Here is a 56,623-nt window from a genome sequence, read left to right on the forward strand (position 1 = left end):
TTTAAACTAAATGCTACACCCTTATTTTAAAAAGGTTAATAAGACGAGAGTAATAAATATTCTAGATATACTATAACGATTTATGTGTTATTGTACAACCTGAGCATTTTCTTTAACAATTACAAAAACATCTCATGTAAAGAAGCATTTAGCAACTAATTATTTCTATAATTTTCTGTAATATCTTACAGTCTAATTCTGTATTTAATAATGACTGTAATTTGTAAAAGTAGGGTCTTCCTGAACAACACTTTTTTTTTAGGTCCACACTAAAAACTAGCAAGCGACCTAACTGGCCTGCATTTTTTGACGGTACAGGCAAGTGCAAACGAGAAAAATAAATGTGTTTAGGTTGGCAGTCATTTAGACGATCACTGTGTAATGGTTTAGGGTTGGTATGTGTATATTGTGGTTTTAAAGGATGTGTTTTCACCTTTACAGCACACAGCAGCATACAGCCTCCAGCGATAATAAAAAGACACCTGCCTACAACGAATGCTTTATTATTTCCTGGGATTACAGGTAATTCATATACTGTTAGGTGGGAGACAAATTATAAGATTCAAGTGTGGCTGCTTTTCTTATAATCTTATAATGAAAATATTCCATGCTTTTTTACACTTTCAAAGTCAAAGTCAAGTCAAAGTCTGCTTTACTGTCAATTCTTCCACATGTACAGCACATACAGGAGGTACATGTGGAAGAATTCACAATAAAGCAGACTTTTCCATCCGTAAAATCCAAAAGGCTTTTTTTGCTACAAGAATGACTGGATAAAAAGTTTAGATTTAGATCTAGATTAATAAGGCTGAGGAATAAAAATGCATGCGGTGGACGCTGGAAATGTCTTACTAACGTTACCTTTAAAAAAAAAATTAACTTTCAGTTTTAAAAGCAAGGCTGCTGATTTATACAACTAAAAAATATAGTTTAATTAGTTCCCAACCATTGAGAAGAATATAGTGACCATTTATCATCTGACAATTAAGAGGTCAAAGGGTTTAAAACAGTAGATCAGACTAATTTTTATCCTTTACACCTGCACACACACACACACTTTTAGTATGTTTGTCGTTTAAAAAAATAAAGAAAATTATGTAACATAAGACATGTCATCTATTAAATCTAGTGGCTCATCTTACCTTTTTGTGTCTGTCTTTAAAAGGCAACGCCGGCCATTGCATCTCCTGCAAGAAGTCCTGCCACTGTTTCTGGTCCTGATCCGATGAGATGAAGACGATTTCTAATTTGTCCTTGTGATCCGAGGATTTTTTAAACTTGCTATAAAACTCGCACAGACTCGCGTTGAACTGCTTGCAGGGACCGTTTAAACTGCAGCCGAAGTAGAGCCCGAGCAGAGACAGCTTGCTGCCCAGCGCGTGAACATCCACCTCGGCTTTCTCCCCGTTGACGAGCCGCTCTCCGAGCAGATCCACCAGAAACTCCGACATCGCTGCTGAGCTCTCGAAACGGACTGGTTTTGTTTTTGTCGGCTTATTCGGGCGATTTTAAGGTAAACCCAAAGTGCTCGATGGATACCCAGGCCCTGGTGCCCAGTGTGGCAGTCCCGGAGTCGCCGCGCGGGTTCTTCGTGTGTCTCCACCGTGAGCGGTGTTAAGGAATGCGCTCCCGTTACAGAGCGGCCCTCGGCGACAGCAGCGCAGACTCCCGCTGCGAGACTTTCACGACATCTAGTGGCCAGATGGTGCAATTGCACCTCGGGATCCTCGGCGTGTCAAGCAAATCAAAATCACACCATGTTTATTTCTTAAGGAAGTCATAAGAGCATGGATTATTAATATTTTTCTGTCTTGTTTTCTCGTGATCCAGACATAACGAACGTTGTTTTATTTTTATAAGGATTGTTTGATTTGTGTGATCTACTGTTGCTGTAGTAACGAACGCAACGGCAACGACGCGCATCTGATCGACAGATAAACCGTGCGTGCTTACTGTATGTTGTGGATATTTCAGCAAATTTTGTACCTCTACAATACATAAATATAGGATAATCAATCACTGTTGATTTTTTCCGAAGACAGTATCCTAAACGTCTTGTTTGTGTAATTAACATGTTTGAATGGTCAAAGCAACACCGCAACAAAGGCGGAGCGCCTTCAGAAAGATGCAGAGAAATATTCTAAATTACATATATTTGTAATTTTTAGTCATGTAATGCTCACAAACCTGAGCATTTTCTTTAACAATTACAAAAAACATCTCATGTAAAGAAGCATTTAGCAACTAATTATTTCTATAATTTTCTGTAATATCTTACAGTCTAATTCTGTATTTAATAATGACTGTAATTTGTAAAAGTAGGGTCTTCCTGAACAACACTTTTTTTTTAGGTCCACACTAAAAACTAGCAAGCGACCTAACTGGCCTGCATTTTTGACTGTACAGGCAAGTGCAAACGAGAAAAATAAATGTGTTTAGGTTGGCAGTCATTTAGACGATCACTGTGTAATGGTTTAGGGTTGGTATGTGTATATTGTGGTTTTAAAGGATGTGTTTTCACCTTTACAGCACACAGCAGCATACAGCCTCCAGCGATAATAAAAAGACACCTGCCTACAGCGTATGCTTTATTATTTCCTGGGATTACAGGTAATTCATATACTGTTAGGTGGGAGAGACAAATTATAAGATTCAAGTGTGGCTGCTTTTCTTATAATCTTATAATGAAAATATTCCATGCTTTTTTACACTTTCAAAGTCAAAGTCAAGTCAAAGTCTGCTTTACTGTCAATTCTTCCACATGTACAGCACATACAGGAGATACATGTGGAAGAATTGACAATAAAGCAGACTTTTCCCATCCGTAAAATCCAAAAGGCTTTTTTTGCTACAAGAAAAACTGGATAAAAAGTTTAGATTTAGATCTAGATTAATAAGGCTGAGGAATAAAAATGCATTCGGTGGATGCTGGAAATGTCTTACTACCTTTAAAAAAAAATTAAACTTTCAGTTTTAAAAAGCAAGGCTGCTGTTTTTTATACAACTAAAAAACATAGTTTAATTAGTTCCCAACCATTGAGAAGAATATAGTGACCATTTATCATCTGACAATTAAGAGGTCAAAGGGTTTTAAAACAGTAGATCAGACTAATTTTTATCCTTTACACCTGCACACACACACACACTTTTAGTATGTTTGTCGTTTAAAAAAATAAAGAAAATTATATAACATAAACACATGTCATCTATTAAATCTAGTGGCTCATCTTACCTTTTTGTGTCTGTCTTTAAAAGGCAACGCCGGCCATTGCATCTCCTGCAAGAAGTCCTGCCACTGTTTCTGGTCCTGATCCGATGAGATGAAGACGATTTCCAATTTGTCCTTGTGATCCGAGGATTTTTTAAACTTGCTATAAAACTCGCACAGACTCGCGTTGAACTGCTTGCAGGGACCGTTTAAACTGCAGCCGAAGTAGAGCCCGAGCAGAGACAGCTTGCTGCCCATCGCGTGAACATCCACCTCGGCTTTCTCCCCGTTGACGAGCCGCTCTCCGAGCAGATCCACCAGAAACTCCGACATCGCTGCTGAGCTCTCGAAACGGACTGGTTTTGGTTTTCTCGGCTTATTCGGGAGATTTTAAGGTACACCCAAAGTGCTCGATGGATACCCAGGCCCTGGTGCCCAGTGTGGCAGTCCCGGAGTCGCCGCGCGGGTTCTTCGTGTGTCTCCACCGTGAGCGGTGTTAAGGAATGCGCTCCCGTTACAGAGCGGCCCTCGGCGACAGCAGCGCAGACTCCCGCTGCGAGACTTTCACGACATCTAGTGGCCAGATGGTGCAATTGCACCTCTCGGGGATCCTCGGAGTGTCAAGCCAATTTAAAATCACATCGTTTCTGTCCTCGGCGTGTCAAGCAAATCAAAATCACACCATGTTTATTCTGTCTTGTTTTCTCGTGATCCAGACATAACGAACGTTGTTTTATTTTTATAAGGATTGTTTGATTTGTGTGATCTACTGTTGCTGTAGTAACGAACGCAACGGCAACGACGCGCATCTGATCGACAGATAAACAGTGCGCGCTTACTGTATGTTGTGGATATTTCAGCAAATTTTGTACCTCTACAATACATAAATATAGGATAATCAATCACTGTTGATTTTTTCCGAAGACAGTATCCTAAACGTCTTGTTTTTGTTTTTGTAATTTTTGTGTTTTAATGGTCAAAGCAGCAATTGAAGGAGGGGCGGATTGAGTTAGGTGAGGTGAAGTGTTATATTCTAAATTACATATATTTGTAATTTTTAGTCATGTAGGATATGCTGTGACTGATATCATATGTGTTACAAGCTTGGTATGCTGTTTGAAAAGTGTGTGTGTGTGTGTGTGTGTAGGTGTGGGTGGATGGGTGGGTTTCCACAAAGAAATGTGGAAAATACAAAAGATTACAGAACTGTAGAGCATCACTGAATTAAATTTGCCTATACACTTTAAATATATATCACATTTCTTATCAATATACATTTAATGATTAACAAGATAAAAAGAAGGAAAATATCCACATTACAAATGCATCGTTTAAGAGCGTCCTAGATAAACACAACATCCCCGATTATTAACAATCATATACTTCAAAGATGCACAAATAAAGATATAGGTGCAAACAGAATACAGTGACGTCAGCCTTGGTTTTAATAAGCAGATAGTTTATCACACTGTCATGCATAGCAAGAACTTAATTCTACACACACACAAAAACATATTGATTCAAGCATTTAACATTTATGAATTAATTAAATGTCAGTAATTAAAAATACTGCACAAATATAGCGATCACGAAGAAATGTATTTATTCTGTCCCAAACGCGTACAGTAAACCCAATCAGTTATATTCAGGTCTATACTGCCACCTGTTGGCGCAGTTATGTGACTTAGAATACTTGTTATGTCGAGATCACGAGTTTATAAGTCATGATCACGAGAAAACAAGAAGAAAAATAATAATCCATGGCCTCTTAGTACTTCCGCAATCTCTGCATAAAAAGACAACAATTTTTTTCTGTTGTATAGATGAATATATAGACACATTCTAAGAGTATCAGTACATGTCATGTTTTTTGGGTATTCACTTCTTTCATTTCACAGAGTTTTACCTCATTAATCCCATGTACGTTTCAATTACCACTAAAAGCAAAAGAAAAACAACAGAAGGGTGAAAAATTGAAACCAGATTCTGTATGATAAACATCCGTTTACTTAGCAAAAAACTGTATTGTTTGATAAGCAGCAGAAGTTAGGCATAAAAAAAACTGCTAAGTGCACAATAATTTCCTATCATATTTACTCAGACAGCACAAAAAGTTACACATGCAAAACTCCTTGAAAAATTGAAATAACACTTGCAGATAGATTTGCAAAGCATTTTATTTTTTATTCTGAATTTAAACAAACAATCAAAATGGCAACAGCCATAATCATATCAATTTTCATTATGCATGTTTACTGTATTTGATTTGAGTTCTTCAATCTTTGGTTCACTCAAAATGAATATTGTGTCATCATTTATTCACCCTCCACTTGTTCAAACCTGTATGAGCCTCATTCTTCTGCTGAATACAAAAGTATTTTTTCATGCTATAGAAGTCAATGGCTACCGTCAACTGTTTACCGACATTCTTCAAAATATATTCTTTTGTGTTCCAACAGCTGAAAGAAATTCATAAAGGTTAGGAACCACTCGACGGTGAGTAAATGATGAAGATTTTCATTTTTGGGGTGAACTATCCCTTAAAGTTGTTTGAAAGTGTAGTTTAGTCCCTTTTTTGAAAATCACTAGATAGTAAACTTGAAATGTCTAACGATGTTACAAATGAAATCTTCATTGTATGCACAGTTTAATTTGGTCGAATGCTTTCCAGACTTGTACAATCACCACAGAATAATTCCAGGCCACAGTTTGCTTTGCTGAACATTGCAGAGCAGAAGCACAGATTACAAATGACAAAATGAATAGCAGAAAAACTGTGTCAGTCATTCAAAAAAAAATAAAAAATTGAAATGCGGTTGTCATCAAGCAGTATGTGACAGGACATTAATCCTCTGTGAACAACATTCGAACCAGGTCTGCCTTAAAACACTCCTCTTCAACCAGCTTCTGGGGTAAAACAGACAAAACATTATATGCATTTACATTTATCTCTAGATTACACTGTGGATTCATGTTTGTAGTACATTTGTGAGATGCATACAAATTGAAAGTGTTTAATCCACTCATCAAAGAACATTTACTGATCTTTACCGTCCCGTAGCGCAGCAGTGTGGGTACTCCAGTCAGCTTCAGAGTCTTCTTAAAGTCATTATTTGGGTCCTTCCAGCTGACAAGAACAACAGTGAAATTAGATGTCAACACTTAACCAAACCAAACAAATCTAAAATAAAAAAAATAAAAAATGTACTCACCCTCAGGCCATCCAAGATGCGGATGAGTTTGTTTCTTCATGGGAACAGATTTGGAGAAATTTAGCATTACGTCAATTGATCACCAATGGATCCTCTGCAGTGAATGGGTGCCGTCAGAATGAGAGTCCAAACATCTGATAAAAACATCACAATGAACCACAAGTAATCCACACCACTCCAGTCCATCAATTAACATCTTAATAAGTGAAAAGCTGCATGTTTGTAAGAAACGAGATCACAATCTATAATAACACTTCCTCCATGCGGTGAAATAGTCCACCTTTTTTCTTCTCACATAAAAATCCACCGACATATCTGTTTATAACTGTTTTTGCGTGTAAGCGGTACTTGATCAGTGCATATTTCTCTCCTGATTCAAAAGAGTTTTTTTTTTTTTTTTTTCACTGGAGAGGACTTGTACTTTAGTCGAAAGTTAAAAACGTCTTGATGATTTTGTTTCCTACAAACACAAAGCTCTTCGGTTCACAAGACATTAATTGATGAACTGGAGTGGTGTGGATTACTTGAAGATCACTGTGACGTTTTTATCAGCTGTTTTGACTCTCATTCTGACGGCACCCATTGACTGCAAAGGATCCATTGGTGAGCAAGTGATGTAATGGTAAATTTTTCCAGTCCTTTTCTGATGAAGAAACAAACTCAAATACATCTTGGATGGCATGACAGTGAATACATTTTAAACTAATTTTATTTTTGAGTGAACTATAAACTTTAATATAGGTCAAAACGAAACCTAAGCACTGTCTTGTATACTATATGCAGCTACATGCATGAAATGTTTCTGTTTATATAACCAATCTAATTGTAAGAATGTCTTGTAAACCTACTAAGGTCTATCTCCTACTTGGCAGTAAATGAAGACAGATCCCTCAGGCAGATAAGACAGCTCTCCTCTGACCACTGGCTCTGCTGCATGAGCGAAAAATACATAAATAAATAAAAATCACTGTGCCTTTTGTGCAACATCAGCTACTGTATAATGTTAATGTACCTTTCACACAGTCCGGACACCAGCTCTTGCCCTGGTCATCTTTATCTCCAGAGAAGTAAGCGAATATCTCTTTTCCTTTTCTTTCCGACACAGCTTTACAAAATTCCTCGTAGCCATGAACAGCAACGTCTTCGTATTTAGTCATGATTTATTTACTATTTAGTGTTTACTGGGAATCAGTTCAGTGACAAAGTCCAACTCTAAGTCAGCTGACGATAACAGCGGTGTGTGAAGGGTGAAGAAATGCGTTCGTACTTCTGCTAAAATAAGAGTGGACTATTTTAAAATAAAAGTCCGTATTTTTTTTAAACAGTAGTTGCACCACAACTGAGCATTTTTAACAAATATTTTATAACTGAAATATTATTTATAGATTATTACATATTTTTGCATATATAATATATTTCATATATAATTGCTATATACAAAAGATGAATAGAGCATGATTTTAGTTACATTGTTCCGCCATTAGATGGCGACAAGAGACTGTTTTTATGAGTGAATCAGCAGCCAACAAATACGGTGAGCAGCGCTGTCATTAGAATCACCCTCAACAGATGAAAGGATAGTAGGACAAAGATATCGCTTTCCTCAGCGGACATTTAAACTAATGTTTAATTGTGAAGATGAGATGGAGCTTAAGATCAATGCTGCATCAGATGCAGGTAATCACACTCACTCAGTCCATCTCTCTCTCATAATACTCTACTCTACATAATAGCCTACAGTGATACAATAAGCTTTTAATGAAGCAACTCAACGGTCCTTCGTTACTAGTTGTAAAGTGAAGCAGACACTTTTATCCAAAGGTACTTACAAATGAGAACAATGGAAGCAATCAAAATCAAAAAGAGAGCAAAGATATTCAAGTGCTATAACAAGTCTCAGTTAGCTTAATGCATTACACATAGCAAGTTATTATTATTATTATTATTATTATTATATAATAAATAAAAAGAAAACAGATAGAACAGGAAAATAATAGAACAAGCTAGTGTTAGAGGCCTTCTTTTGCTTTTGTTAACTGTATAACGAATAAAAAGAAAACAAATAGAATACAAAAAGATTAGAGAAGCTAGATTTTTTAAGAAAACAAGTAGTTAGTAAATAAAAGTGGCATATTTTTTATTTATTTATTTTTTATATAAAGAATATAATTAGAATAGAGAGTGCAAGAGTTGGAGGGTCAAATAAACATGGAAGAGATGTGTTTTTAGCTGATTCTTTAAAATGGCTAAGGACTCAGCTGCTTGGATTGAGTTGGGCAGGTCATTCCACCAGTAGGGAACATTTAATTTAAAAGTCCATGAAAATGATTTTGTGCTTCTTTGGGATGGCACAATAAAGTGACGTTCACTTGCAGAACGCAAGCTTCTAGAGGGCACATAAGTCTGAAGTAATGAATTTATGTGAGCAGCTATTGGTAGCCAGTGCAAATTGATAAGCAGACGTGCATTCTTTTCAGCTCATAAAAAATTAATCTTGCTGCCATGGTCTGGATTAATTGTAAAGGTTTGATAGAACTGGCTGGAAGACCTGCCAAGAAAGCATTGCAATAGTCCAGCCTGGACAGAACAAAGTGAAGTGACATTCAGCCAAGTATGGTGACCCATACTCAGAATTCGTGCTCTGCATTTAACCCATCCGAAGTGCACACACACAGAGCAGTGAACACACACACCGTGAACACACACCTGGAGCAGTGGGCGGCCATTTTATGCTGCGGCGCCCAGGGAGCAGTTGGGGGTTCGATGCCTTGCTCAAGGGCACCTAAGTCATGGTATTGAAGGTGGAGAGAGAACTGTACATGCACTCCCCCCCCCCACAATTCCGTCAGGCCCGAGACTCGAACTCACAACCCTTCGATTGGGAGTCCGACTCTCTAACTATTAGGCCACGACTTCCCCAACAAGAGCTTGAACAAGTTGTGCAGCATGTTCCGAAAGAAAGGGCCTGATCTTCTTGATGTTGAATAAAGCAAATCTGCAGTACTGGGCAGTTTTAGCAATGTGGTTCTAAGAAAATCAGCTGATCATCAATCATAACTCAAAGGTTTCTGGCTGTTTTTGAAGGAGTTATGGTTGATGTGCCTAAGTGGATGGTGAAATAGTGATGAAACGATGGGTTTAATGGAACCACAAGCAGTTCTGTCTCGTTAAAATTGAGTTGAAGGTGATGGTGTGAAATAGGGATGGAATGAGAGGTAGAGCTGAGTGTCATCACCATAGCAGTGGTATGAAAAGCCATGTTTCTGAATGACAGAACCTAATGATGCCTTGTAGACAGAGAAGAGAAATGGTCCAAGAACTGAGCCCTGAGGCACCCATCCTAGTAGTTAGAAGTTGGGACTTGGACACCTCACCTCTCCAAGATACCTTAAAGGACTTATCTGAGAGGTAAGTCTCAAACCACTGGACTGCGGCTCCTAAGATGCCCTTTGCCAGTAAGGTTGACAGAAGGATCTGGTGGTTAACAGTGTCAAAAGCAGCGGACAGATCCAGCAGATAAGAATTGAAGATTTGGAATCCGCTCTTGCCAGTCTTAGGGCTTCAACAACTGAGAGCAAGGCAGTCTTCATTGAAAGTCCACTTCTGAAACCAGGCTGGTTGCTTTCGAGGAGGTTGTTCTGTGTGAGAAATGCAGAGAGTTGGTTGAACACAGCTCGTTCAAGTGTTTTTGCAATGAAAGGAAGAAGGGAAACCTGTCTGTAGTTCTTTAAAACTACCCTTTCAGCAGCTCTGAGCTTAGAACGATGTTCACTGAGAACATCAGACAGCCAAGGGGCAGAAGGGGTGGTACTGCCTGGCCTGGAAGACAAGGGGCAGACAGTGTCTAAACAAGATGGAGCAAAAAGTATCAGTAGCACTATTAACATCAAGAGATGATAAATGTTTATAGGGATCAAGCGAAGCCATAGCAGATAGCCAGGAGGGTGAGAGTGAGCGCAGGTTTCGTCGAAAGATGACATGTGGAGTGGTATGTGATGTGTCAGGAACCATGTTGAGGTTAAGAGTGAGGAGGAAGTAATCCGAGGTTTGCAGTGGGAGTAACCAGTACATGATCAGAGTAGCAGTGTCGTGAGTAAATAAGGTCCAGTTGGTTGCCTGATTTGTGAGTAGCCAGAGTTAACACTCTTTTGAGATCAAAAGAGGCAAGCAGAGTGCGGAAGTCTAATTCATCCAAGAAGTTACCTTGTGGTCCTGGGGGTCGATAAACAACTACAAAATGGATTTTAAAGGGGTCCTATTATGCTTTTTCACTTTTTCAACTTTAGTTAGTCTGTAATGTTACTGTTTGAGCATTAAAAAGATCTGCAAAGTTACAAAGTCCACTTCAAAAGGAGATATTTTATTTAACAGAAATCACTTTTCAAAAACTACAATGAACGACTCGTTTGGACTATAATGCATATTTTCCGGGATTTGTGATATCACAAAGATCGACGAATGGGATGAGACCTGGTTGAGCTGCACTAGAGAAGGCAACGAGTGTTATCACTATGTCGGAGACACACTAGCGTTCCCAAGACAGACGACGAGTTACAATCACTGTCTATATTGACGCACAACCACTGAACCTGCACTGGCTGTGATAAGGGGCATGACATTTTCCCACCAGCCGAGTACTGTCAACACAAGCACAGCAGCTAACCAATCACAGCACATTTTGTACTTCAGAAGGCGAGCCTTCATTTGATACAGGAACTATTCCAGCCATTCATGCCAGAATGGGGAGAGAGGTATTGTTATAATGAAAAATAATGTGTTTTTCTATTACACCCCCAAAAACAAAATCAAGACTTTGTAAAAGAGCATAATAGGACCCCTTTAAAAGGGTGGGTAATAGTGACTGAATGTGATTCAAAGGAGCTGTTAATACCCATAGAAGGCAAATGAATAAATTTCTAATCATTAGAGATAAGGAGACCAGTACTTCCACCTCTTCCAGTCAGACGGGGAGTGTGGGGAAATGAGAAATTATTGGAGAGTGCTGCAGGAGTAGCAGTGTCCTCTGGTTTTATCCACATCTCTGTCAGGGCCATGAGGTTTAGTCTTGAATGACTAGTAATAGATGTAATGAAATCTGCTTTGTTCACTGCAGACTGACAATTCCAGAGACCAATAGAAAAAAAAATAGTAATGTATTAGCAGGCATAGGCTAAGTTTGCAGGTTGTTAGGATGGTGCTGCCTATAGTGTGTGATGGGTGGTTTGTGAGTATTCGTGTGATATTGCTCTATATCAGCATGTCTGTGACTACCTAATAGTGCAATATGCAATAAAAAACAATCATTAGTATTATATATATATATATATATATGCAATATGTATTTATTTATATATTTATTTGTATTTTTTTTTTTTTTTTTTTTTTTGTTATTATTTTATTGTATTGTGTTTTTTTTGTTTGTTTGTTTGTTTTTTAAGTTGAACTTAGGCCTACTTTATCTTGAGCACTGCATTTTTAGAATGCCATGTCATGAAACGCTGCAAAAGATGAGAGTGGAAGTGCAAAGATTACATCCGCATGTGTTTAGATAAACATTGAAAACATGGCACAATGGAATGAAAAAATTTATTCTTTGTGAACAGCCTTTTATTCGACAAAATTGTCAATATCAAGTTTAAAATAGAAGGAAAGTCACCCTGACACACTCATGTTATAATATATATATATATATTTTTTAGCCCAGCCTCTATTGTGAGACAAGCTGAAAACTCCACCTTGTACATTAGAAACTTCATCACATTTTCTCCACATAAGAAACTCATCCATGGGTACAAACCCTGTCTGTTTTTACATCAATAAAAAGCACACAAAACTGTACACTAATTATTTCCTGTATTAGTATGAGGAGCCAAGTTGTGGGATTTTTTTTTGTTTTTTTAACAGAAATCGGTAGGTCTATTAGTAAAATTTGTTGACTTCAATCCATGTTGCACTGTATGCCAATGGTGACCATTCAAAAATAGTTAAAAAAAAAAGAAAAGAAAAAAAAAACAGTCTCCCTAAAGTTTGCATGCCTGTAATTCAAAAAATATTAAAGATATCGATAAATCTTTACAATAAGGTTCAATTAGTTAATGATAGTTAATGTGAACAATACATGTATTACACTATTTATTAATCTTTGTTAATGTTAGTGAAAATACAGTTGTTCATTGTTAGTTCATATTAATTCACAGTGCTTTAACTAATTAACTATTGTAAAGTGTTACCAAGATATCTTATGTGCTTTTAGATTTTGTTTCTTAAGCAAAGCGTCTTTTGAAATCTTTTTCAAAAAAGCTGTCCTTGTTACAGTGTAATTATATATTTAAGTACTGAGTAATATTAACTACATGTACTTATTATATTGTTAGGATTGGGGTTTGGCTTAGGGTTACTTGCATGTAATTATGCATAATTAATTTCTATTATAATAGTAAGTACATGTAACATGTAACAAGAACACATTAAAATAAAGTGTCACCAAAAAAGTTTTTGGATTAGGGTTTTTTGGATGTGGTAGTTTTCAGAATTTGGTTTATTTGACACGGAATGTTGTTATGCTCAATATTGCCAATAATTGTCATCTCAGATTTGCTTGCTGTTCCACTGATGCTGCAGGACAGAAATGAAGAACACTTTACAGAGTGTATGGAATTCATTTGACAATCATGGTGTTCAGAACGGCATGTGACTCAAATGCTAAAGATATCAGTGCACAAGTGATATAATACATGCTTTTAATATATGTAAATATGAGTCTTTTCCAGGCAAGAAAATTTAGTATTATCCCTATGATTGTTAACATAGCCTCTGCTCTGACTTTAATGGTTGCTGTAAGTATGCAAATATTCAAATGCATACATCATACATCATCCATTTCTGTGTCTATAACAAGTTTGTGTTTCCCCAAGGGTTCTTACTTCTGTGACATTATGCTACTGAACATGATGAAGAAGAGGACTGTTTTTTTTATATAAGCTGAAGGATAGTTTATTATACAAATGTTATTTGTATAATATTGTATATAAATACAATTTCATATTCAGATTTATGTTTGTGCTGTGTCTAAAGGACCTGTGGAAACTTAGAGCATATATCAGCTGGGATTTGTAAATGTCTTGCGTTTCATTGCTTCTGTGGAAATATCTCAATGATAGGTTTGCTCCATGAGATATGATTCTGCCATGTATTGCAAATGAGGGAACTGCTGGTTCTTAACCAATTATTTTGGAGTAATGCTTACTCTGGCAGCAGGGATTTCAGATAGAAATCATATTTGACTGAAATGACTCAACACATACATAATTGGCTCGATATTACATTAACTTCAGAAGGTCAAATATATAATAAAGTTGATCATATTAATTACATTAGTTAATATTTGATTTTAGATATTAAACTGATTCAATGGATGAATCATATATGACTCATTTTTTCTCTATTGAAGTTTTTTTTTTTCATTAAATTGAAAAATTAAAAATGAATTCAATGAATTTGCCGCTGTATGATAGTAGGGCTTTCATAAGCATAACATACTGTATCACTTATGCTTAAAATGTCTTGCATAAAAACATTGAATGTATCAGTTAGTTGTAGCAACACAAAATTACCAGAAGATGTCATAGTAACACACAACTCAAAAATTAAAATTTGCTTAAAATTACTCATTTAAAATTTTTCCCAGGGATGTTTAGATCTGCAGTCCATGATAAAACAGTATACATTTACAAAGAGACAAAATTTGATAAAACATGAAGCATTTGTGCAACCCATTCCCAATTCATCCATTCACTCACTCTCAATTTGTAAAATCTTCTCACTAATTACACATTTAATCACCGATTTCATTCCTGTTCTCTGTTAAATGTACAACAATAGTGTGTATATTACATTATATTTCATCATCAGAACCTATCAGGACTGAAAGCTCCACCAGCTGCCCATCCATGCTGTAGAGTTTGGCAAAAGATTTTTGAGTATCCTCAGTTAACCCCTGTATTCTTTGAAGATGGCATCATGGCACAGTTTTGCACAAAGCCAATTAGAGCTGTGTCACATAAATGCCCTGAGGTTAGCTGAGCTCCGACGCAAGTGCCAAATCTGTCAAGATCCTGTGGGTGGTAATCCATGTAAAAATAAAGTGTTTTTTTTTTTTTTTCAGACACTTCTAAACCCCTTTGACAAGATTATTATTGAGCCCCCAAGAACACTAAATAACACACTGATGTAGCTGCACTTACACAGGTTTAACAACACCACTGGAAATTAATGTTTGATTGAGTCATTGTTAAGATATGCAGATGCAATTGATCCTCATCTGACAATTGGGGAAAAGTGAAATCACTGATTAAGATATGGGACAACCATTTCATCTGCCATTGGTGTTTAAAACCATTTATTTTATGGAATATTCTTAATTCAAATACATCATTTTATATAATTTTTTCGTTATTCTGTCAAAATTATGTCATGACATTATTCCTCACCAACCCTAAAACCACCTGTACTCAGTATTCCTCAATACTCCATATAGACTAAATAGCGTTATATAGATCTTTTATGTATCTTTTATGAAAAAAGATTTAATTCATGTTATGCTATGTCCTCGGTAGAGGACATCAGGACTCAATTTCTTTAAAAAAAAAAAAAGACATGAATGCACATGCATAGGCAAAAACAATAGATTTTTTTTAAATCACCAATACAATTTTTTTTTTTTTTTTACCAAACTTTGTATAAAGATGATTCTCAGCTATGTTAAAACAGATTGATTCAATATACCATTTTTCTTTCTGCAAAATGTGTGTAAAATGGCCATAAATAGGTGTTCTCATTATATACAATGTATCTATAAACTAAATCTAATTTGCATAGTAATGTGTTTTTGGGACAACATGTAATGAAAAAAAGAAATGTATTATATTGAAATATAATTTATTTCCCTGTTCATTTATGTCTCCCAAAATGTGTAATAAACATGCTTTTAGTCCTGGTGTCTGACCTGAAAATCAGTCCCAAGTCCTGTAGTCCCACTCGAGATAATATTTTTTATTTATATTATAATTTACATTATTTACCTGTACAGATTAAAAGGTAAGGAAAACACATTTTAAGAAATCTCAAATCATCTCAAATAGAGATGAGTCTAAACATATTTATCTTATTAATCCAATATAATTACTTGCCAAATAAGCCTTTTGTAAACTTTTATTTCAGTACTCAAGAATCAGTGAAATGTTCAACTGTGCAAAAAGACAAAAACAGACACGACACACTTTGCAAATGCAATTCAAACTTTATTTTGGTTAGAGGGGAATGTTTGTGCAACACGTTCCTGAAAAAATGTGTATCTGGAATGACAGTTTTCGGTTACACAAAACAGGTGCGCACTGCTACCATTCAAGTGACATTTTGTTCTTTGGTGGAACAAGATGAGACACACTCAACTCCGAGTCCTAACACACACTCCTGTAGTCCAAAACTGCCATTGTGTTGTTTTGGGAAGGGGGGTGGGAAGGGAGGGGGGTAATGGGGGCAGGAGTGCATGTGCTCCAAAACACAAAGAACTTTCAAAGAGCATTCCTTCGAATGTTTCAAGGACACTAGGGAGTTCAGCAGCGTAGCTCTCGCCACCTAAACTAGTGATTCAGCAGCAACTATTCACATCCGAACAGATCTTGCACCTGCAGCAGCACACAGTGTTCTTTATTTTATTTTTTTTACGATATCAGTAGTTTTTAAAGTAGCTCGGTCCCCTGTTCTAGGGCCGGGTCATTGTCCATCCCAACGGTCACATACACACGGTCCACATCAGCCCAGAGGAGGCACTTCACATAGAGATAGTAACTATTAAAAGAGTAACCTGACTTTGTACTCTTGAGCTGTAACAAAGCATGAAAAGAGGATCGAAAGAAATACAAGTCCAAGCTTTACAATGACATGGTTGACAGGCAAATGGAATAAATTATTACGTCTGCCGACGCTCAACCTATTAACAATATTGCATTGCAAAAAAAGGCATAATATAAATTAAATCTTAACTCTATCCTCACAACATTTATAAGAAATAACTTTTTTGTAGTTGCAATAAAATAGCAGCTTCATGGGCAACGTATCCTAACGTGAAAGCTTAAACTAGGCCGGCTGTTATTGAAAAACATCAGCCTGGGCGCAAACCTTTTAATCAACGCATGTGTTCGCCCATTACAGGAAAGGACTGGAACAGGTTTTTCTGCAATGGTGAACAGAGCAAATAAAGATACTAGTGTGGGAAACATAACATGATGTGGTGTGAATGCAACAACTGTTACAGCCCAGTACTACACATACATTGCTAAATACAAAAAAAAAAAAAAAAAACTCTTCCTTTCGGGAGTTCGCTCCCCCGATTTAGGATTTCACAAAAACAAATTTAGCTAAATATCATTAATTTATATTCTACACCATGCCTATTGTCAAGGACAGTTTAAGGATCAAATATTTAAGGCTTCTGAGGGGCAAACAGGGAGGTTATGATACTGGGTGTCACGGCTCCACCCATCCACTCATCTGCAGTTGCTCCACCAAAGACTGACATTACCCATACTCCACTGCCAGATGGCCTGCCCTGATAAAGGTGGAGAGACCCATTCGACATAAAAGTCAAGGGAGAATGTGAGAAGAGGCACAGGTAGACCTGAGAAAGAGAGAAACCCTCCATGGGAGTTAAACCGTGGAGCATGCGATGGATCAATTATCAAATTCACAGAACAACTCGACTTCTAATGCATCTTTTGTTTAGGTCATTTCCCGTCGAACAGACCCAGACTGTCACCGGCGGTGCATTTCAGCTATTTTGGATAAGACCGACATGACACATCAAGTGCCTAAGGTGGGTGGGAAATGCAGTGGCAGGCTTCAGCTGACACAACAGCGTGTGACGGAGATGGAAGTGATCCTGCCAGGAAAGAACGGTATGGTGTTAATGATGGAGCAAAAGCAGGGAGCCAATCTGCCCCGACACACAGCATTCACACCGGCTAATCACACCTCTCAGTTACAGTAGCACAGCAGTGAAGCCACAGGCTAGCCCGTGGTGCTCATTTATATTGCGCTTACATCAACACACTTCCGTCATCCAATTACGGTCAAGGTCGTCTTTCCTTTAACTACGAACTAATGCACAAGTGAATGATGACACTCTTCCAAAGGTAGCTTTGGGTCGGCTGCTAAACGTCGGTCCTGTAGTGAGTCGAGGCCTGCCGTTACCATCTCTTTCCAATGAAATTCAAGTAGTTACAATTAAGTTGAAAGATAAAATAAAACCCCTAAGCTATGCAATTAGGGCACAACACAAGTCCCGAAGCAATTTCAGTCTACAGCAGTCTCCATTTAAACCGAAATCTAACAGGATACACGAGAAAGAAAAAGGGAATAAAAGGATAGTGCATTAGCTGACACTTCAAGGGAAGGATAAACATTGTACACAATGTGGCTTGACTCAGCCCTAGTGTAACATTTCCATCTAAGACTTTAACCTGATTCATGTTCAACAGTCTGGAAAAGAAACAGTCTTGTCATATGTGCATATCCCAGTATCAGTTTGCACTTTCATATCGATTCAGAATGTTACAAAAAGCACAATATGTAAACATTGAGAGGAACAAAAATAAAATCAACCTCTATACATTGTATAAGCTGTTAGCTTAGATGGAACAGCCAAATATTTCAGGATCATGGCACCCCTTAAATGTCTTCATTGTGTTAGTACTTCAAATCTCAAGTAGGCCTAAACTACACACAGATGGCATTTGCTGAGAATTTCTTCTCAGCTTTTTAAATAATGGACATTTGCGAATCAAAAAGATAAAGTGAAGATATGCGTGTTGTGTGGTACATTTTTCATTTACATAATACAGGCCAGATAGGAATGGAAAAAACAGTGCTGATCTCATAAACTGAAGCTGTTATGGCTGATTTCTAGAAAGAAAAAATAATTAAAATAAACTAAAATAAATACATGCCTACAGTGTTTTCCAAAGCTACTTGTTTAAGAAATCAAAAAAAGAAAGTGGCACATGGGGGTTCAGCTTTGTGGTACCCACGTAAATCATTGTACAGGAAACATTCAGTAGATTACTTGCAAGACTGAGAACATAACGGGAAGAGGGGGGAATTTTTTCCTTGGGCTCAGACTAACACTGACTAGTGTCAACTGGCCGCAGCTCATCTGTACCCTGGGTGGTGGATGTGCACATTTCTACTTTCACCTGAATCTGTGGCCCTGCTCACTGAGGCTCTATGCATCTTTGCCATTGTGCCAGGATTCTGTGCTCGGAAGCAGGGTGCCTGGAAGTCGCCACCCATATACTCCATGGTCTGTATCAGGTTTGTCTGGCTGGAAATGGCTGCCCCGGTCCTATACTGTGCTCCGGGGGTGCAGTCTATGGAGGCCCCTGAGAGGCCCCCGTGGAACGGGCCCACCAGGTCTTGAGACCCTGAGCTGTCACTGTTTGGCGTGGGCAGGATGTTGTTCCAGGGTGGCTGCATGTAGTGGCTGTTACTGTAACTCATGGGCATCCCATTGACTGGAGGAGATGGAGTTGGTTTATCAGTAGAGGACTTCAAGTTGAAGGGCTGAGCCATGCACACCTCCTGCGGGTAGCCCATATTCTTAGTGAGGAACCCTGGTCCAACTAGGCCATCTCTGGGGAGATTCTTGCCCTGGTGAGCCGCTCCCTCCGGAAGGTGCTGAAGGTGTGCTAACTGGTGTTGCCCCCAAGGGCCCTGATGTCGTTGTTGCTGGGATTGCTGCTGCTTCATCTCACTGTGGTAAAGAGGCATCCTGTTCATGGCAGCGATGTTGGGCAGTGGCAGAGTGGGAGCAGGACCACCTTTGTCAGAGTTACCAAAGACGCAAGAAGGCGGAGGACCCACACTGGGATGGGTGCACACCCGAGAGCTCGCGTTGATGAGTTGGTTGCGGCTTATGGGACTAGGGTTGGCAATCTGTCCTTCGCACATGGAGGTAGAGCCCATGCCAGCCCGAGCCTGGCAGAACTGGTTGATCTGATTGACGATGCTGCTCAGGTCACTGGGCCGGTTCTGGTGTAAGCTGGCAGCCATGGACAGAGGGATGGTTGAGGTAGACACAGTCACATTGGGAGGGGCGTCGGCATCGGGCAGCTTGCGTGGCATCTGTAAGCCTGCCAGGGGGGGCTGTAAGACTCCGGGGGCCAGAGGGCCGGCGCAAGAAGCCTGTGGCATGGGCTGGGATTGAGAGAAGCCCTGGGAGTGCTGCAGGTTCACTGATTGCGCCATATCGGGCAGATGCCGGAGTCCTTGCGGACCAGGCAATTGTGGCTGCTGCTGCATGAGAGTCTGTTGGTGGTTTAGGACGTGGTGCGGTACTGGCGGTTGGTGAGCCTGGCTCTGATGTAAAGCCTCCTGGTGGGCCAGGCTCTGCTGTGGTTGTAAACTGCTCTTTTGCTGTAAGGCCTGAGAATGAGCGAGACTCTTCTGGCCTAAAGGAGTCTGAAGGTGTGGAACAGTGTGAGGAACATTTAAAGTGCTGGGATTGGCGTAAAGCCCACTGTGCGGGTTCATGATGAGCTTAGGGAGAAACCGGGCTCGGCCGCCTTCGATGTCCTTGAGGATCCCTTTGACGGGGACTTTGACGATGGCCAAGAGGCCCGTCCGGGTGTTGACCTGAGGTGGGTAGGGGCTGTAGCGCTGGCTGGAGGTGTCAAGACCGTTGACGGTGCGGCGAATATGCTTCCTCTGAGGTACTTTCACGCTATTGGGGAAGATTTTTATTGTCAGTGGGTTATTGGCAACTTTCTTAGCATAGGCATCCAATTCCGCTGGGGTAGGATAGTGTGCTGATCTCATCCTCTGTGTAGTGTCCCCTGTGAGCAAGAGAAGGCCAAACGTGAAGGGTAATGCAAGAAATGTGGCGTTCATATGATAGCAACTGCTTATCAGGCCACTGACAGAGCAGGGTCAAGAGACAAAGCATCAGTTTCCCTAACAAAGGGATAAACTAGGTCAAACGTACATGCAGACTAATCAGAACAAAGCTCATTTCAGTTAACGGCTGCTTACATTTCTGGAGTCCAGTGTTCATCTGCGTGTGCGAGAGAAGCTGGAGAGAGGGGTTTGTTACCGGCAGACAGGCCAGCATGTCACAATGAGACTAATGCAACATTGGACTCTTTCTCCTCATCACACTGCAAAGGAAACAGTCACGTCAGGAACAAAAACGGATTCACATCATTCGTCTCTTAAAATACATAGTGTAAAAAAAGCAACATAGGCTATTTTCTCCTCCGAGGGCGTCTTTAAAGAGATCCAATTTTATGTGTAGATGTAGGTTTAATGGAACACACTGTGCAATGGGACTTAATGAGAGTAATAAATTATTACGAGGAAATTTCTAGTTTAATTAGTGGCGGTTTGCTGCAACAAAGCAGCAGAAGCAATAATCAAAACGTCTTAGATTAAAAGACCTGCAGACTGAAAATCAGCACACAGTGAATCTCCTAACAAGCTAAGTAAGTGATACTGAGTAGAGCATGCAAGTCAACAAATGACATGATGATTTACAGCTGGCCGCAAGAAAACGGTTATCACAGAAGTGTACAAAGGCCCTACCTTTGCTAATTCACCTGAACATCCATCAAACACTGTAGCTATAGATCTCTGTAATTGCCTCATTGTATTTAAATATCATGCATTCAAGCATGACCTTTTTAAATAGCTCTCTGAAACAGCTGGTGTCAGGGCCCAGGGTGCACACCCTGCAGTTTGAGTGTCAGGAGTGCGATGCAAATGCATTCTCCTGTCTGCCTGGCAGGTGCCCAGGGGCACGGCAGGGGATGCGGCAACACGACCACAGGCCACTTGCTCCCAGCTGACTCCTCCGATCTGAGATGTGCTGGTGTCAAAAAGTGCAGTCAAGACATAGCCTGACATGTTCTGAGCTCCCAACCCCCAGCTATTTTCATCAGGAAGCTGCTTTAATTTTACACCGAAGGTGGTGTTATTAGCTAAAGCGGAGTCTCAAAAATGCCTAAAACATCTTGGATTTGTTCAGAATCAGAGATGACCCATGCACGTCCTGTTACATCATCCCCAAAATGCACCACTGGTCTGGGGGAATTGTTTATTTAGGTGGTGCTCTACAAAAAAAAGAAACCATTTGAACCGAGTATCTAAACAAACTTACAGTTCAGAGCTCTTACAAGCAAATACTGTACAGCCAAGCAGCATTTTTGGCTTGCATTTAAGCTGACACACATTTACGGTCTTAATTAAAAACAACAGGAGCTTTGGAAGAGCATTGTGAAATATCAAATACAATTAGCCAAGCATAAAACCAAAGCACTTTGAGTTTAAAGTACAATTTGTGGTTGCCATTTCATCCACCCTATAATAAACCCTCCAGCCACCAAACTTTGCTTAGCCACAAGCTACATGCATTACAATTATCCCAGATCAACACAGACACACTTACACAATTTAGGGTCACTGTAGCACACATCTGCCCTTGTATAGGAGATGTATCCTGTCGGCTGAAGGTTTGTCGTGCTCATTTAACGCCCAGCAAACTACCAACCAATCTAAACGGTGATCAGAGTGAGATCTCAACCTGTCTTGGTACCTCTGCCTCTACACTTGCTAGTTCAAGCACTAGCATATAGCCTGTGTCTTCTTTGTGCGAGCCACTGCCCGGCTTTCATCTCACAGCTTCTTAAAACCGCATAAAAATGATCAGACGGGAGGTGTCGAAAGCGAAACTTACTCTCTGGTTTCGGGATGAGACGTGCGATTATTTAAAAGAGCATTTTGCTAGGTTATTCGCCACCTGTGCTCTTCTTGTGTCGGATAAAGCGCTTGTCTAGTCACTGCTGCTGCCCAGTGCCCACTGCTGCAGCCTACATCCGCGCATGCGCAGTAAGCTTTTCCCACGTGTCTTCCTCGCTGAGGTCGGGGAAACGCGAAGGTAATGTGGGCACAACGCGCCACCTACTGAATGGGAATTACACTGGGTCACATTTTTACCCTGATTATTAAATTATATTGCACTCTTTTGTATAAAAATATGCTGTAAAACAAGCATTTTGTTTTACGATTTTATGTCAATACGCAATAAATAAATAAATAAATAAATAAATAAACCTAAATAGTCTGATATATTTTTGTATAAAAATATGCTGTAAAACAAGCATTTTGTTTGAAAAATCGATATATATATCTATACATTAAACATTAAAATAGGAAGGGTCTTAAAATAGGCTTTTTAAAATTGTTTTTTTTGTATTTATTATTGTTGTATGAATACAAATATATATTTTTAAATAAATCGGACCAATATGTCATTTGTATTTCTCTTTTATGTCACAATTAGCATTTTAAGACCCTTGATATTTGTATGTGCCCTGATTCAATATTTGTCTCTATTGCATTAAAAATTACTGCAATACAAATATATATATATTTTTTAATAAATCAATATTTCATTTGTATTTCTGTTTTTATGTCACAATTAATATTTTAAAGACCCTTAATATTTGTATGTGCCCTGACTCAATATTTCTCTCTATTGCATCAAAAATAACTGTAATACATTTTTTTATTTTTTTATTTTTTTTATTATGTCACAATGAGAAAAACAGCATCATTGTCATCATCATCCATATATTTATTTATTTTGATTCAAAAATAACTGTTTATTTAAAAAAAAAGAAAGAAAAAATCACCCCCAAATTACTGATAGGTATATACAGAGCTGGGTAGTATCACATTGTTTCTGAAAAAATATTAAGCAGCAGATTACTTTGATATACATCATATTGGTCTGATATGATAATATATCATGCATCACAGAAATATATTTATATATATATATATTTTATATATATCACAATATACATTTTTTTTCTATATATATATATAAATCACGTGTTGAAGCTTTCAAAAAACATAAAAACATAGTAATGTGATATTATGTTTTATTAGCTGGGTTTAAAATGTGTATTCGCATTCTGTCGACATAGGAAGGGTCTTAAAATAGGCTTTTTAAAATCATTTTATATATATATATATATATATATATATATATATATATATATATATATATATATATATATATATATATATATGTCGACAGAATGCGAATACACATTTAAAAGCTAATAAAACATAATATCACATGTAGGCTTCAACACGTAGATTATATCCATGCAGCTCATCAATAAAAGCACGTACTGTGCAGACGTGAATACACTCAGCATTTACAGTAATCATGACAACACAGAGTCTGTGTCTCAAAACCTAGTGAGCTGCCTACCTAGCCAGCGTGTTTGGGTCATCACAGGCGCGTTCGAATGCTCAGAGGTGCTGTCTATGTAGGGGACTCGCTAGGTTTGTCAAACACAGCCAGACAGTATCACGCACCACCCTTCTGTGGCGGGCAGGGTCGCCTGTGTTGACAAACATTTATTCTCTCACTAGGGCGGAGATTTGTGCATTTTACGAGACAAAAACCTACTAAATAAACGCTTTATTTAATAGCTAGGAATACATAGGAAAGGATTATTGTTCGGGATTAAATGCGAGTATGGGTTGCTGCCTGACTGTTGGACCAAATGAAGCGCTCGTTGTGTCAGGTATCGTCATGTGGACTACTACAGCTTAATTTATCGGGAATGTATTATTTGTATGTAATTATTGCAGTCATTAGTTAATGAAGTGTGCATATCAATGTTTGTTTTCGCAAGTAGGCTACTATGAATTATGTGGTAAATAATATCCTCCGGTCGTGTATTAGCTAGCTAGCGTTACAGCTGCTACAGTGCGTTAGCTCAGCTCATCCGATTGATTTAAACCATTTTATTCGTTCTTAACTTATCATATTTCCGAAATTTATGATGAATGTGAGCGTAAAGGTATTAAATTATGAAACTCAATTTCCCTTTTGTATCTTATTATGTTTTCTAGGTGCATCCCGTCACGCTTTAACCGTGATTTAATATTTAATATCTGTTTAAATTCATTCATAACTTATTATACTATGTTTAAAAGTGATTTAATATTTAATATATGTTAGCTTTTTTTAGTAATTGTAAAAAAAAAAAAAGCATTTCCCATAGCAATACCACCCTTACTATAGTGATGGTATCAGATAATAATACCATGGTATTTACATGGTACTCCAGGCTATCTCCAAGAATGCTATCGTACCATAATATATATTCAAAATCAAGGTATTACCATTTGCATGCACATATTTTGGTTGCACTTTATTTGACAGCATGTGTACTTACAGTGTACTTACCGAATAAAGTTCTGGTAATACAAGGTAACTAAATGGGGTAGGGTTAGGTTTAGGGGTAGGTTCAGGGTTAGTACCTATTTATTACATAGTTATTGTAATTACTATAATAAGTACATAGTATGTACATTAGGAGCAGGACTGTAAAATAAAGTCCTACCCATATTTTTTGCCTTTAGTGCTATGGTCTAGTAGAAAAGTACCGTCTATTACCATGTGGTACCACGTTAATACCATAGTACAGGGGTTTGCAATCGTTTATACGCCAAGGACCCCCAGATATGATCATCCTGGTGCGAGGGACCCCCATCTTAAAATTTAAAAGGCAGCTTCTTATTTTAATGTATAAATACCAAATTTATATTGTGAAAAAAATAAAGATTATAAATATGCCTAAAATATAATTTTCTATTTATTTTATTCAAATTATTTATTCATTTAGTTCCTTTAATATTATTTTATTACATTTTTTATGCTGTTTTTTGTTTTTCGACAGACCCTCTAGCACTCACTGGAACCCAGTTTAAAAAAAAAAAAAAACCTTCCCGAAGTAGAACCAATAAAAAAAAAAAACTTGAATTAAAATAAACTTAAAGTTCAGTTCTAGGCAAAATGTCTTATTTTCATTTAGTTTAACTTGATATTAAATTCGTGCCAAAATAACTAATACACTGAAAAAAAAAATGTTTTATTCATTCAATTAAAAAAAATAGGGTAATGATTCACAAGGGCATCTTTCATAGCACCTTCTAGTTCATTTAAAGCATGAATTCCCACTGAACTCAGTTCACACAGATCCTGTCCTTGTCTTTTGGGATTGTCACTGTAATCACAGGTGTTTTTTCTCTTCTAGGTGCCTGTTGTGGGTCAGATGCAAAGACGTACGTGGTGGGAGGCTGGGCGTGGGCATGGTGGCTTATATCAGACACACAGAGGTAATGCCAGTCAAATAAATGAGGATCACAGTTCACTATAATAACACACAGTCAGTGTTTAGCTGTAATTGTAATGCCTGCCCTTAGAAAACTAAAAGGCACACCTGGTCAGGTGTTTTTTTTGTAAAAGTTTTTTTTTTTTGAGGTGTTCTTAGATTGGTTTAAGAGATACTTGAATCATAAACATCTGTCGTTTGGATACTGATGTGGAAGACTTATTAAACTTCCATGATCAGCTGAATTAGTTGATTTATGAGCTGATCTGATGCTTTTCTATCGAGCGTTTGCTTCATGCTTTCCCGTGAACATCTCTCTGATTGCATACTGAACTTCCTGTCAGCACTTCTGTTGTCTTTGGCACTCCTGTCCCCATTTTTTAAATTCTACGGCGCTAACAAGCTTTGGAAAATCAGGTTTTTCTCGTCTTAGGCATTGTTTAGTTATACTTGAAGGTTGTGTTTAACTTTTGATATTTTTTCCTGCAGAATTACACTAGAGATTATGACACTACAGCCTAAGTGTGAAGACGTGGAGACAGCGGAGGGAGTCGCTATTACAGTGACAGGAGTTGCTCAAGTAAACACTCACAGATCATTTACTGTTGTTTTATTACATTTATTCTTAGATTTCCATCATTACTGTAGTCATTATTGAAGCTTAGTGTCAGTACATAGTTTTTTTTGAGTCTTGAAAGCTATAGTATACACTATCGATCAAAAGTTTTTAATTTTTGGAAAGAAATGACTACTTTTATTGAGTAAGAATGCATTAAATTGATCAAAAGTGACAGGAAATACAATAATAATATTACAGAAGATTTCTATTTTAAATAAATGCATTTTTTTTCTACTTTTTATTAATCAAAAAATCCTGAAAAAAAATGCATCACATTAGCACAAATATATTAATCAGTACAACTGTTCATCATTGATTTTGTTGTGCAGTTTTTGTAATTTTCATTAGTTTATGTTGTTTAAAAATGAATGTCTGTATATACCCCTGCCTTGTGTTTCCGTCAGGTCAAGGTTATGACTGACCAAGACTTGCTGGCTGTTGCCTGTGAGCAGTTTCTGGGGAAGTCTGTCATGGAAATCAAGGCTGTGGTTCTGCAAACCCTAGAAGGACATTTGCGTTCTATCTTAGGTTCACTAACAATTACAGTAACCTCATTAAAAAACAATGCTGACGGGTTTGATTCTATGAAGCTGATGTTCTGTTGCTGTTCTCACGACAGGCACTTTGACAGTGGAGCAGATCTACCAGGACAGAGATGAGTTTGCTCGGCTGGTGAGGGAGGTGGCAGCTCCTGATGTGGGCCGGATGGGTATTGAGATCCTCAGCTTCACTATAAAAGTAAGATATGTGTGTTTCTTAATGCAAAATCATACTCATGGACGAGGTGAGTCCCGCCTCATTTCTAGACCTCAGTGACACCTTGAACCAGTATACATGTAGAATAAATATTAATTTAAGGGAACCAGATTGAGATCTTATATAATAATACTAAAGTACTATTATAGTATTTATTAATAGTTGAATTATCTTTTATTTTTATATATTTCCAGTTCATTTTAATTTTAATCTTAATTGAATTTATCTTTTTAAATTTAAATTTGTTCAGTTGATTTTAATTAAATCAATTAATCTACATACTAAATTAATTTTAGGAAGTAAATTAAATTTAGTAATTGTAAAAGTAAAATTGTTAGTAAAAGTAACTGTTATGTGCTTGTGTGTTTTGAGTTTTAGTAATTTTACTTGATTTCACTTCATTGACAATTTCTAATTTTCATTTACTAATTTTCAAGTTTTTACAATTTTCATATTTCATATTACTTCAGCTTTATTTCAGCTAATGAAAACTATTTCACATAATTTTATGAAATATTTCAGAGAATTTTAAGGCATAATCAATTATTATAATTAAAATAATAATAAATAAGCATTAAAATGTAATAAAAAATAAAATAAATAATTAAATCAAATATTGACACTTGTATTTTCTTTACAGGATGTCTATGATAAGCTGGACTACCTGAGCTCTCTTGGAAAAACTCAGACAGCGGCTGTACAAAGGGATGCCGACATCGGCGTGGCCGAGGCAGAGAGGGATGCTGGGATTAGAGTAAGAGACTTCTGGCTTCACTGTGTTTATTACTAATGCATTATCCATTAGATGTGTGGCACTCATTAGCTTCTGTTTTCTCCCACCTCCCTGATCAGGAAGCTGAGTGCAAGAAAGAAATGATGGATGTGAAGTTCTTGGCGGACACTAAAATGGCCGACTCCAAACGAGAGCTGGAGCTGCAGAAAGCTGCTTTCAATCAAGAAGTGAACACTAAGGTTGGATTAAATTTCATTTCAATCCAGGGCCATCATCTTAAATCACAGTCATCTTGTTAGCTGGTCAGATGTGAGCTTATACATTGATATTTATCAGTCTCAGATAAGAGTGATAGTAATCATGTGATATTTGTCTCTCTTGTACACAGAAAGCCGAGTCTCAGCTGGCCTATGAACTACAGGCAGCGAAAGAGCAACAGAAGATCAGATTGGAGGAGATCGAAATCGAGGTCGTGCAGAGGAAAAAACAGATCTCCATCGAGGAGAAAGAGATTGAGAGGACAGAGAAGGAGCTGATTGCGACGGTCAAGCGTCCTGCTGAAGCAGAGGCTTACAAGATGCAGCAGCTGGCTGAAGGACAAAAGTGAGTGTTACCTCTGAATACATTTTGTACATCTATATATCTATCTATCTATCTATCTATCTATCTATCTATCTATCTATCTATCTATCTATCTATCTATCTATCTATCTATCTGTCTATCTGTCTGTCTGTCTGTCTGTCTTTCAGTCTTTCAGTCTATTTTATTTTAATACATTATAATGATGTTTCATTATTGTTTTGTGTATGATTTATTGTATGTATTAATTAATTTTAAGTAAAGTTTTTAATAATAAAACAGTTCCAACTAATAAAATAAAATAAAATAAAATAATTCATTTAATAAAAAAATAATAAAATAGGCATAAATCAGACAAATAGACATTATAAATAATATATAAAATAAAATATATATAGTAAACTAAATATAAACTAAATATACTTTTTTAATATATAAAAAATATATAAATATATGTGACCCTGGACCACAAAACCAGTCATAAGGGTAAATTTTTCAAAATTGAGATTTATACATCAACTGAAAGCTGAATAAATACGCTTTCCATTGATGTATGGTTTGTCAGGATCAGACAATATTGGCCGAGATACAACTATTTGATAATCTGGAATCTGAGGGTGCAAAAAAATCAAAATATTGAGAAACCTTTAAAGTTGTCCAAACAAAGTTCTTAGCAATGCATATTACTAATCAATAATTAAGTTTTAATAAATTTACAGTATGAAATTTGCAAAATATCTTCATGGAACATGATCTTTACTTAATATCCTAATGATTTTTGGCATAAAATTAAAATCAATAATTTTGACCCATACAATGTAGTTTTGTCTATTGCTACAAATATACCCAAGTGACTTAAGACTGGTTTTGTGCTCCAGGATAACATATTAGGTCTGCCCCCTAATAGTCAACTAACCTTTAGTCGACAAAAAGAGGCTTGGTCGACCAAAATTTGATTAGTTGCCGGGAAGTGGTGAGGTCACGCAGTCCATGATGGACAAAACATTAACAGCTGGATTCTGTGGTAATATAGTACATCCGAATGCTTGCCTATCATTCATTGACCTCAGATGGCTTATCATCTTAAATATGTAAGTAGTAGCAACTTTACATGGCTGCTTAATCTAATGTTAACCTAGAAAATGTGCTCTATTCAAGTGTCTGTGCGGAGTGTGAAAGATGAACAGTAGCTCGCTCCAGGAGAAGATGGAGGCACCAGTGCACTCACTTGCTCTTAAAATACTCTGTCATTTTGGTCATAGAGATAAGAGTAGTACATCTTTCGAATTTTTAAAGCCTCTACATTTATTTGTGTGCACTCACTATAATGACAAAATATTGTGCTTTTGTAAAATAATGAAAGCAAACAGGATGCGCTTTCTGCCATCTTGGCCTCTCAGAACTTGAGCGTGAAACTCCATGTATACTTGCCTTACAGACATGAAAAATATATCTATAGAGAGTGAAATGTCTACTTTCAAACGAAACAATTCAAATCTAAAAAAAAAAAAAAAAAAAATTCAGATTATGTAATCCGTATGAAACTTGCATGCAGGAGCATGCCGACTTTATCTTTTAAGACGAACACACTAGTTTATCAATAGATTATTAAAATATTAATGTAGTTTAATCTCGCTGTTTTTCCCTGATACATTCATCATCATTATTTCTGCCAGTGTGCCGTGGCAAGCTTTATGCATGCGCTTGAGTACTTATTAGACTATGTAGGTAAAGGCTCATTATCATGATTTAAATGGTTTATTAATAAACGTGCGATTACTACTAGTTGACCAGAAAAATCTATAGTCAAAGGCAGCCATAAAATATATAATGTATAAAAATACAGGTTACGGAAGGAAAGGAAGCGTATATTATTAAATAAATTACTGTATTAAGGTGTGGTCACATTTACTGTTGCTCTGAAAAATTTCATGGGTGAAATCCAGTAATTTCAATAGGAATCCGTGCAATAGACTTTTTCGCATGAGGTTGATTTTGCTCATGTTCAAGTTGGTCACGTGATTTTCGCCGTGTTGATCAACAGAATCCTGCTTGGTTTGAAAGTGACTTCATTGTGAGCTGTGCTTGATAAATCACTACATTATTGACATTAGACAATGGATTATTTTTGTGCACAGACTTTCACTGAAATATTGCGATACTGCACCTTTAAAGAGAATAACAATATAAACACCACTGAGGATAACAGAAAGTATGAAACATTAAGGAGACAATATGCTCATGATCATGAGAATTTGGGTGGGAATATACTTAAAGAAGTATAAAAAAATATAATTGCTCTTTTTTTGATTTTGAGGTGAAATACGACCTCAGTATGTTGTTGTGTAACCGAGATAAAGTGCTTTGCTAATTAATGGATCATTACACAGATGTGGCACAGATGTTGCATCAAACCCAAATAGGATGTGTTATTAAAGGGATACTCCACCCCAAAATGAAAATGTTGTCATTAATCACTTACCCCCATGTCGTTCCAAACCCATAAAAGCATTGTTCGTCTTCGGAACACAATTTAAGATATTTTGGATGAAATCCGGGAGGCTTGTGACTGTCCCATAGACTGCCAAGTAAATAACAGTGTCAAGGTCCAGAAAAGTATGAAAAGAATAGTCAGAATACTCCATCTGCCATCAGTGATTTAACCGTAACATTATGAAGCGAAGAGAATACTTTTTGTACGCGAATGAAACAAAACACCCTTGGTCCCAAGTAATTTTTACTTAATTTTTACAAAATTTTAAAAGAGCTAATTTTTACTTTTACTTTTAAATTTTTTTGACTGGTACTTTTACTTCTACTTAAGTAAAATTTCATTAATGTAATAGTACTACTTGAGTAGAATATTTTCGTACTCTTTCCACCTCTGTTAATTATGTATATGAGAAACTGATCTTTGACACACACCAAGATGACTTGTGTTATATTCTTGACACTGAACAGGTTGAAGAAAGTGCTGATTGCTCAGGCCGAGTCAGAGAAGATCAGGAAGATCGGAGAGGCAGATGCCATCTCTATCTCATCCGTGGGGAAGGCCGAGGCTGAGAGTATGAGGCTGAAGGCAGAGGCCTACCAGCAGTACGGAGAGGCCGCCAAGACTGCGCTCGTCCTAGAAGCACTGCCCAAGGTGAATGAACTTTTCTCCTATGTTGTTTCGATGATTGAGGTCACCAGTGGAATTGTACATGGTCACTATGGGTATTGTAGGATGGGCCTGGATTTCGTATTTTGATTTTCTAATGTCCATCACCTACAGATTGCTGGAAAGGTAGCGGCTCCTCTGGCCAGGACCAATGAGATTGTTATTCTGAGTGGGGATGGAAACCGTGTGACCGGGGAGGTGAACCGCCTCCTCGCCGAGCTGCCCGTGTCTATTAATGCACTCACGGGTGTGGACCTGTCCAAGGTAAGACTTGGCTTGAAGTTAATCAAGAGACAAAACCATGAAGTTAATCAGGCCTTAAAGACAAACTGTGTTCAGTCAAAATATACATTAAAATGCACAATAATAAATCAATTAATTGAATATTGATTCATTAATAATTGATGAATAATCTATTATTTCCTGTATCCTGAGTTGATGAATAACCTACAAAAAGTTTTCATAAATTATTTTAAATGATAGACACCAATTGTAAATGTTAAATTTTGCTTCTCAAGCCCAGATTAGTAGAGATGGTAAATGTCACTTATTTGGACTGCATAAATAATCAAACAAAACACTAAAAACTAAAATCACTTATTTTAAATGCTACAATTGAATTTAGGCATCACAAAATTATAATGTACAGTATGAAAAATTAATAATCATTTTAATATTGTACTATTAGAATAACATACAGTTATTACATTATTAGTGTTTTTTAAGACTTTAAGTGAATGTTAAATGATGCCAATATAATGTAAATGTAAAAATAAAGGAAATCAAAGAAAATAATTGCTTTGTTTTATACCTTTGGATATAAGGGTCTGCTAAATGAATTAATAACTATCCATTATCAGCTGAATTATATTTAAAGGGGTCATGAACTGAGAAATCTAAATTCCCTTGATCTTTTGACATATAAGAGGTCGTTGTACTATAAAAATATCAAGTTAGTTTCAGAACTCAAAACTTTCTCAATATTCTAAAAACAGCTTATATATTGAAGGCAATCTGCCAAAACAACAGTTTGTGGAATGTGCCACTTTATGACGTAATAGTGTGGCTAAACCCCGCCTCCGCAGATGGAGATCAACGCCTGCTTCTACATCACTGCCTTTTAAGCCCCGCCCACCATTTTGAGCATTAAATAACGAGAGAGGCAAACAGAGGTCTACACTGAAATCAAATGATAAAGATGCTGCGAAGATAACAAGACGTTGTGTTAAAATAGCCTATTACTGCTAAATTATGATGTATTTTGATGTAAAAAAATCTTGATAATAACATTATAAGTGGACCTCAAAGAGCAGTACAAAATTAATAAAAAAGCAGTTCATGACCCCTTTAATATCAATCAATACTCATCAAATTTCGGAATAAAAAAATATTAATAAACCAAATAAAAAAATCTCTTAAATTATATATTTTGCAAATCAGGCTAAAAAATGCAGTTCAATTCCTATAGCTGCCATATAGCATATTTTCATATGATATGCCATATTTAATAATTATCTACTTGGTGTGTGTCTACTTTTACAGATGCCTCTGTTGCAGAAGATGACAGGTGCTCAAGCATGAAGTCAATCAGTTGCGTCTCCTTCATGATGTGTTGTATGCACTCACAGAAACTGCCTTTAGAAGATTTGAATTACAAAAACAAAACAAAACAAAAAAACAAGTAGATTTTGATACCTCTGGTGCCTTAATGTTTCATAGGACCAGAATTTCTGCATGCACTGCTGCTCCCACATTCTGCAATTCGCTTTATTTTTAAATCACTTGCGGCTGGAGTCACTGTACATCACATACGTCAGAGACCATAAGTACAACCAGTATTGGTTTTTGTTTTATATTTTTGTAGTGTCAGCATACGAAACTTAGCCTATCACACTTTATTCTTTACTATTTTATACACTTTATTTTCATCTCTACACTACACAGACACTTTAACACTCAACGGTGAGTCAGCTTTAGATTACAATCAAATCTGTTTATCCATCCAAAGTCCAGCACTACTTCTTCATTCACGTTAAGTCATATTTCTAACTAAAAAGCGACTTACCTTACAGATCCTGCCATGATTTCTAACATTCAGGAAGATGCCACTGATGTAGAGTAGCGAGTAGCATTCAGTATACTAAGCTCTTGGGCAAAGCATTGCCTTACGGGTAAATATCAGTGTCATCTTAGGTAGAATCAAGCCAAGTGCTCCTCTTCTTTTTAAAAGTTGCTGACACATAAACAAACATGGCCTTTATAAACCGATCCATCTTCTGAATTATCGTGTAAGTCACCTGAGCTCAACAGTAGTTCAGATCACTTTTTTGCCTGTAGATTTGTAAGATCTTTGGATTGTATGTGTGCTTTGTTTTGTTTATATTATTGGAGAACATTTAAAGGGAGACTCCACCCCAAAATGAAAATTTTGTCATTAATCACTTACCCAAATGTCATTCCAAACCCGTAAAAGCTCAGTTCATCTTTGGAACACAATTTAAGATATTTTGGATGAAAACCGGGAGGCCTGTGACTGTGACCTTGACACTGTTATTTATTTGGCAGTCTATGGGACAGTCACAGGCCTCCCGGTTTTCATCGAAAATATCTTAAATTGTGTTCCGAAGATGAACGGAGCTTTTACGGGTTTGGAACGACATGGGGGTAATAATTAATGACAAAATTTTAATTTTGGGATGGGGTATCCCTTTAAAAGACATTTAGTTTTGGAGAGATTTATCATTGGCTGTTAGCAAACTCATGTCTGGATATCCAACCAATCCGATGCTGTTGATATAGTTTCAACAGAGTTGAGCCATTTTTAAACCAGTTTTGTATAGTTGTATGACAGCCATGCCTAACAAAATCTTTCTACATATTAACACGAGTTACATGAGATGAATTTAAAAATCACCCTTTATGGACAATAATGTTCTGTTCTGTAGTGGTTAATCTAGATTGTGTATTCTTTTGTCACTGTGAAAGTTACATTACCTCGTTTTCCTCATTCGGTTCAGAGCGAGTGGCGTTTGACATGTTTGTACATTTATTCTGCTGGGTTCAGCAGTGCTGTGAAGGGGCAAAGTCACTTTTCCTTTTTTATCTGTCATGCTAATGAAAACACCAAACGATAAAGCCAAGAGATCGCACTCCTCTTTCTTATATAAAGAATTTATTCATAGTTTTTTTTTACGTCCATTTTGTTTAATAAAATCTTGTGAAACTGATTTATTGTTTGTTTTAGTATGAGTAAAATGCCCTGACACTTCTGTTTTCTCATAGAAACAGATTCAATCGAACAGTAATTTTAGTTATTTATTTTATTATTATTTATTTATGTTTGATTAATAAATAACTATTAAATCCATGTCATGACAGGTTTAGAGCATCATAGACTGGTTATGTGCTTTTGTATGCAATGTACTATACTGTGTATTGGACAAACATTATAGGAACTCTAGAATTGTATGGCAGGATAAAGCTCAGATGCACATTTACTTAGTGGGACAAAAGATACACAAATTAACCCTAAATATGCCATTGACATTGATGATATGGGGATTATTTGGTAGTTTTATACATACTCTTTACACAGAATTAACTGAGCATGTTTATGGTGCATGTATTTCCAAATGTAATAAATGTAATGTGATCCTGATCTCTCGATGTTCTTTCATTCCATTAAAGTGCTCATATAAACTGTGTCAACTTTATGTAAGTAATGTGTCATTTAGCAAAATATGAATTACTGAAGTCACGAATCACTTACCGTGCAGAGGCTGTTTGTTACGAAACACTGACACCGTGCGGTTAAGAAGTGCAGTGCAGGATAAAAGACTAATCGAGCATCACCGTGAAATCACTACTGCTGTGTTTTATCTAAATACTCTATCCCAGCTGTATATCAGAGCACGAAAGAGAAGGGATGTGTGTTTAAGATGTGTATTGGAGGACGAAAGAGAAGGGATCAAACAGAAAGTGATCCCTTCTCTATTGCTATGTATAAGACGGACCTCTTTAGCTCGCTAAAGGCACTGTAAAAACGCCAGGCTCACGTTTCAAACAGAAGTTTAAAACTTTTAAAACCCTTGTGCTGTGCTGAAATTAGTTGAAGTTGTCCTAATTACCTAATTTGGTGTTCCACGAAAGAGAAGGGATCAAACAGAAAGTGATCCCTTCTAAGTATGATTACCAAATCTTGGATTCAATCTTTTTGTCAACTTTCAGTTAGCATTAGCAAAGGTTTTTTAATTATTTTTGGAACTGTTTGATCATAAGCCTCAATCTGAGTAAGTGCGCCTCAGTTTTTGAGTAAAAAGTAAAAAATTTTAATTGTTTTTTTTTTGTTTTGTTTTGGCTAAGCTAAAAAATAATGTGGTTATTATTATTTGGTTGATTAGTGGAGGAAGTAATAAACCTGCGCTAACTTAAAGAAAATATGATTTGGTAATAATATAGCATAACGAAAAAATTATTATTAATTTTTTTGTAGACTGAGAACACCACAAGTGTAACAAGGTGGGGGAAATATTACAAAAAAAAGTACAAAAATTATAAACAAAAATGCTATTGCTGTACACGGTGTGAGTAAAGTCAGTAAATTTTAGTCCAATGCAAGAACATTAACTAGAATTTTCAGGTTAGAGTGACCAGAACACAACATGAGGGTTAAAAACACATTCCAAGACCTGTATAGAAGCTTATTTCATCTATGAAAAAACATGAAAGATCATTAGAGTTTTTAATTTATTCTATGACCTGTATAGATGACACAGAAGAGCATACACAGCATATGGTGATATGGAGAGACTGTTTACAAAGGAATTGTTGAATAAAGTTGTTATTTTTGTTTTCTTCGCTTACAAAAAGTGTTCCTGTCGCTTCATACAAGCCAGATTGCACGTCTAATGGCAGATGGAGTATTCTGACCACGACTTTCATACCTTTTCTGGACCTTGACACTGTTATTTATTCGGCAGTCTATGGGACAGTCACAGGCCTCCCGGTTTTCATCCAAAATATCTTAAATTGTGTTCCGAAGACGAACGGAGCTTTTACGGGTTTGGAATGACATGGGGGTAAGTGATTAATGACAAAATTTTCATTTTGGGGTGGAGTATCCCTTTAAAGCACATGGGGCTGTTGTCCAGCATCAGGTGTCTAAGCTTCATAATAACATCATAACAAGTGCAAAACACATTTAACAGTTTTTCGATCATTAAGAGAACATTAGGAGTATTTCAGCAATCTACAATTTTCTGCTGGGTGACTAGTCTTTACTCTTTAATGTCCTGGTGAAGACATTCAATGCACAAGAAATATTCTGCATAATTAAGCCTAAATGCTTAGATGTCAGCTTTTTCTTCTAATCCTCTCAATATTTAATCTGCCAGCGAGTGTGGAGGACTCCACATCCCACCAGCAGAAGCCTGTTCCACCACATTAATCCAGAACTGAACACACATCCTCCAGGCATGACATTAAAATAACTTTGCAGCACTTGAGAGAGGAGGAGAACTTCTCTGTTCAGGATGTGAAAACCACTGCTCTGTCTCTTTTCTGGCTGTGTGGAAGTGTCTGAGTCTTGACTCATTGAGACGGTGAGTGAGAAGTCCTGAGGATAAAGCCTGGCTGTAATTACTGCGCTCAAACAAGCAAATATTTCCAAAATTAAACAATTTATTGACATAATATTACAAAGTAAATAATAAAATTGTATGCTAATTATAATGTTTATTATGTTATTAATATAAATATAATGATAAATGTAATTTATTTCATTTTAATCTTACGTAAAACACTTAATTATATTTAACACTGAGTGTTTTTATTAATTATATTGTTTATTTTTGTATTCGTTTTCCTTTCCACATTGGGGAGACCAAGGTTAGTTGTCACTTTTCACTCTCACACTTTTTATTTTGCAGAGAAGGTTTACATAGCCTACCTTAATTTTGTCACAATGGAACATTTTTTTTAAACATTAAGAAATATGAAACATAATACTATTAAAATGGAAAAGTTAATTAATAAATTAATATATTTAAATTTATACATTTTAACATTTAAAACACATAATTTTTAAATTTAAAATTTATATTTTACTCATCACCACTATTTAAAAAAAATGGAAAACCCACAAAAGTAAGAAAAACATCTTTGTATTAAATGCTTGTATAATCATGTCATTCCTCATTACTGTAAGTCTCAGCCACAAAGGACTTGAGTGGAGAGATGATGTGTGTAATTGCTGTTGCTCATCTTCACGCAAGTCCTATGGGTTTAACATTAACTTGGTGACTAAATAAGAGACCCAGCCAATGGTTTTATTGAATTTAAGTCTGAAGAGCCCTTCTAAAAAGGCAATTTAAGAGCTTTAACCACTTAGCTGCATCATGCTTTAGGTGGAAAACAGAACTGATGAAATTATTGATCTGTCAGAGAAGTACATGAGTCACAGAGTGCTGGGATTAGGATGCAGTGCCGGCAAAACACGACTGCTGCTGACAGCATGAGAACAAACCACCTGACAGCCAGCTGCTGTGAATGGCCGTCTTACAGATGCTGACAGACCTGACAGCTGCATTAAAGTTTCAAACAGAATTACTGCTGTGACCGCTGCAGAACGAGGTGAGGAGGAGCCCTGATGACTTCTAGTCCCACTGGCTCAACTCTTTTTATGTTTTCATTTTAACTTTAGTTCAACTGTTTTAAGTGTTTTTGTTATTGTTATTGCTTTTTTTATATGTAAATGTAGTTTTAATTAATGTTTATTTCAGTTTGTTATTTTCAGATTTGTTTAGCTTTAGTTATATTAGTATATGAAGTTAAACACATAAAATTGAGAAATATTGAAGGTTTTTTAAATTTAATTAAATTTTATTTCAGTTATTTACATTTTAGTGTTAGTTTTAGTTGACTACATTAACCCTGTCCAACTACAATACATAATAATAACAATCCTAATAATTAATCCTAATACAGCCTGTTTCCACCACAGAATAATAAAGGAAATTGCTACTTTTTTATTTTGTCACAATTCTGAATTTATATCTCACAGTTCTTCAGAATTGTGAGAAAAAAAGGTCTAAATTGTGAGACATGAACTCGCAAATGTGTGAAGATTCCAGTATTGTGAAATAAAAGTCAAGCGTTTTTTTTTTTTTTTTTTTTTTTTGCAAAACGTGAAAAAAATTTGAATTCAGAGAAAAACAGACAGAATTGCGATATGTAAACTATGATTGCAAAAAAAAGTCCAAATTGTGTGATAAAAGTCGCAGTGGTGGGAAAAAAGCCTCTGCATTATAGCAAAAATGCAACTTGCAAAAAAAGGTATAGTTTTGTGCATTTATTTCAAGTGTAATGCACTGTCGTAAATATATCACTGCACAGTAGATTGCTGTATATGTGCATTTGTTGCTGCCATAAAGCAACCCATCTCATCCTGTCACCGAATTTATATAATCCCAGAAGAGACGCTTGGTGTGGGGAAGAGTGGAAAAGAAACACTGGCCTCATTAGAAGTCATTCTACCGTCAGAATGATTTTGAAACTGATATTTCAAGGTAAAAAAAACTTACATACATTGCTGGAGGCTGAATCAGAGCGCTGTAGCTACAAACACTGAAACTCGGTCAAAACATCACCTGTGAATATTATAATATGAATATGAATGATTATAATACTTTCGACAATCACATTAAGTTTTCACAGAGCACCAAAATAAACTATTTTATTACCTTGAGTATTACGGCAAGCAAACTGAGTTTGCTGTCAATTTCAGGAGTAAACTCTACAAATGGTTGAAGGAGATGCATGCTTGGCATACTGAATTAGACGCACAGATTTTGAAGCTGTTCCCTGACAGCATATTATTGTACATATTTAGGCTGTTGTGACAGACAATCTGGCAGAGTCAGACAGACTGGAACAAACTTTAGACACAAACATAGTCTCTAGGACATAAGTGTGAAAGTGAGGCTGTGGAAGAAGTGCACTGAAATACTTGCTTCTGCAACACAGTTAAATATAGCCTATTACTTTACCTTTTTTTTAGTTAAAAAAAATCCTTAAATTAAACAAATAAATATTATATAAAGAAATAGTGTATTTAACATTAAATAAATTAATACATTTGTTATTAAAATTAAATTATACAATTAAAAGCATTAAAAATAAATTATTTATTTTTGTAGAAATCCTATAGCAGGACAATTTTTTTCTGTTTGTTGTTTTGCATGACTTGTCACTGAACACAGAAATAAGAATGATTAATGGAACTATTTTTCCAGACCCTTTTGTTCATATGCAGTCTTATCTTTTCCCTGCCAACTCATCTGTTGTTTTGCTTTCATCACTTACCTCTATGAACTTCATCACCTACTTGAGAAGAAAGTAGCAGCTATCAGAATCTCATTCTCACAAACCATTGCCCAATTTCACCACCAATTTGCAGCTGACCTCATTTGAGACCATTCCCCAGATGAGGAAAAAACTCACTATTTACAAATGAATAGCTGCCTCTCAATCTCATTCCCTTTTCTCTCCTTTAAGAGCTCTGTTTTCATGAAGCTATTGCGTCATTCAAATCCACAGCTGAGCATATGACTGTTAAACCCCACAAATAGTCCACCAGGTTGCTTCAACAGCAAACACTACATCGATGAGAATAACGGGTTTCACACAGAATATGTTTTTGCGCTAAGCAGGCTGCTTTTAATTGTGCTTTTAGATTTTAGACGTGCATCTTTCACCACTGCATTTCCTGCTAAAATACAAGTCCTCTGTCCATAACATTGCTTTCTCCAGTGAAAAAAAGATGTTTTATCTGAATCAGGAGAGAAATATGCACAGATCAAGCACAGAAGTAAAAACATTTCTAAACAATGTGTGGATTCATACAACAGGGTATGAACTTCTTCACTGGAGGAAGCATTGTTATGGATTATGGACTATGGAATATAAGCAATGGTTTAAAATTAAAATGTCTTGATGGATTTATTTATTATAAACACACAGCTTTTCAGTTTACAAGACATAAATTGATGGACTGGAGTCGTGTGGATTACTTGTTTATTGTGCATTACTTGTGGATTACTGTTTTTTTTCTCATTCTGATGGCACCCATCCACTCCAGAGGATCCATTGGAGAGCAATGTATTGCTAAATTTCTCCAAATCTGTTCTGTTGAAGAAACAAACTCATCTATGTCTTGGATGGTCTGAGAATGAGTACATTTTCAAGAAATTTCAATTTTTGAGTGATCTGTTCATCACTAGCAAGTGTAATTTCACAGCCCATTTTTCATCCAAAATGAGTACAGTATTTCTGAGTGAATCAGGGTATAAAAAAAAAAAAAAAAAAAAAATAAGTAGTTATTTGTTATAGTTGAAATAATGGACTAATTTGTTTTATTTTTTTTGTTGTTTTTTTTTTACATTGTTGTAATTGTTTTAATTTTTAATACTGTTAAATCATGGCCTCAATTTAATGAAAAAAAAAAAAACAAAAACAAATTAGTACAACTAGGCCACGATTTACTTAAAACGAGGGGATGAATTCTTAATTAGTGTGACCATGATGTCTTGTTGTTTTTTTCCCACAACATGTGTTGGAATAATGCACGCTGATAAATAGTTTACAATAAGACCAGAAGATGAATATGATCAATTTCGATCATAAAACACAATATTCTCATCAAAACATGCCTACAGCCAGTGGATAATGTTGTTATAGGTGTGGCTCCCAGAATTATTTTTAGTTTTCATGTATTCGGTTCCTCACTTTCATCTTTGTATTCCATATTCAACCTCATTATGCCACTTCCTGTTTATCAAGTAAGTAATCAAGAACAAGAATGCCAGTCCTGTAGAAGAGCCAAGGGTCACATGATGCAGTTGTGCGAGGACTCGACATGCAGAGAGGGAATAATGTGAGTGTGGTGAGATCTACCAAGTTATCGCTATGCGTCCCGGCACATCAGTTCCTTGGGCTATCTGGGTGACCTATTTCCTCCTAAACTCGTGGAATTTAAAGGTGCAACAGAGAGGAAAGCCACTAAACAACCCATATAGCGATTAGTAATGTACATTGAAGGTGACAGCCTCAAAGAAACCTTCAAAATTTTCATATAAGTAAATACTAGTATATGATGTATGAATCATAAAAATGTTCTTCTGGTTACTTTAGGTTTACAATTAGGATCAGATTTCAGTGGTACTGTAAAAGTATCTTGGTGTCTTTGTAATACAATGCTTATGAGTGAAGGGCAAAATGGATATTAAAAAACCATGATGATCAGATGTGATGCTCCTATAACAAATTCAAAATGCAAAATTAAGCCCCATCTCCTCCTCTGTGATAAAACGATCCCTGCTGTGCCATAAATAAAGCATGCTTGCCTAAACATGTTCTAAAGGAATAGTTTATCCAAAAATCTTATCACATTTAGGCCACTCAGAGTATGTGAGTTTTGCACGTCGTCTTCATTGTCCCCATTTTTGTGAGTGTGGAAATTTTGAAAAAAATTAAATGGTACTAAAGTTAAGCATGAATCATATTTTGTTCTTGAATATGTTTGTATACTGACTTCATACACAAATGTATGCATATGCATGGTTAGTGAATGAGATCTATTGTTTTAAATTCCACCATCTGCCCCAAATGGTGCTCATATCTTCATTTTTACATTGTTGGGTGTACTATCCCTTTCAATTCGTCATATTAACTAATAGACTACAGACACAAATTATATTAAATCTCTAAGTAATTCTGTGTCTACTTAGCATGTATATGACGTGTTGGTATCGTGCAAGTAGGTGAACAGAGTTAAGTGGCGCGCGCGTGAGCAGCTCTTTAAACCCACGAACCTGCTCCTCGTGCTGCATCCACTCCGCGTTTTCCATCAGTCTCAGCCGAGGCGCTATCCAGCATTATGTTGACAAAACGATCTCACAGGGCACAATAACGGCAGAAAACAGCGTGGATGGCACGAGATGCGGGATGCTCGTGGATCAGCGACCAACGTCACATAACAGCAGGATATGAAGTAGCGTTTATAATGAGCCCTGCGCTCGCTGTGGATGAATCCGGCTGGAGATGATGTTGCGTCTGCGGGGTCTCGTAGCTGAAGTGGAGGCATCTCACATACTTCTGCTTGGCCAGGGCAAACACACCCGTCAAGTCTGACTTCTCGAAACACAAGCTGACATTATTTCCAGCCAGGGACAGCTGTGTTTGTCACTGAAGACCTCTCAGATGTGACTGGCAGATGTCTTGTGATGAATGACTGCAGTTTGGGATCCTTTGCTGTGAGTCTTTGAAGTAGCCAATGTTAATAAATTTCCCATGTGGAGTTTATTCATGAGAACATATGAATACGGATGAAAGCGCAAAGGAGGACTCTATGTTCAAGTGCAGGATGCATTTTAACAGTCCAAAATGGTAAGTTGTTCTGGTAAATGTTTAGATAAACTAGCCTAGATCAAATAACAAGCATCACAAATAGCCTACGCAGTCTGATTCGAGGTGTCAGTGACATTTGCTGCTGCTGGTCAGTTGGTTATGATTCATACAATGTATGTCTGATTTCCAGAATCATGTTGTGGATCAAAACCTAGTGAGCTGCCAGCTACCTTGAACATATTCTTGGGTGACACAAAAAGGCATAAAAGCATTTATTTATTTTTTGACAGAAAAATATAGTAGAAATTATTTTAGAAAATAAAATGTGAAATTATGAATAGGTTATAGAAACATCAAAAGAAGTAGAGAATTATAAATGAAACATATGAATTATAAATATGACTGTAGCTACGGTCATCCTGAAAGGATTAATTTTGTGACTTACTACTGTACAGTGCAATGGGCAATGGAAATATTGATTTTACTTCAATTATTTTGTTATTTGTAGATTAAAATCAGATAAGAAAAATTTTCAAAAATACAGAATAATAGGCTAAGCTTTTAAAATATGAATGTATATATTATTAATATTATAACCTATAAAGAGTAGTCATTCCGAACATTTCTTAACTTCAAGTCTCTCTCTTCGATCTTCTCGTATCTCTTAACCTACCGGTTCCTGGATCTGGAGATCCTGAGCATCTAGTCATGTATCAAAAGTTTTATGTTCACTGTAAAAGTAATAGCCTACTGAAGTACTCCGAGGCCAGTTTAACATAGTTATTAACCGTTACAAGTCGAAAGATAAAACCTATTAATTATTCAAATTTGCGCTTCAATGACCAGAGAGAGAGAGAGAGAGAGAGAGAGAGAGAGAGAGAGAGAGAGAGAGAGAGAGAGAGAGAGAGAGAGAGACGGCGGAGTGATACGAGACACACGAAAGTAGTACCGGCATATATGATATGATATTTCGCAGTCTGTTTACGGCGTTAATTTACATTTCTTTCGTTGATGATGAAAGGTGCGATTGTCCTATCATAATCAAGTATTATAGGGAATGTAATGAAAATAATTAAATACTCTTTCACTATAACAGCAAATTATGCTAAGATTCTGCATTTCATTTACACATAAAAGCAAAGCCTAAAACATCTTAGGAAGCTTTTTTTTTTTTTTTTTTTTTTTTTTCACCAAATATCAAAAATGGTATTTTAGATGTGGCCAGTGTGAGTCTTATGACATTTGGTCCAACCTCATGGTTCTCTTCAGTCCCCTCTTTCTCCTGTTGATTTCCTGTCTTTATCACTGTCTATCAATAAAATAGACAGCTTACAGTTTCCATGAGTTAATCACAATAACACAAGTTAAATTTATTTAATGTTTTTAAGATGCGATTCGCTGGATTCCGAACACCAAAATCTTTCATGGCCTTTGTGATGAGAAGATGGAAGATCTTACTGGTGCTGAATGTGTTTACGGTGGCCGGCTTCATCACTTTTTGGGGCAAGTGCAATTTCCGCACAACCAAAGTTGTTGGTCAACAAGCAGCAGCTGCTGATGTGAGAGGACAGATGCATCTGAATGGATCTGCTCAGGAGACCAGCATCTCTCATGATGTGCTCTTAAAGAGGCTGGGATCACTGGAAGATGTGGTGTACAGACAACTGAATGGTAACTTTTTATTGCTGCAACCCCAAAAATATGTAAAGAGTGACTATAGTATTATTTACAAAAATGCCTTTTCACAGAACAAAATAGCCCTTTAATTGAGTTATTTGTGTTGAATAGGTTTGTCCAAGTCTCTTGGACTCATTGAAGGGTTTGGAGGCCGAGGAAGAGGAGGTCTACCAGCAACACTTATGCCAGAGGAAGAAAAGGAGGCCAAATACCTGAGGGAGAAATATGGCTACAATTCATTTCTGAGTGACAAAATCTCTCTGGATAGATCTATTCCAGATTATCGACCCAGCAAGTGAGTGTCACTGGCCTTTTTTATTTTTACCCTAAAAATATCTATACAAAAACCTATAGTTTTTGCTCTTGGTGTAATATGGAACGAGTTAACTGACTAGTAAAAGTAAAGCATAGTTTTGTGTACTTTGTCATAATTCATTGCAATAGTTTAGTTAGAATGTCTAGAACCATTTGCTCAAGAGATAAGCTTCATATTTGAGGCCCAGTAGGCTCTGTATTTGTAACAGTGAAAATGTGCAAATAAACAAAGCAAGAAGTGGCTTTCCTTCTGTTAGGAAGTGAAAGGTTTCACACCCCTTGAGTAGCAAAAATTCTAGGCGGTGGTTTGTTTCAAAGCTATAAGAAGTTCTGTGTGTATCCACGTATGTGTGTTTTTATAGATGCAAAAAGGCCTTTTATTCCCGTGACCTGCCGCAGATCTCCATCATCTTCATCTTTGTAAATGAGGCATTGTCTGTCATCCTGCGTTCAGTCCATTCAGCTGTCAACCACACACCAGCTCATCTCCTAAAGGAGATCATCTTGGTGGATGACAACAGCGATGACGGTGAGAAACAAGAAATTTTTTTTTATCTCTAAATCACATGGTACAAAATCATATTTAGATATGCATTAAACTTATAAACTCCTAGTGGACGTGAACATACCATTAGATGGGTGGGTTCTTTGGCCTGGGACCAGTAAGAAACCACTAAATGCTTATCCCAAATGCCCAGCAACCGCATACCAATGCACTAAACCCCACTCAGAACACCTTAGAAACCACAGAGCTAATATAAAATGCAAAAATCTAGTTTTATAAGCCATTCTGGCAGGGTTTAATCCATTGTGTTGGATTTGAGCGTGGGTGTCAACACTGATAACCTGGAGTAGTTTGCCAAGCACTCTTTGGTCACGTTGCGCATGGCCATGCTTGTCTATTGTATCAAAGGGTGTGCTCAGGCCTTCCCAGAGAGACAGTTCAATTTCCATCACATTGTTCGCATGAGCCAGTGGTGGAGGGCCAACCGTCCATCAGCACAGGGGGAAAAGCCTGCATTTGCTAAAATGAGGGGGCAGGCGAGCAGCACACCCATTTCTGTCCTCATAATGTCAGTGATTCACGGTTTGTGACTCGGAATGTAGATGACAGTGTTTAACATGGGGACAGGGAACACTTTCCAAGAACGTGTTTTCCAGGGGGATGGTGTAGATCCCCGTAGCACACATCAAAGGCACGGAAGAGTTTTGGCATAGGAGACACATTCCCTCTGGTCTGGTTTAAACACAGCGACGAGCACTCATGAAACCCATGAAACAAGATTTCTCCCTCTTTACCGTTTATGTGTGTGTGTGTTTATGCATGACAGTACAACTGAAAAGGCCACTGGAGGAGTATGTCAACAAGCGCTACCCGGGGGTGTTATTATAATAGTGGTGAGTAATAAGAGGGGGGGGGGTCTTATGTGTTCTCGTATAGGGTTTTGGAGTGTGGACTGTGGGGGTGACTGGCTTCTTTGATGCTCATGTTGAGTTCACGCCTGCATGGTGAGAATCTAACACTTGCTATACACTATGCTGAGGGTTTTATAGATGGTCTCACTCACACCTCGAGTCCTTGGGCCTTGTTTACACCTAACATCCGTCTTGGGTGATCTAAACTGAACTGTTCAGCCGAGACAGATAGCTGTTTACAGCCAATAGTAACATATGTGTCTCAGATATGTCTCTTGTGACTCTTGTGATTGGATTTCAAATGGAGGGTCTCTAAATATGTGATTTCATACATTAATCACTATGTCAGTTAGTAAAGTCAAAATAAGAAAGAAAAAGCAGAAAATCAGGGTTTCTCTCAAATATATTTACTAATGAATTCTAATCCAAAATCGATTGTTTTTTTTCACATATTGGAAAAGTATAAAACCTAACCAGCCTAATATGGTTTACTGGTCTTATCTGGATTAAACTGGTTTTAACTGGTTTAAGATGGTCTCACATCCTGCAAGGATGGTCTAGCTGAATTTCAGCTAAAAAACAGGTTTGAGAACAGCTAAGACTAGTATCTTAAGACCATCCCATATTAGGCTGGTTAAGATGTTTTTCAGCGCAGGACAATAAGGACTGCCTGATGGCCTGGAGCCAGTGTGAAAAATGTTAGGGAGAGTTGATGGATTTGTCACTGGCCCAATCGGGCCACTGCATACAGAGAGCCATCTCGGGCAATGTGAGAGCCTTGTATTGCGTTTCTTTCCACATCTTCTTGCGCTTGAACAGTCAAATACATACAAACGTATGTTAAAATACCCATCTTGGAGATCATATCCGTATCTGACGAAAACAGTTGATTATGTCTTAAGTGAACTTAAAGGGATACTCCATCCCAAAATGGAAATTTTGTCATTAATCACTTAACCCCATGTCGTTCCAAACCCGTAAAAGCTTTGTTCATCTTCAGAACACAATGTAAGATATTTTAGATGAAAACCTGGAGGCCTGTGACTGTCCCATAGACTGCCAGTAAATAGCAGGGTCAAGGTCTATAAAAGGTATGAAAGTCGTCATCAGAATACTCCATCTGCCATCAGACGTGCAATCTGGGTTAAATGAAGCGACGGGAACACTTTTTGTAAGCGAAGAAAATAAAAATAACGACTTTATTCAACAATTCCTTTGTCAACAGTCTCCACTGTGTCTCTCCATATCACCATATGCTGCATATGCACTTCTGAATCATCTGCACCACAAGCATGCACAGCTTTCTTTCAAACCAAAGCTAAATACACATAAAAACAGCGCATCCTTGTGGCGCGGATGATACAGAAGAGCATATGGTGATATGGAGAGACACAGGAGACTGCTGACAAAGGAATTGTTGAATAAAGTTGTTATTTTTATTTTTTTCGCTTACAAGAAGTGTTCCCGTCGCTTCATATAACTGAGATTGCACGTCTGATGGCAGATGGAGTATTCTGATGTTGACTTTCATACCTTTTATGGACCTTGACACTGTTATTTACTTGGCAGTCTATGGAGCAGTCACAGGCTTCCCGGTTTTCATCCAAAATATCTTAAATTGTGTTCCGAAAACGAACAAATGATGAAGGTTTTTGTGGTTTGGTGGTGGTTGGTGGTTAGTGATTAATTTTTAATTTTTGGTTTTGGTATCCCTTTAAACAATTGAGAAAGAAATCAGATGTGTATCATTATATTGGATCCATGCATCGTCTCTTAAAGTGACAGCACCTAATTTACCAGCTGCTGTCACTGTCCTTAATGTTTATCCAGAAAAAAAAGAGAGAGAGTGAAAGAGAAATTCAATCACTGCTCTTGACTGAATAACGTTTGCACAAAGATTAATCTATATTTAATTTATATTCTGAAGAATATGCAATGTTATTTTACAATTGATTATTAATTTCTGTATTTGAACACATACGAACCTAAAAACCTAAAGCACCTAAAGCAGTTATCTTTGTTCTATTTATTTATTTGTGCTATTTCTTGTAATTTGTTCATTGTTCGTATTTACAGACGGTTAATTGTCTTAAAAATGTTTGAAATTGAAATTGGAAATCAAGAATTGTAAAATTGAACTGTTTTTTAAAATTGTGGTATCATGTAAGTCTATTTATTAGAATACAAGATAACATGGGTCAAAATATATAAATATAATATATAAATATAAAAATGATAACAACAAGTTTATTTTTTTGTGACAGGTTGTGCGAAAATGATGGCGAGTAACAATATGAGAAAAAAGCCTTAGACTTGAGCTCTGTTTTTGTATTATTATTATTATTATTCTTTTTTTTTTTTAGCAGCCCTGCTGACACATGGTATTAAGATGCATTTTCAGAGATCTGATCACAAGTGGTCAGGCGAGATGCATTATTGTGTACACCTGTGCTGTGTTCGTAATCGCCCCCATAACCTCATTCACTATTCCCTACATTAGTCCACTAATATAGTCCAGTTTGAAGGAGTGACTGAAAACAAGTGAGCAAATTTGTACACTGAGTGCACCAGAAGGGCTGCTGCTTTTGTATAGTTTGTGCTTGACGTTTTGATAAAGATTTGAAACTTAGCAAATTGGCAGCTCCAGTATTAATAAAAAGATTTGTCTTGAACACTTTCATGGAAACTAGCATGTATTTATATGTAAATTTTAATTAAAGTATTTAATTCAATTAAAAGGAATGTATACCTATATGATATTACACTGTAGCCACGTTGGACAAGCGGTTTAAAAAATAGATGAATGGATGATTCAGCTGCAGGGGTCATCTTCTGGCGAGACGCAGGAATTCATTCAGCATGACCCTGACACTGCATTAAGGTTATTCTGTAACTGTTGAGTGTACATCGGTTGTACACTCGTTATTGCAGTGCATTATGTGATTGAATGAGTGCACGTGATAACATCCACTATGGTTTTGGACACCACTACAAATGGCTGTCCTCTCAAATAGTGCCCTATTTAAGGGTATGGGGCTGATTTCAGACACAGCCCTGGTATTAACATGCACTTTAAATGTGTCTTCTGTGCCTGCTTGAAGACTACATCAAGGGTGCCCATCTTAATTAGCTGGTTCAGTTGTGTTTGACCAGGGCTGGAGCTGAACTTTGCAGGATGGCAGATCTCCAGGAACAGGATTGGGCACCCCAGCTCTACATCATTGTCGTGGATGCACCGAATGCGACACACAAATAGAATCCAACTTAATGGAGCCATTCTGCTGCTTAGGAGTATGTGGGAATGAAAGCAAATGGAAAGGATATGAATGGTAACGCAATTACCACTGAAGTTAGCATTCATAGCAAGTTGGAATAATTTTTTTGTGGTGTTTCTCAAAACAAACCCAAGGCGAGTCTTTTGTGGCTGTTCGAATGCATTCGAGCACATGAACGTCTACACTATGAAAGCAACCCTTGTGGACCCTGTTCACAGCCGTATTTAGTGTTGTGTTCTCACGTGCAAACCAAACATATATAAATACCATGTGTGAACAGAGTTCAGTTCATGTTTCCTCTGTAGGTCCATCTAATTGGGTGATGTGAGGTGAGAAACGAGCTGAAGTAGTGTTATTAGCACTGTGCAATACAGCTTTGCTTATAATGAAAGTGAAAGTGAAAGTCGTGACATTTGTCAAGTATGGTGACCCATACTCGAAATTGGTGCTCTGCTACATCCCACAGCAGTCAGGGCTGAACCAGTTGGGCAGCTAGAATCCAGCGCCCGGGGAGCAAGTTCAGTGAGGGCACTTCAGCCATGGGTATTGAGGGTGGAAAGAGCGCTGATTCACACTCCCCACGGCCGAGACTCGAACCTGCGACCTTCTGATTACAAGTCCAAATCTCTCACCGTTAGGCCACAGCTGCCCCCATGATCTATGATCTATGATCTAACCTCTACATCTCCTTGTCAGGGCTGAACCAGTTTTGTCTAGAATCAAGGAGAACCACAAGAGGATCACACTCCCCTCCATAGATAACATTAAAGACGAGACGTTTGAGCTGGAACGCTATGAAAACTCAGGCCACGGCTTTAACTGGGAGCTCTGGTGTATGTATATCAGCCCACCGAAACAGTGGTGGGATGAAGGAGACACTTCTGCACCTATCAGGTAGGATCCTACTGAACCTTCATCCATTCTGAACGCAGTTCTGGGTTTCATATTTTTCATTTACTTTGGGTTAGTAATTAATCTAGGGTAGCCAAGATTTCACACTCTACACGTGAACTTTAACATAAGCCACAAATATTTACATATTTACAAGGTTCATAACACTGAGTGGACGAGTACACCACACAAAGAGACCCTCTTTATAGCAGGACTTGATTGTCACATTATATATCTGCTCTGGTTGTCTTAGTTCCTCTGAAAAATACAAAAAAGAATAGGAGGGAAATACACAGGAGAATTTTTAAGTGTTTCACTCAAAGGCTGAAGCTACACAGAGTTCACTGAAAGTTTATGCGACGGTACAAAGGATATTCATATTTAATGACGTTGGCATTGTTTGGTTTGTGATTGGTTTTGGGTTGCTACACAGCTCGCCATAATATTCTAGCACAGCATTGTTTCACACTGTGTTCCTTTGGCACTGCTGTTCACTGCACTACGACTTAATCCACGGTTATGAAGGAAAAAAAACAGAGAAAACACTCAAATTTAAATCTATGAAATATTGAAATGTTGCTTAATGCGAAGTGGTCTAAATATAGTGTAAACAGTGCTTAGAATATTCTCTCAAGCACAAATTTTCCAAAAGAATTTATGTGGAAAAATAAATGTACATATAGGCTACCATATCAACCAAAAATCAATATTTGGTAAAACAAAATGAAAAGTAATAAATAAAGCCATATCAACCAAAAATCAATATTTGGTAAAACAAAATGAAAAGTAATAAATAAAGTAAAAACGACATATGTGTGTGTGTGTATAATACAGGACTTACAGTTTCTAACATTTTTTATAACATTGTTTTCCTGGGAATCATACCCAAAATATAACGCAATGCTCTACTATGAGCCACAAACACAGTGGAAACGACATATGTGTGTGTGTGTATAATACAGTTTCAACATAAAAACATACATAAAATATAAAAATTTCAATATTGACACATTATTTCTTCATTAACTATTCAGTGTATCACAGAAGAAACTTGTGAAGATGTAAAATCTGTATTTTAGGACGCCTGCAATGATAGGCTGCTCTTTTGTGGTAAACCGGGAATACTTTGGAGAGTTGGGCCTACTGGATGCAGGGATGGACGTGTATGGAGGCGAAAATATAGAGCTGGGAATCAGGGTTAGTATGCCACCCACATCCCTCCGCTAAAGTAGAGCATTCATAACTGAGCCTCCCTACACTCAGTGCACAGAACCTTCATTTGAAATGAATTTGAGCTTTTTTTCTTCTAAAATTTTGCCAGATCTGAAGTTTGATAGGTGTATGTGTATTTTCAAATCCCAGGTTTGGCTGTGTGGGGGAAGCATGGAAGTTCTGCCTTGTTCTAGAGTGGCCCATATTGCTAGAACAAAAAAGCCCTACCACAGTAACATCGCCTTTCACACTAGACGCAATGCACTTCGGGTGGCAGAAGTCTGGATGGACCAATACAAATCTAATGTCTATTTGGCATGGAACCTCCCAATGAAGGTAAGCACTTGAAATAGTTGCAGTATTATAATAATAATTAGTATACTACTTTGTAAACTCCCTTTCTTTGTCCATACAGAACCATGGCATTGACTATGGAGACATATCCCAGAGACTAGAGCTCAGGAAAAGACTCCAGTGCAAAAGCTTTGAGTGGTACCTTGACAATATCTATCCAGAGATGAGGAGATACAACAACACTCTCTTTTATGGAGAGGTGAGTGCCACATTAAACGACTAAAGGTGCAGTCACAGATTTCACAACCGGTTCAAGAAGTGAACACACCGTGAACACACACCCGGAGCAGTGGGCAGCTATATCCAGCGCCAGGGGAAACTTCTTTTGTATTTTACAGAAGAAACATTTAGATTTTTGAATTTAGCAGATGCTTTTATCCAAAGCAAAACAAAAGAGGAACAATGTCAATCTGTCAAGGAGCCAACAATATTCATAATGTACAAAGAAAGTGAGGGTGAGTAAATGATGACAGATGAACCATCACTTTAGGGAGGCACTGCATCATTATTTAGGTCCTTTATTAAAACAGGTTTTATATTAAGAGAATAACTTATTAAACAACAAAAAGCAGGCCAAACTATCAGCTCTTAAACTCTTTTTAATGTGTTCTAGATTCGCAATACCAATGTGACCCATCTGTGTGTGGACCAGGGCGTAAAGGAAAACCACACAGCAACTCTACACCCCTGCCATGGCTGGGGCCCTCAGGTAGAGCCGCAACTCCTCACAGCTATACATCTCCACAGACCTAACCTCCACAAAACCTCTACTCACTCTGCAGACAGGAAATAGGTTACGTCTAGAGTGAGTCTCTTCATGACACAGTTCTCCGCATTCTGTTCATCAGTGGCAACTAAGCAATATAATAACAAGATGGAGCAAAATAAGAAAGAAATTCTGTTTTCTAGTTTTGAATTCAATCTGGAGACCATAAATGATAGATCTAGTCTTGACCAGTTTACAAATCTGCACTGGAGCTTGCCCCAGCTAATCATTATAATAAATTAATAGTCATTATGGAAGTAGCCATTACTGGCAAAAACTGGCAAACATTATCAGCTTAATGCCAAAATGCCCCTGAATGACTCAGTGACCCAGTTACCGAATCACTGAATTAAATACATCCACATGATCCCCTCTGTGGTTTATTTTGTAGCTGGGTCGCTACACTAAGGAGGGTTATCTTTTCCTGGGTCCTCTGGGAAGCAGTGGCGAAGATACTCGGTGTGTGGTGGACGATAAAATCAGCAGCTACCCACAGCTCCTGAACTGTGAGAAAGTCTCTAGTGTACGCCAGAAAACTTGGCACTTTGCACAGGTGAATGGATCACTTTTTATATAGAGCACTTTGTAAAAGTCGTCCTTTTGCCTTTGATCACTAAAATGATTCTTTTTATTTTTTTTATGCTCCTTGAAGAATAAAGCAATCATCAACCGAGCTACAGGACGCTGTCTCGAGGTAGTGCCGGCTAATGTCTACTTCGGCTATGCTCTGATCCTGCGTTCCTGCACTGGCCAGAAGTGGACCATCAAGAATCTGATGAAACAGGACTAAGGGTAGTGAGTCAGTGACCTTGGAAAGTTGGGAATCTCTATGGCCTTCATAACCTGTTTAGGAACTTGAAAATGGATCCAGTTTTGTCCAACTCAAGGGGTGCTGATCATGTTTGCGTTTTTTTGGGGGCTTTTGGTCTTAATACATTCCACAGTACAGAAAAAATAAATAAAAGACACTTGAAGCACCACATGCAGTAGGTTCATCAGATCTCCACCTTCTCGAGAACCTCTAGACATCCTTTCAAAAAGGACAGTTCTCTGAGGAACATTGGCTCCATCAATGGTTCCTCCAGTAATGAAAGGTTTTGAAGCACATAAACTGTATGTTGAAGTTCCTTAGGTTTGCAATATTTGAGGTTCAACTATAAGAGCAACCATGTGACTCAAGTCTTGAGTGCTGAAACCAAAATGACAATTAAACGTTGTAGATGATCAGCTGGTGTATTGCAAATACTCTATACATCACTGTATGCATAATTTTAGTCAATTCCTAAATTAAATCCATGCAAATTTAGTGCTTATCCTGGAAAACAGGTTCAGGTGTTAATAACGGCTTTATTTAGAGTTCATTTTTAGTAATATTGAGTTGCACTATCTGTATCTCTCCTTCCATTCTCTTGTATTAAGTTTTCAGTTATCAGCTATGGATCTCAGTGCGTTTTCTGTTTAAATAAGCTGTCTGCTCTGGAAACATGTTATTGCATTTTTTTTTCTTCAGTAGCCCTTCGCTATAGAATGAGGTTGTGATATGTGTGCAGTCTAACAGTAACTATGGTAACTGAGCTCTATCTGCTGTCGAATGGATCCTGTAGTAGTCCTACTGTTACTTTGAACCACACTCTAAAGCAACAAGGCCAGCATGTAGGCGAAAGGAATATGGGAAAATGATCATCAGGGATTGTCGACCGAGTTATATAAGGACACGTTACATGAGTCATAAACTGCACGTGTAACTACAGTCTCCCCAGATGTTGTTGCACCCACACCGTCTTCCATTTTGACTAGGACTGATTTGAATAAAACAATGAACTGCAGCGTTGTAGTGCTTGGTGTCCTAAATCTAAAAAGGAATTTAAATGCCCTATATAAGTACCTCACTTGTTACTTTAGCTTAAGAACTGTCGGCAGCAACAAAGCGGCATATCTAAAGATCAAAGTAAGTAACTCTCCATAAAAACATTTTAGGTTGTCATTTGAAGATTAGTTGCAAACACTACAATGTTCCTGTGACAGGAGGATGATGGGCTACCAAGAAGCTGATCTGACGTGTCAAAAAGCTCCAGCTGAGTTTTCTCACACAACAATCCTTCCTTCAGCAATGATAAGGCTGTTCTAACTTAAAAGGACATCAACGGTGCGTACTAATCGACCCTCTGAGAACCTCCCACCACTGAGCCAAACCTCCTGCTGTGATGCTTCAGGCTCTGTGACTGACAACTCACAGTCATGTTATCTGTGCCACATGTTTGAGGGCTGTTAAATATTCAACCACTGTTTAATTTGCATTTACAGCTCAAATTGGTGCAAATATTCTTTTTCATCTCTCCATATTAAACAACTCTGGCAGCTGTATAGACAGCTCTGTTGTATAGGGCTTATGGATTTTCTTTGTTGTGGAGGCTTTCACATTTTATTGGAGGCTTGTTTCATTTTATGGTAAGCTGTGAAGCAGTGAGTAATTGTAGCGGTTCATAGCTCTCGAATACACATCATGACTTTGTAGTTCATAGTACAAGAGTAAGTAATTAGATGATACGCCCCCATAGTTCATCACCATTGATATTGATCATCATGATTCATTACTGGCTCATTAACTTAGTGATTCACCCTCAGAGCTTACAGACATGGCTGATGTGTGACTGTGAATAAGTGTAGAATGGCATTATATTTAGGCTAAAAACGATTACTTACAGTTTTTCTTTGTGCTCTGCATCTCACCACCCAAAAATGGTTGTATAGTCTAACTGCATTGAGACTTTGTATTAAGGCATGGTCACATTAGAAGGGCTGAGAAGGGTCCTTCATCAGATGGAGTCACTGTCAAACCAAGTAGATTTCTGTTGGTCAATGCCACACATTTGGGTGAACAACTTGACAGAGAACAAAATCTGCTAGGGGGACTTTTTTGCCCTCATGCAAAACTCCCGGTTATGCAGATACCAAGCAATGTGTCACATTTACTTGTTTACACTTACTTCCCCAAATTTTTGCAGCCAAAATCTAGTCAGTTCTATGAAAGCTGTTTTCCGGCATGGGATTAAAACAAATAAATAAAAAAGGTAACTATGACTTTGTTTCACAATTTAAGGAAAATAGTCAGAATTGTGAGATATAAAGAGTGTACATCTTGAAATTCTAACTTTTTTTTCTTGCCATTGTGAGTTAATTTCTCACAATCCAATTTTTTTTTATTTATAAAAATAAAAATTAATATTTTTTTTAATTAGAGTTGAGATATATATAATTATTTGAGTTGAGAGAATGTTATTTTATTTGCGTTTTTTTATGTTAGGATTCAATTTGTTTTTTCCTCACCCATTCAAATTATTTCAAAATTTTATTAATTTAGGACAAAAACCCTGCTGCTGTGTGTTGATAGTGGAACTATTTGGAACTACAAAATAGACAACTGTAAAGTAATTGGCAATGTTAATGTCTACAATACTCAGAATTATCTTACTTGTCCTGCATCCTTGTGACAGTTGAACAAAGTCGATTTTGCTTGTGTGAAAAATAGGGCCTACTAAAGCAAATGTATGTCAAATTTTTACCTTAAAAAATCAGTTTGAAAATCATTCTGATGGTACTTTGCCTTATAATAAGGTGAGAATAAACTAAGACATGGCTATGTGCCTAAAGTTCTCTCCACACGGTTCACTGCACAAGTCTTTTCCCTGCTAGCTCTTCCTAATTCACAGGATGAGCAGGGTCCCAATCCACTCTGTCTGGTTCGGGCTCCTAGAGTGTACGTTGAACATTCAGGCCCGTTTCTGCACTCAGAACATCT

The 56,623-nt window shown here is 37.2% G+C and overlaps 4 protein-coding genes and 1 pseudogene across 5 annotated transcripts in view; 2 read left to right on the plus strand and 3 right to left on the minus strand.

The window, feature by feature from the left end:
* Positions 1-1,681, minus strand: part of LOC109104216 (nucleoredoxin-like) — a 69,745-nt gene extending 68,064 nt beyond the window's left edge. The window contains exon 1 of the mRNA XM_042771049.1: positions 1,143-1,681. Coding sequence (XP_042626983.1) covers positions 1,143-1,451 — 309 coding nt within the window. The 5' untranslated portion in view covers positions 1,452-1,681. The remainder of the gene's footprint in view (positions 1-1,142) is intronic.
* A 3,686-nt stretch (positions 1,682-5,367) lies between these two features.
* txndc17 (thioredoxin domain containing 17) lies at positions 5,368-7,681 on the minus strand. The gene is made up of 4 exons (XM_019117081.2): positions 7,433-7,681; positions 7,269-7,350; positions 6,260-6,335; positions 5,368-6,121 (listed from the first exon to the last, which is right to left on the minus strand). Exons 1-4 carry the CDS (start codon positions 7,575-7,577, stop codon positions 6,053-6,055), a joined length of 372 nt encoding a protein of 123 aa, XP_018972626.1. The 5' UTR covers positions 7,578-7,681; the 3' UTR covers positions 5,368-6,052.
* Positions 7,682-18,603: 10,922 nt separating this feature from the next.
* LOC109103742 (protein FAM222B-like) lies at positions 18,604-22,396 on the minus strand. Of its 2 annotated transcripts, none has more exons than XM_019117080.2 (3): positions 22,205-22,396; positions 20,506-20,630; positions 18,604-20,309 (listed from the first exon to the last, which is right to left on the minus strand). In XM_019117080.2, exons 2-3 carry the CDS (start codon positions 20,582-20,584, stop codon positions 18,628-18,630), a joined length of 1,761 nt encoding a protein of 586 aa, XP_018972625.2. In that variant the 5' UTR covers positions 20,585-20,630; positions 22,205-22,396; the 3' UTR covers positions 18,604-18,627. The 2 variants fall into 2 exon arrangements, with proteins under 2 accessions (XP_018972625.2, XP_042626985.1); XM_042771051.1 differs by lacking the exon at positions 22,205-22,396 and adding an exon at positions 21,917-22,186.
* A 1,436-nt stretch (positions 22,397-23,832) lies between these two features.
* On the plus strand, positions 23,833-33,908 carry LOC109104215 (flotillin-2). The gene is made up of 11 exons (XM_042771052.1): positions 23,833-24,071; positions 25,590-25,671; positions 26,157-26,247; positions 26,691-26,814; positions 26,906-27,024; positions 27,683-27,796; positions 27,895-28,014; positions 28,164-28,378; positions 31,317-31,500; positions 31,630-31,779; positions 33,058-33,908. The coding sequence occupies exons 1-11, from the start codon at positions 24,023-24,025 to the stop codon at positions 33,094-33,096; spliced, it is 1,287 nt and encodes a 428-aa protein (XP_042626986.1). The 5' UTR covers positions 23,833-24,022; the 3' UTR covers positions 33,097-33,908.
* Positions 33,909-42,324: 8,416 nt separating this feature from the next.
* Positions 42,325-54,650, plus strand: LOC109094004 (annotated as a pseudogene).
* Positions 54,651-56,623: the final 1,973 nt, after the last annotated feature.

The sequence above is a fragment of the Cyprinus carpio genome, chromosome A15 (assembly GCF_018340385.1).
Source record: "Cyprinus carpio isolate SPL01 chromosome A15, ASM1834038v1, whole genome shotgun sequence".
Classification (NCBI taxonomy): domain Eukaryota; kingdom Metazoa; phylum Chordata; class Actinopteri; order Cypriniformes; family Cyprinidae; genus Cyprinus; species Cyprinus carpio.

Coding starts and splice junctions, on each gene's coding strand:
- txndc17 (XM_019117081.2), bottom strand. CDS start 7,577: ATGACTAAATACGAAGACGTTGCTGTTCATGGCTACGAGGAATTTTGT. Junction 7,351..7,432: donor GTGTCCGGACTGTGTGAAAG/GTACATTAACAT, acceptor TCGCTCATGCAG/CAGAGCCAGTGGTCAGAGGA. Junction 6,122..6,259: donor CACTGCTGCGCTACGGGACG/GTAAAGATCAGT, acceptor TTGTCTGTTTTA/CCCCAGAAGCTGGTTGAAGA.
- LOC109103742 (XM_019117080.2), bottom strand. CDS start 20,584: ATGCTGGCCTGTCTGCCGGTAACAAACCCCTCTCTCCAGCTTCTCTCG. Junction 20,310..20,505: donor GAACACTGGACTCCAGAAAT/GTAAGCAGCCGT, acceptor TCTTGCTCACAG/GGGACACTACACAGAGGATG.
- LOC109104215 (XM_042771052.1), top strand. CDS start 24,023: ATGGGTTGCTGCCTGACTGTTGGACCAAATGAAGCGCTCGTTGTGTCA. Junction 27,797..27,894: donor AGAGGGATGCTGGGATTAGA/GTAAGAGACTTC, acceptor CTCCCTGATCAG/GAAGCTGAGTGCAAGAAAGA. Junction 31,501..31,629: donor TCCTAGAAGCACTGCCCAAG/GTGAATGAACTT, acceptor CATCACCTACAG/ATTGCTGGAAAGGTAGCGGC.